The 70,291-nt window shown below is 37.2% G+C and overlaps 6 protein-coding genes and 2 long non-coding RNA genes across 30 annotated transcripts; 4 read left to right on the top strand and 4 right to left on the bottom strand.

Moving 5' to 3' along the window:
* The first annotated feature begins 9,381 nt into the window (after positions 1-9,381).
* On the top strand, positions 9,382-11,968 carry LOC133738107 (kinesin-like protein KIN-7C, mitochondrial). Of its 3 annotated transcripts, XR_009859963.1 has the most exons (5): positions 9,382-9,899; positions 10,052-10,177; positions 10,754-10,924; positions 11,283-11,338; positions 11,537-11,968. XR_009859963.1 is itself a non-coding variant. In XM_062165556.1 (4 exons), exons 2-4 carry the CDS (start codon positions 10,082-10,084, stop codon positions 11,579-11,581), a joined length of 315 nt encoding a protein of 104 aa, XP_062021540.1. In that variant the 5' UTR covers positions 9,382-9,899; positions 10,052-10,081; the 3' UTR covers positions 11,582-11,968. The 3 variants fall into 3 exon arrangements, 2 of the variants coding, with proteins under 2 accessions (XP_062021540.1, XP_062021548.1); XM_062165556.1 differs by lacking the exon at positions 11,283-11,338 and having other exon boundaries at positions 11,534-11,968; XM_062165564.1 differs by lacking the exon at positions 11,283-11,338.
* Positions 11,969-13,125: 1,157 nt separating this feature from the next.
* On the bottom strand, positions 13,126-15,585 carry LOC133738125 (serine/threonine-protein kinase Nek5-like). 2 transcript variants are annotated; one of them, XM_062165586.1, is made up of 7 exons: positions 14,932-15,585; positions 14,750-14,816; positions 14,576-14,641; positions 14,418-14,464; positions 14,265-14,310; positions 14,076-14,156; positions 13,126-13,504 (listed from the first exon to the last, which is right to left on the bottom strand). In XM_062165586.1, the coding sequence occupies exons 1-7, from the start codon at positions 15,027-15,029 to the stop codon at positions 13,412-13,414; spliced, it is 498 nt and encodes a 165-aa protein (XP_062021570.1). In that variant the 5' UTR covers positions 15,030-15,585; the 3' UTR covers positions 13,126-13,411. The 2 variants fall into 2 exon arrangements, with proteins under 2 accessions (XP_062021570.1, XP_062021564.1); XM_062165580.1 differs by lacking the exon at positions 13,126-13,504 and adding an exon at positions 13,513-13,989.
* A 2,492-nt stretch (positions 15,586-18,077) lies between these two features.
* Positions 18,078-19,111, bottom strand: LOC133738141 (mitogen-activated protein kinase kinase kinase 20-like). The gene has a single exon (XM_062165596.1). The coding sequence runs from the start codon at positions 19,109-19,111 to the stop codon at positions 18,116-18,118; it is 996 nt and encodes a 331-aa protein (XP_062021580.1). The 3' UTR covers positions 18,078-18,115.
* Positions 19,112-21,041: 1,930 nt separating this feature from the next.
* On the top strand, positions 21,042-24,576 carry LOC133725012 (phosphoenolpyruvate carboxylase 4-like). Of its 7 annotated transcripts, none has more exons than XR_009854211.1 (8): positions 21,042-21,205; positions 21,529-21,630; positions 21,920-21,997; positions 22,100-22,168; positions 22,305-23,511; positions 23,605-23,692; positions 23,763-24,147; positions 24,225-24,576. XR_009854211.1 is itself a non-coding variant. In XM_062152015.1 (4 exons), exons 1-4 carry the CDS (start codon positions 21,054-21,056, stop codon positions 22,107-22,109), a joined length of 342 nt encoding a protein of 113 aa, XP_062007999.1. In that variant the 5' UTR covers positions 21,042-21,053; the 3' UTR covers positions 22,110-22,298. The 7 variants fall into 7 exon arrangements, 1 of the variants encoding a protein (XP_062007999.1); XR_009854212.1 differs by having other exon boundaries at positions 23,614-23,692; XR_009854209.1 differs by having other exon boundaries at positions 23,605-24,147.
* A 12,517-nt stretch (positions 24,577-37,093) lies between these two features.
* LOC133725014 (uncharacterized) lies at positions 37,094-39,203 on the top strand. 2 transcript variants are annotated; one of them, XR_009854216.1, is made up of 5 exons: positions 37,094-37,341; positions 37,846-37,925; positions 38,320-38,524; positions 38,620-38,697; positions 38,780-39,203. It is a non-coding gene; the product is annotated as an uncharacterized LOC133725014 (long non-coding RNA). The 2 variants fall into 2 exon arrangements; XR_009854215.1 differs by lacking the exons at positions 37,094-37,341; positions 37,846-37,925 and having other exon boundaries at positions 37,963-38,524.
* Positions 39,204-39,299: 96 nt separating this feature from the next.
* On the bottom strand, positions 39,300-46,075 carry LOC133725013 (uncharacterized). 12 transcript variants are annotated; one of them, XM_062152024.1, is made up of 13 exons: positions 45,613-46,028; positions 45,191-45,274; positions 45,012-45,102; positions 44,032-44,165; positions 43,753-43,836; positions 43,451-43,516; positions 43,061-43,128; positions 42,717-42,802; positions 42,499-42,602; positions 41,834-41,975; positions 41,237-41,292; positions 40,515-40,737; positions 39,300-40,142 (listed from the first exon to the last, which is right to left on the bottom strand). In XM_062152024.1, the coding sequence occupies exons 4-12, from the start codon at positions 44,068-44,070 to the stop codon at positions 40,684-40,686; spliced, it is 699 nt and encodes a 232-aa protein (XP_062008008.1). In that variant the 5' UTR covers positions 44,071-44,165; positions 45,012-45,102; positions 45,191-45,274; positions 45,613-46,028; the 3' UTR covers positions 39,300-40,142; positions 40,515-40,683. The 12 variants fall into 12 exon arrangements, with proteins under 12 accessions (XP_062008008.1, XP_062008000.1, XP_062008009.1 ...); XM_062152016.1 differs by lacking the exons at positions 44,032-44,165; positions 45,012-45,102 and having other exon boundaries at positions 45,613-45,759; positions 45,850-46,063; XM_062152025.1 differs by lacking the exon at positions 45,012-45,102 and having other exon boundaries at positions 45,613-46,030.
* Positions 46,076-50,740: 4,665 nt separating this feature from the next.
* Positions 50,741-52,928, top strand: LOC133738152 (uncharacterized). 2 transcript variants are annotated; one of them, XR_009859982.1, is made up of 5 exons: positions 50,741-51,023; positions 51,112-51,188; positions 51,461-52,073; positions 52,320-52,508; positions 52,621-52,928. It is a non-coding gene; the product is annotated as an uncharacterized LOC133738152 (long non-coding RNA). The 2 variants fall into 2 exon arrangements; XR_009859973.1 differs by having other exon boundaries at positions 51,461-52,508.
* Positions 52,929-63,519: 10,591 nt separating this feature from the next.
* Positions 63,520-64,515, bottom strand: LOC133728653 (mitogen-activated protein kinase kinase kinase 20-like). The gene has a single exon (XM_062156080.1). It carries the CDS (start codon positions 64,513-64,515, stop codon positions 63,520-63,522), a length of 996 nt encoding a protein of 331 aa, XP_062012064.1.
* Between the last annotated feature and the right edge of the window lie 5,776 nt (positions 64,516-70,291).

Consider the following 70,291-nt stretch of genomic DNA (forward strand, 5'->3'; position numbering starts at 1 on the left):
AATGAATAGGGTGTTTTCAGAGATGCTGATATGCTTTCCCTATCTGAATGCCTCAATACCAAGACACCAAGTTATTAACTCGACCAGAAAATCTTGGAAATCAATAAAACATTGTTGGCGTAGTTATTACTAATGAATAGGGTGTTTTCAGAGATGCTGATATGCTTTCCCTATCTGAATGCCTCAATACCAAGACACCAAGTTATTAACTCGACCAGAAAATCTTGGAAATCAATAAAACATTGTTGGCGTAGTTATTACTAATGAATAGGGTGTTTTCAGAGATGCTGATATGCCTATCTGAATGCCTCAATACCAAGTTATTAACTCGACCAGAAAGTCTTGGAAATTAATAAAACATTGTTGGCGACTTGGCGTAGTTATTACTAATGAATAAGGTGTTTTCAGAGATGCTAATATGCCTATCTGAATGCCTCAATACCAAGTTATTATTTATTAACCACCAAGGAGGAGGAGAGGGAGAGGGAGAGGGAGCGGGAGAGGGAGAGGCAGAGAGAACAGTGTTAATTTCTTTGGCCTCAACTGAATGACTGTCTACATAATGCAATTACGAACTGTTAATTCTGTTTTAATTCATTTTATGGCGTTATCAACTGGCTTACCATGGTATGTTGTTACACCTACCAGATGTAAATATGTATGAAATTTCTCATTAGTCTGCGCACGGCAACTTTTCAAAGGACCACTAGATGTTTTTGCTTTAAAACCTACTTAGAATAATTGGGTTCATGATCGAAGACCATGAAATGTTGAAAATGCTCCTCCAGATCTATTTCTAATTGATCGACACTTCCAGGTCATTCTTATATTGCTTGACTTCAAATGGTGAGCCCAGAAATGCATATATTGGTGAACTTGCTTAGAGAAATTGCATTATCAAATGTTTGGAGAGTTTCTAATGAGGACCTTTAAAATGATCATGATTTCATGAGAACTTTCTAATTAATGGTTGTGAAATTCACTTTTCGATTATATTACCATAAATCAATCTTTAGATATTTATGTATGCATGAGTAAATGATCACTTTTGAAAATTCTCTTTCAAATTGCTAATCGTTAAGGTACCACTAGATTAAATCAATTGACGAACTAAATCTGTCAAACCTAAACCTTTTATGTTCATAAATGTTAAATCATAATTATGAATGACTTAACGATTTTCAATTTGGTTGAAAGTTCTGTATAAATTATCTATCATGAATATCTAAACATCTAACGGTTAATTTGCGAAAATGTAATTGAAAAGTGAGTCTCACAACCGTTGATTAGAAAGTCCTCATAAAGTCATTATTTTAATGGTCCTCATTAAAAGTTATTCTATCAAATGTTTTCCATTTTTGTGGTTCATTGCAGTCAGCGAAAACTATATTACACTCCCTTTTAATTAGGTCTAGTACGTACTGGTGGAGAGCTCATCCCAGATACACAGTTTAACTTTTTGCCGAAAAAAGATCATCCAAGAAATAGAGTTAAGTGGAATCACCATAGAGGATAACAAAAAGTCAAGACTCAACAACCATGTGTTCCATTTTCTCAACTAGAAAATCTAGGAAGGAAAAACTTGTTGACAAAATATACTTGATTAAGATGGTTCTTCATAGATGCTCTTAAACCTACTTCTTTTTGAATGCCCCGATCCCAAGTTACTAACCTACCATGTACTTAAATCTTTGAATACATGCGTTAATGGCCCCAACTTTGTCAAGGATAAGTCAAAGAGAATTATTCATTGTCTGCTGTAATAACTTTGGCCTGGCCTTATGATATATACATTAATATGATAGCGTGTCACCAACCTTCATGGCATCATGTCCAACTATAATGAAAATACTTGGATGAAACGTTTTTCTGGGTTTCGGGGATTGATAGACACGTTGCAATCCTTACTGGGCAAAAATCAAAAAATTCACACAGAAAGCACAATTTTGGTTACGTAGTGTAAACCTCAATTTTGAGATTAAAAACACTACGGGGCTCTTACTCTTGAGAACCCAAATAAAATCAATCAACTTATTGATGAAGGATATGGTTCTTTACAAACACCTATAGCTCTCTACGCGGCTACAATCTCTAGACTCACTAGAGAGGTGCTTGTTTTGAATCTTGACCTTCTTCTTCACTTGAACGATCTGCAAATATCGCTCCACTTGCACCACCAATATTCTCTACTGATCTCGAGAGAATCAATGCATGTATATGAATGAACAATGAAACACTTAGACACAGAACAAGTGTTTCATGGACTCCTATGGAACTCTTTCTAAGCAAGCAAGACACACAATAATTCTTGCATCAAAATCTCTACCCAATCAACGCTGGTTTTCTGAATATATTGAGGAGAAAATAAATTCTCAACAATTAAGACTTAACCCTAATTGGACTCCTACTAGGAAAGATCTTTTAATAAAAGATATCCAATTAAAATAAACAAATCATAAATCACCTAGGACTTCAAAATCACGATTTTATCAGTTGAAAAATATCTTTGTAAAATAAAATCTAAAAACCAAAAGATACTTTCCAAAATTGGACTCCCAAAAACGTAGGGTTGACTGGGACTGACTCGGGGATTGCAACACATGTTGCAATCCGTGCTTATGCATGAGAAGCAATTACCTGAAATTCTCCGAGATCAGTTTTGATGAACTTTGTAGGCTTCTTCAGTGTTTTGTATAGGGATGCCAACACATCAAGTGTAAACCTTATACCTACATATAATCCATGAGTAATACACGAGCAATCTTAACTTGTTCGTCAGACATGACCACGATTACTTTATTAAAGGATGAAGCCATAGTTTGAGATTGTATTTTTTTTCCCTATTATTAATAAAATAAAAATAAAGGACGGTTTCTCATAGTGTTGCACACTCCTCTCTTTTGGAAATGAGGGTGGAAGCGTGAAATTTGTGTCGTACATCGTTGGGCTCTGAGAAGATTACCCTAATCTATTATTTAATTATATAAAATGATTCAATAAAAATGACCTATGACCTACGAAAATGGAAAATTTTCAGAGGATGAGGGTATGTGCTGGTGCAGTGCCGGCCAAAAACACTCCACCGATCAAGCTATATATTGAGACAACAGTTATATAATAGGCACAGAGACAAGTTGGATCTAGGAAGGTACTAAGGTAGTGAATCTTAAGTCGTAAAACTAGGAATGCTTGGAGGTTAGTAGGATTAAGTTACGTCGGCCATCTCCTGGTTAATTGTGCATGAACACATCTTTGAACCTTCCCACATAGTGCTAGTCGGTATTGGGCTTCATCTAATTTTTCCTTGCGCTAGCTCAAGGTATGCTAGTTAATCGCAGGCTGCGATTCGCAGCTTCATGGTGCACGCCCTCGTGTGCCAATTGTTTACGGTTAAGTCTCTTTGAGAATTGAGACATGTTAGGTTCAATTCCATAGTTATTGAGCTTGTCCTAGATTGTTTGAGGACAATTTGTCACCTCACAGAGAAGTTTCTCATGTGACGGAAGTTGTTAAATCTTGCTAAGACAATAAGCTGCCAACAAATGCACTTCTAACCCTTGTCATATGAAGTGGATTTTGATCTAAAACTTGCTATACAGAGCCTGCGAAAAGGGCCATTCTTAATAAACACCTATGTTGTTTCATTTATGGAATAACGTCTCAATCTTCCAACAACAACAGAGATGCATGGTTCGTCACAAAAGGTTTTCTTCAACATCAAAGAAACGACCTTTGATATATATGCCATAGAAATTTAATAACTAGATTCTCTCATGCTTTCTAGGGAATGGCGTTATCATAAGCATGTTGCTATACCTACACCTACCAAATGTATGAAATTGTGAATCAATATTGTATTGATCTACACAAGTGCATGCAATTTGTCAAAGACCTCTAACCGGCCATATGGATCAGTGTTTTTCTTAACCACTTGGACAGTTGAATATTCAAAAAAAGGCCATGCAACAATGACTTAAACATTCTTCTGCAAAATCCATCTCTAACTGAAAGAATAGTTGCGACTTGTGACAAACATTCCAAAGAGTTCATTTTGACAAGCTAGATTCCAGCACATTCATATTGATTAGCTTCATTTTGGTTCAATAGAAAAAATTACTGAACCAAATACAAATATATTTTTTTGATACTAAAAAATTCTACAAACCCACTTTGTTGACCCAGGCTCGAAGCTAGGACCTCCTGTTGAACCCTACACCGAAAGAAAAGAAAAAAAAGAAAAAAAAAGAAGGAAAAGATAGGATATTCTACGATGAGCTAAGATTACCGAAGTCATCTGCCAAAATATATATATATATATATATATATATATATATATATATATATATATATATCCTATCCGGAGCGGAGCTCCGCTTTGAAATTAAAGTGCGCATTTAGAGTTTAGGATCACTTTTCGGTCGCATATCCACATCTCGACCGTTCAAAGCCCATCATCTTCTTCTTCATGTTCTGTTCCGAACCTGCGAATACGACTATTTTTAGGGGAGGAAATCACCTGTTCCAGAATCCCATGTCCTAATTCTGTCCCTTCAGTAATAGATTATCACCTATCTGCTTACTTAACACACTCTAACTCTGTTAACCCACATTAGAGAATCATATTCCTCAATTATCTATGTTTCAATTGAAACAGATCAATCAGACCAAAACAAACGCAGGTTAATTCCAGTTTTCATCGTTGCATCAATCAGATCATAAGAAACAAGAACAGATTAGACCCACAGAGAGTTGAGAAAAGTTTGAGCAACATCTTCCCTTCAATGACAAAGCTGCAAGTCTTCAAACCATGACTATACAAGAAGATAAAGTAAAATTTTCTCTCTATCCCATCAAACCCATTACAGATCTGGAAATCTACAGCCCTCACTTTACTACCCATCTTCCAAACTTGCACCACGAATGAAATTTTCTATATTTTTCAATTTAACTCTCAAGTAGTACTAACGATAAGAGAAACCAAATGAACCAAAATACTGATGATATTTCATTCATCTGGAAAATAGAGAAACACAGACAAATTTCATTCTTCTCACCATATCTAGTACACCCATCATCCAAAAAATACGAATCATGAGAGGCTTGGTCTGGGTGGGGCTGGTAACCTAGTCTGAGCTTCTAGCACTGGCGGATTCGGATTCGGATTCGGCCTCGGCAAATTGGAGTTTCTATATCAGATGAAATCGTTGGATTATTGGTATCTGGCAATGAACCTGATTGATTAATCGTGACGGAGTCCAGAGTGGCTTTGACCTTCATAGCCGTGGAGAGAGTCGGAGGCGGCGGCGATGAGGTAACAAGTGGGTTATGAAGATCAACCCAGAAAGAGAAAAAGGGAAAGGTTCAGTTTTTTTTTTTTTTTTTTCCTGAAGAATAATACATACAACTTTTTTTTTTTGACTTTGTCAAGGGGAAACCCAAAGACTTCCTAGGCCCAAGATAAACCCCTTCGGCGCATGTGAAATGCTCCAACTGTGCATTGCAGCACAGTGTCTGGCCACTTTGACAGCTTCGGGGTTCGAACTTAGGTTGGGGAGCATACTTAACTAGGCAAGAACCACTAGGCCACTTGCAGTGGTTATAATACATACAACTTAAACGGTGTTAATGTGCTGTGAGCTAATGGCCAGATGTCGAAATTTTAGCCAAGTGACAGGGTTGGGACAGGGGATTCAGGGACAGTTCATTTATGGAATAACGTCTCAATCTTCCAACAACAAGAAGAGAGATGGTTCGTCACAAAAGGTTTTCTTCAACATCAAAGAAACGACTTTTGATATATATGCCATAGAAATAATTTAATAACTAGAATACCTCATGCTTTCTAGGGAATGGCGTTATCATAGGCATGTTGTTATACCAACACCAACACCTACCAAATGCATGAAATTGTGCATCAATATTGTATTGATCTACACAAGTGCATGCAATTTGTCAAAGACCTCTAACCATATGGATCAGTGTTTTTCTTAACCACTTGGACAGTTGGACATTCATAAAAACACCATGCAACAATGACTGAAACATTCTACTGCAAAATCCATCTCTACTGAAAGAATAGTTGCGATTTGTGACAAACATTCCAAAGAGTTCATTTTGACAAGCTAGATTCCAGCACATTCATATTGATTAGCTTCATTTTGGTTCAATAGAAAATTACTGAACCAAATACAAATATATTTTTTTGATACTCAAAAATTCTACAAACCCGCTTTGCTGACCCAGGCTCGAAGCTAGGGCCTCCTGCTGAACCCTACACCGAAAGAAAAAAAAGAAAAAAAAAAAAGGGGAAAAGATAGGTTATTCTACGATGAGCTAAGATTAGCGAAGTCATCTGCACCTGCCACCACAACATTATTCACTTGACATCTTGAGCTTGTACCCCAATCAAAATCCTCAATCAAAGTTGATACATAAAATTAAAAAAACATCAGTATTTTATATGCAACAGAACTATAGAAGTACATATATATTAGGGCTCGCTATGATTGTAACGACGAGTCCATATCAGAACATTTTATGGGGCACGACTATTGCTGATCAATTTCTGGGGCACGGAGAGATAATATACTCATTCTCTTCTCTATATATAAATGGAGTAATCTCTACCATTTCCTTGTATACCTGCTCATCAATTCATTTACTTTATCACATCCTAGTTCGATCATCATGGCAAATGTACATGTTTGGCCTTGATCCTCATGTTGGGGGCTTGGTTTGCTGAAGCCACTTATGGATTTCTAATTATATTTGATTTCCACGTGGCACCTCTTATCTTCAGTCTCAAATCTCAATAAAAGGAGTACTAAAAAAACATATTTAAAGAAAAAAGAAATAACGTCTTAAATTTTGAAGTTTAAGAAGTTTTCATGTGGGCCAGTTGATCGGTTTACATGGTCCATGGAAGTCTAACCCAAGGTTTACAAATAGACCAACTGATAGACTTTGAACCTATATATTGGAATTTTGTAATACACCCAACATTTCATAAGAGATGGATTTTAGAAATTAAGGGTATTTAATTTGGATTTTAAACCCACCATTAAAGATGATCTTTACCTCTTCACCATAATGCTCAATCATGAAGGGGCAAGGACCAGACCTTGAGGTCCCTGAAAACCTTTAGCTCGTATTGATTGGAATTAATTCTTGGATTTGTGGATTTCACGGCCATGAAATGGGACATATAGTCAATCCTAAGGCCATCTCCAACCCTGGGCTAAGGGGTTGGTATAGCCCAAAAAACACCATTTTCCATCTCCAACCCAAGGCTATGCTATAACAAAAACTGATTTGAGGTTTTAAAAGGGTTAAGGGCTGGGCTAAACATAGCCCTTTGTTTAGCCCTTGGGCTTCTTTTTCGTGGGGATCACGCTCGTGGCTCAAAATTCTGATCAGCAAAACCAATGGCTGAGATTAAAGGGCAAACAATAAAATAACATGGTATTTAAACTTATAGCCCTAAGGGTTGGAGATGGTAGAAATTATAGCCATTACTATTTGCATGAATAGTGATTATCGGGGGCTAAAATTTAGCCGGCCACAGCTGGAGATGGCCTAATAAAGGATGTCTTGGAAAATGCAAGGAAAACAGACCCGAAGTCTCCTTCTCCAATCTTGTTTCCTCTCTTTCACTTGTACGGTTGTACCCTAAACCAAAGCTCTCTTCGGCCCTCCTCTTCATGGCATTCATCGCTGCTCTTATTCTCTCTCTCTCTCTCTCTGCTTTCTTTGCAACAAAGATCACTCTTTTTTTTTTTTTTTTGTAATGAAGAGTAAATGAATAAAAATAAAAGAACACTTTTTAGTAACTTTATGATTATCTAGGCCATTCAATATTTTTTTAGGCTACTAAAATATAAGAAATATCAATATCTATAAAATTATTATTGCATTTTTAATCTTCATTATTTACAAAAATGCAATGGCATCCAAACAACTATTGTCATCCAACGAACAAAGACGCTACTATTAACGTACCAAAAAGTTACATTTGACAAATTTAAAAGCTACTATTATTTCTTCAAAAGAGTTACTGTCATTTTCTGGAAAAGTCTTTGTCATCCTTCGAAAAGCTACTACCATAGTGCCACAAACCGAAAAATTATTGTTGACGAATGATAAAGGTATTGTCATTCTCTAGAAAAGCTATTGTCACTCACAATAATAGTTACTATAATCTTATGAAAAGCTATTGACATATTCCAAAAAGTTACCGTTGAATAACCAAAAATCTATTGTTGACGAATTAAAAAAATTATTGTTAATGAACCAAAAAGCTTCTGCCCAAACACAAAAACTACTAAGGCCCAGTTTGGTATTGCTTTTGGAACCTGCTTTTGGAGGAAAGTGAGGCTGTTTGGTAAACTCCAAAATTGTTGCTTTTGGGTGGAAGCTTCTCTGGGCAGCAGAAAATCAGAAGCTACTTTTAGTAGCTTTTGAAAATGGCTTTTGCGGAAAGTGGCTGAAAACCCGAAACTATTAATGAAGTTAAGCGAACCCAGCCGAATATCCATCATTTGACCACCTTTCGACAACAGACCTGTGCAAATGTGTTTCTCTCACTAGCGCATTCTATCTATTCCCATGAATTGTCCATGTCTTTAATCTATATATGGATCGAGGAACTCTCTCTCTCTCTCTCTCTCTCTCTCTCTACTTTATGAAGGAAAAAAAAATGGTGTCCTAATTGATAGTCTTAAAAATTACTTATGTATAGAATTAGAAACTAGGAAAGTCAGTCGGGTTGGAAATCCTTAATCGTGTAGGAATTTAGGGAGCTTGGTATGTTGCCAAGCTTATTCCTAATAAATTCATAACATTAAAACATTTCTCTTGGTGGTGACTGACGATTAATTAATCACATAAAATTACAAAAGTTTTCCGGTCTTGAAAAGCAATTCTCTGAGTTCAGATCTTGAAACAGAATGTATGTTAATCCACATCAATATTCATTTATACAATGAAATGAACCATAATTTGTTATGGACAAAATAACTGGGTGTCATATTTTTTTTAATTTTTTTTAGAGTAATAGTTAGCCACTTTATTAATAATAATAAAGAGCGCTAGGTATTTTCATAACTACTTTATTTGACATAGTTTTTTTGGTCAAAAGTTGTGTGTCATGTCCCTTCTTTAAATCAAAACAATTAAATTGGTTTTTATTTATTTTTTTATTTTTATTTTTTAACCCAATGAGCTATAGTAAATAAATATTGTATTTAAAGTGTGACTGGTACGCAGGTAAAAAACATTCTGGTTAATTGATTCCTGAATCTTGATTCCACACTTGTTGGATCTGATACAGATCTAGGTCTTAATACATCAGAGAAAGAAAATAAATAGGGAAATTATGGAAAAGGTCAAATTAGAGTATGAAATGATAAAAAGGTCACCTAGTTTCCCACTTGATAAAAAGGTCCATCATGAATTGTTAGTAATATTAATTTAGTCCTTGTTAATAATGAGGTGATGTTAAAAAAAGTCGGTTTATGATATTTTCGTTTCCGATTTTACCCCTATTAGTAACCTACCCGAATTGTGTTTCAATTTCAAAAAAACCAGATCAGTTCTCTCTCTCCTCCCCACGCTACTCTCCGACTCTCCATCGACCCCCTCGCCGTCTCCGAAGTCGATGTCGTTTGCGCCTATCCTTCTCCGGCTGGAGCCGAGTCGCCGGTGACCATTGGACCTCCATATCCGACTGGAAAGCGACCTAGAGACGAACTGGAAGCCGACGACAATCATGAAGACGACGGGAGCTGCGGTTGAGATTAGGCTTTTGAGACTCGATCTGTACCTATAGCTTCTTCTTCCTCATCGCAGATTTCGCTCGCCTCTACTCCGCCATCGAGTCCGACATTGAAGCTGCTCTTCAGGTCGGTCTCTTTCTCAGTCTCTCTCGATTCTCTTTCTTTGATCTCTGTTTGGTTTCTGGAACGTAGGTGGATGAAATTGAGTAGAATTTTAGTTATTATTTGGTCCTATTTTTTCAAATTGAGACTGAAATTTGAGTAATCTTAATCTGCAGAAAGCGGAGCTTGCTTCAAAAGAAAAAAGTATGGCATCTGCAGGTGCTCTGACTGCCAAGATTCGCCGGACCAAGGCTCCATTGCTTGAAGAGGTTCCCAAGTTGCAGAGATTGGCTGTAAAGAAGGTTGGCCTGCACTGTTTGAATCAATTCTATTTCCGTGCTTCTTCATAATTGTGCATTTCATAAAATTGTTTGATAAATTGATGTTTAGTGCAGTCCTCTGCATATATGCTAGAACTTGTTTAGCGCTGGAAGGTGATTTTGGATGGGTATTGATTGGACAAAAGATGATTGCTTTTGAAGAGAATTCTTGGCAGATAAATGAATATACATATGCCTATTGATTTCTCCGCTTGTATGCATCACATATCTACATCCTGCTAATTAGCTCATGAATGGTGTGGTCTTCAATTTCTGATACAAAAACACATTCATGTATGAAAGTACATGTAACATTGAGTCTGTTAGCAAAACTGCATATCATTTAATTTTTATAACAATCCAGTAGTTAAAATTGACCCATTTGGGGAAGATGAGGTGGGTGGTCTAGTATTTCAGCAGTTAGGATGGATTACAGATTCATTGAATTTTGTTTTGAGTGAGAACTTGTTTTATGATTTGGATTTCTCAAACTATAAACTGTAAACCACTCCTGTGATCTTCCTCGTTAGGTTACTAATTGACCCATTTTCAATGCAGCTAGCATATCTGCCTGATAAAAAACGGGAATATGTGATTGATGATGATGCTCTAAGTCATGCTTCCGAGCTTTCAGTGGAAGGAAGAGATGATATCACTAATCTTGATGAGTTGGTCAAGGATTACAAAAGAAACAGAAGACGTGGAATGCTCGGATGGCTTAAACTGAAAGTAAGTACTCATTTGTTTCTTTAGTGCTGACTTCAGTATGGCTTTGATATATTTAGAGTTTGTTTCAGAAGGACAAAATATAGGATTTAGTTAATGCGATGACAGTCCCCCTTCCCCTTTTTAAGCCAATACTTACTTTCAAGCTACACCTTGGTTGCCTTCTTTACTCTGCTTTCATTCTGAGTTTTGGGTAAAACATGTGGACTGATATATAAGTCAATGCCCGTGAACTATACTATTTTGTAACATCTATTTTTCAAGAATTTTTATCACTAATTTGATTTGGTAATATCTAGAAACCATCTTTTTCTTTTTGTATGCTAATGCCTAGACTTCATCCTTTATATGTTAGGAGCAGCTGTAAATTGGAAGAAACGATTGCATGTCTTGTTGACTTGAGCTTCATATAGTTAGGTGGGCATAACATTAAAAGGATGCATTGTTGTCGGATGATTAAGTTGAAAGCTCAGATATATTGTTAAGCCTTATTATTTCTTCCCCAATAAGATATTAGTTAGTTCAGTCACTATCTGTATATTACTATATATTCATAACTATACTACCGAGCTTTTGGGTAGAAGACTAAGCTATCTGTGATGTTAATGTTAGCAGTCCAAAGTTGGAGATAGGCTACACACATCAATGGATGTCAGTTAGTGAATCCAGCGCTCAAGAGTTGGAGAGTTCCATGAAAGTTTTGACAAAAGTGGACTTGGACTTGGCATATTCTGCTGAGAAGTTGGCAAATCTACAGGAGCTTATGATGCGCCTATTCTCTCAAGAAAATGATCTTGAAGCAATGGCCACCGCAAATAACTATATCATGAGAAACTATTGTGATTCAGATTTTTCTAGATTTTGTTTTAAAAAGTTTGTCATTTCACTATCTATAAGGCCAATGTTGTGGTATATGGTTTTGACTGAAAATCTAGCAGTCTTTTTCCTACTTGTTCTGGTTTTTGTATGTATATTTGTTAAATCAGAGGAGTATAGTTATGATTTTCGCAATCAAGCCTTCTTTGATTTGCATTAAGCCCTCTTGTAGTCTTTCCAATAATATCTATTGTTTCGTTTGTCCATTTTAATACCTCTTATAGTCGCTTTCTTCCCTTTGTTTCGTCTGGCCAGTAACATAATCAGTGACTTGGCAAGTGACATGTGATTAAAAGTGATTTGGCAAGTGACATGTGATTGATAGTGACTTAGTCAGTGACTTTGTGTATAATAGTAACATGACCAGTAACATGCAATGCGACCTGGCCAGTGATATGGATCTAACAGTGACTTGGCAAGTGCCGTGATTGACAATGACTTGGCAAGTGAGATGTGATTGGTGGTGACATGGTCAGTTACTTAGTTAGTGACATGTGATTAACAATGACTTGGCTATTAACTTGTGACTTGGCTATTGACAGTTACTTGGTCAGTGACACGGTCAGTTACTTAGTTAGTGACATGTGATTAACAGTACTTGGCTATTAACTTGTGACTTGGCTACTGACAGTTACTTGGTCAGTGACATGGTCAGTTACTTAGTTAGTGACATGGTCAGTTAGTTAGTGACATGGTCAGTTACTTGGTCAGTTACTTGGTCAGTGACATGGTCAGTTACTTAGTTAGTGACATGTGATTAACAGTGACTTGGCTATTAACTTGTGACTTGGCTACTGACAGTTACTTGGTTAGTGACATGGCCAGTTACTTAGTTAGTGACATGGTCAGTTACTTAGTTAGTGACATGTGATTAACAGTGACTTGGCTACTGACAGTTACTTGGTCAGTGACATGATCAGTTACTTGGTTAGTGACATGTGATTAACAGTGACTTGGCTAGTGACATGGTCAGTTACTTGGTTAGTAACATGTAATTAACAGTGATTTGGCTATTAACTTGTGACTTGGCTACTGACAGTTACTTGGTTAGTGACATAGTCAGTGACATGGTCAGTTACTTAGTTAGTGACATGTGATTACAGTGACTTGACTATTAACTTGTGACTTGGCTACTGACAGTTACTTGGTCAGTGACATGGTCAGTTACTTAGTTAGTGACATGTGCAAAATCAATCAATTTCTATCTCAAAGTTGGCTGATTATGTTCCTAAAAATGATTGATCCAACAGTGCCCATTAGTTTGAGAATTATACCAAACCAATTCAAAGAATGATAAGCATCAACTATAATACCTCCAAGCACTAAAAAATTGCTTCATGTAAATAGACTTCACTCATAACAAAAAAATAAAATTCAAGTATCTGAACTGTCAATACTCTAATTCAAGATAGAGAGGAATGTTATTGGGAAAGAACAGGATTCACCATAGCAAAAATCATTACATGATATATGTTGCAATGCTATTACAAACTAAAGTCACACTAATTCATTGTCAAGACTCAGAAGATTCAGAGAAAGGAAATGCAATTCGACTCAGATCTCTGCCAATTATAATTGAACGTCATTTCTTTGATTAACCAAATCGGAGGATTGCTAATAGCAAACTAAAGACCAGATATCAGATTTGAAGCCATAAGGAATATCAGCAAGCAGTTCAGGACACATGTAATTGGGGGTTCCTACAACCTGCCACAAAAATATAGGAAAACAATCAATTCCATAATAGCAGCAATGTCACTATTACCATCAAGTATAAATAGCTCAACTTTTCCAGAATAAGAACCAAGTTGTTTCCTTCATATATAAATGTAAAAGCTTCTAGTTTGACCCCTCAATATGGTTTTCTAAACATCTATTTACTCAGTTTATTAAATCTAAACGGCATACACTAGAATGTGAAAGGAATTAATTCAGGAAAAAGTTAAATATATAGAATATCCAGATACTTGATCAACTTAACTACCGACTTTTTGTAAGCATGGAGAGTTGTAGAAGAAAAAAGAGGATGCACGGTAGCTCTATACAAAACATGTCACTATGAGAATATGATTACTAAATGGATATATATACATATCAGGGTCATTTATTTCTAGATTGCACCTCATTAGCAGTAAAGAATGATAGCAATGAAGGATATGTGACCTCATAAACAATAACAATATATTGGAACACTGCAAAAAAGACCAGCAGATTGATCTTAAAAACTGTAAAATGCAATAGGAATTCAGATGGAAAGTGGTAGCAGTGGTAAATATACTTTTAGATCACGATGTAGAACATAATTTGAATGCAGGTATTCAACTGCCAAGAGTAGCTGCGTGAACCACCTGCATAGTTTCTGAGCAACATAGCACAGTCACAACAGGAGCAACACGGAAGTTAAATTATGAACTTAGCTTGTGAGATCAGAAAACGTGGTCTTGTTTGAATAGAGAAATGAGTGTACCTCCTCAGGAAAATAAACCCCATTGGATTTCTTCATCAACTCAGCCCTGCAAAGTTTATACATGACAGACAGTGTAAAAACTAAGGGTATACATGCAACATTACAAGAATCCAGACCAAATAACAAGGTTTGTAACAACTGTGAACAACTCACATATCTCCACCTTCACAGTATCCAGTGACAATGCAAACATAGCAACCCTACATTACGAATCCAATTCAGGAAAAACACAAAAATCTAAAAGCCAAACCAATAAGATACAAATCTGATTTATACGCATCCACATACACACATGAACAAAAGTGCCTCACCTTCTCAACCCAGGCTTCCTTAAATTCCACAATGTACGGGTGCTGAATCCGGGCAATAAGAGCCATCTACACATCAACCAACAAAACTACATAACTAAATCTACACCAAATAGCAGTAAAACTATATCTTATGACAACAGAACCGGAAATCAAAGTATTGAACTTGAAAACTACCTCTTGATGAGCAGATCTCCGGCACCACTCCGTCTGCCTCGCAAGCCGGATCTTCTTCAACACATACCTGAACCAAATTGAAACCAAAAAAAAAAAAACACAAAAAAACAAAAGAACAAATTAGCTTCAAAAAAACAAATAAATCCTCTGCATTACACAGATTCAACATTTTCAATCCTCACTTCTTCTTCTCAGCCTTGTGATGAACCAAAATCGCGGCTCCGAAAGCTCCCCGGCCGATCTGCTCCATCAGCTCATACTGATCCATCCTAGACTCCATCCCTTTCCTCTCTCGATCCAAATCAACCACAGCAATGCCTCCTATTTTACCTGCGGGTGTTTTCTGTTTGCGAAGATGAAACTCATGGCGTGGATCGGAAAAACTCAAGACGTCATCGGCGACGGCGAATCGGGTTCTGCGGCCGTGGCGGCTTTGCGATCGACGGCAGTGGCTGCAACTCGAGACTCGGCCTGTATTGATCTTATCTCTTGATCGAGTTGAGTTTCCGGTATGGCGACTGGTTCACTTCCGGCGTCGCTCCGCTCATGGCGTCGCTACTCGTGGAGTTGTGGCTCCGCATTTCGAGCGTGACGATTCCGACGGACATGGCTGGCTCCGATCACACAGAGAGAGAGAGAGAGAGAGAGAGAGTAATGGTCTGAGTCCGAATGGAGAAGGGTTCAGACAGGCTTGGGTAACAGGAGGGAGAGAGAGAGCCGCGGTGGCAGTTTTTGTAATTAAGTTCAACTCTAGTGGTAAGTCGTAAAGTGGTGACCTTAATTATCATGGAGACAATTGTGTATCCTGAATTATAATAAAACACTTTAAAATGACCTCTTTTATCATTGACCCAAAATAAATATTAAAAATAATAAATGCAAAATTTGGATTCTTGAACAGAATTTCATCAAGCAAGAAAATCAAAACAAAACTAATAATAATTCCATCCAAATAGGCTCTCATTATTAATCATTTTTTTTTTTTTTGATCGATAATGAAATGATTCATTAAGCCACCGGGGCGAGAAAGAAAAGAAAGTACAACTGAAGCAAAGAAGCTACAGACAAAGCAAAGATAAGAACCCAGAAGACAGGCTACAAAAAAAGAGATAAGACAAGACTCAATTAGAGCTACTAGGGGGCCCTGGGAACACAGCCAGAAGGGAGGTTGGAGGCCTATTGGCCCAGTCCTGGGAGCACAACCTCAGCCTTGCTAACTTTGCCGCTGCATCCGCAACACGGTTAGTTTCGCGAGGGATCCAAAACCACTTGATCCCGTCAAAAAGAGTCTTCAAATGTGTCACCCTGTTAAGCATTGGGACAATTCTCCAATTTGGGGTGAAATCCGGGTTGTCCATAGCACAAATAACTTCTTTACAATCACGAACTTTCAAGAATGATATTTCTACATACACTTCATGAACTCGATCAGCCAGCTGGAGGCCCTTTACAATTGCATCAGCTTCCACCTCGATCTACTGCAGAATTGTGATTTCCATGTAAACTCGCTCCAGCAAGTGAGTGTGGCCACTATGATTCCTGATAATAATTCCCATTCCATTATTACCATTCACATTAATCTTGACAAAGGGTGGGGGAGGGGGATGCCAGAATTGAGGGGAAGCAGAAGTATCAATGCTCAGCCCGGGAGTTTCCCTTGAAGTCAAAGTTGCAGACCACTCACCTCCTTGAGTTTGCATATGGTACAAGTGATATTGAGTTTACGTACGGCTTTGAATTTCATAACCTCCTTGCAACTGTTGATAAAGTTAAGAAACAAAATGCAGATGCTCACCATAGTTATGCAGAAGCAGGTTAGATTGGAATTGACCTTGATCTTTATCATACAAAATCCAGAACATCCCCAAGCTATTTGAGGAGCCTAAAATGATTCCGAAAGCTCGTCAGCTTCAATATATAACTTGGTCTCTTTACAGTCTTGATGAATGTCGCCTTATTAGCTGGCAAGAAGTATTAGGATATACCTCCATTTCTTCTTGCCTCAATGCATGGTTATAGCACTTCTCAATGAACAAGGGCAAACATTAACTTGGCAATTCTTGTTTCCTATTTACTAGGAACAAAATGACCATACGTACTAGCAATCTCAAATCTATAATAAGCACAGAAACAATTCATTTACAACTAACAAACTGTTGAGTGATCCATCAGTGCTTACCGAAAAACAACCTAACAGTTAAAACCATATAACATAGACTCAGTAGCAGTAGATACTCAAATATATTTAAAAGAAATGCTTTTTGAATATCTTCTCTTTCATACTCCTGAGTGATTATTTGTGGCACTGTGGACCAAATAGTGGAGCTTCAATGCTCTCATTTGTACAATTGCTTGCTAATGTGACTCATAGCAAGGACCAATGAATCTTACAGTTGTCTGAATTCTGGAATGCTTGAAAACCCTGCAGCATCCATCATAAATTAATGAACTCCAGAGAAAAGCTTTACTCGGTCTATTTATCTTAAACGGTCTCTGGAGTTGTACATGTTTCAACGCCAATGCATGTTAAGGAAGCACCCCGAATGAAGTTGACCAATATGGCTAAGATCATCGAGAGGGTGACTTTGCAGAAGCTGTGACACAATCTCCCTAAAAAGTTCGGTCTCCTGGAATCAAAAGTAGAGTCATGGTAAAACATGCCATTGCTTTTCATTTTTCATATAAATGTGGTATACTGCATGCCTTCATCTTATTAATTTGTGGAAGATTTGTGTATCAAAAGGAAGACAAAGAAACAAACTTTCTATTCACATCAATGAACTTGATCATTTTGATCGAACAACATACTTCGTTTGCTGTTCTCTTTACTGGTATGGCCTACAAATCCAGGATACATTTGAGCTTCATATATAACAATAACAAGTAGTTAAGGAAAAAAATGTGAGCTCTGTCCCTTGGTTCTATTTATATGACAACCGAAGTTCTTTTATCTCTCTAATTTATCTTGGTAGATAGAAAGAATAATCATAGATTGCAAGAGAAAGTTATACAAATTAGACATCGGATGAAGAATCAATTGTCCTGTGTTGACGCCATTGTGTAGTTTACACTAGTATTGAGATTAAGTAAAAGCATATTTTATTTCCACCGACCTGTGGAGATGAATTTAGTGGTGCTATTTCTGGGATTTTCGTTTGCAAAACATGTTCAACTTAACCTCAAAGATAAGAAGAAACAGAAGCATATATAGGAACTGAAAACATGAGAAATAATCTTTCAAATTATTAGAGTAACCGAAACATTCAGTTAAGTGCAAACTTTTATATATATATACAACTTTCTTTGAATCCCAAGTAGGACTCGAACAAATACAACATCGTCCCCTTAGAACTTACACATGGGCTTTCAATTATCACTATCTAATTCAAGATTTGCCACGAAGGGATGAGTTGTTAGAAGTTCTTCAGCTGTCCACCTTTGCTCAGGAACCTTAGCTAGGCAAAGCTCTAGAAAATCCTTAGCAAGACTCGAGATCGTATCAGGAATTTTTGGCTCCATTCCATCAACAATGTGGAGAGTACCACTCTCACCATCATAGAAATGATTCCGGGGGCACTCTCCCGTAAGCATTTCCAGAACAATACACCCCACAGCCCATATGTCACTGGGTCGTTCTTGGACATTGTCTTCTACAGCTTCAGGAGACAAGTACATGGGTGTGCCTCTCCAGCGTTCCTGAACCTCCTCCTCCTTCTTGGCCAGCCCCAAGTCACCAACTTTGGCCACATAGGGACAGAGATATTGATCAATATAATCTTCATTTTTCAAAAGCAAGATGTTATCTGGTTTCAAATCACAGTGGACATACCCACTCTTGTGTATGTGTTCAACACCTTTAAGAATATCACGGGTATACCGCCTTACATGGTTTTGTCCCAACCCATGAACGGTCTTCTCTATCAACTTAGCAAGGCTTCCCCATGCTATTTCCAAGGCCAAGTTATAGATCTCTTCACCCTCATCACTCCGTGTTACCTCCTCACCATAGTGCTCAATGATGGAGGAGCAAGAACCGCCCTCGTTAATCAACTCCCTAAACACCTCCAGCTCGTATCGAATGGAATCGGAATCCTTGATCTTTGCTGATTTCATAGCCATGGCCTTCGGCATATGATTGGAGATGATATAGGGCCTCATGGAAAATGCAATGAACACAGAACCGAAGCGTCCTTCGCCGATCTTCTTTCCTCTCCGCCACTTATGACCTGAACCCAAGCCTCCTTTGCCCATCTTCTTTCCTCTCCGCAACTTATGGCCGGAACCCAAGCCTCCTTCGCCAATCTTGTTTCCTCTCCGCCACTTATGATCTGAACCCAAGCTCACTTCCGCCTTCCTCTTCATATCGCCACTCTCTTCTCTCTCTGCTCATTTTTTTTATTTGAGGTGCGGCTATTTATACCCTTCCGCATTCCTATTGGGATACGGATTCCATTTTAATTTTAATTATTAAATTTTCTTATTTCTATTTCCAAGAATATCCTTATATGAAATATCCAATTAAATGACATTTTTTTAATGAAAATCTCACATTTAATTTATACCAATAAAAAAACTATAATATATTAAAGTTTCCTAACAAAATCATAATCTAATTTACTTCCATTTTTTTTAATTTTTTCTTTCTGCTTCAATGTTCATCTATTTCAATCTATGTCAAAATATTAGTTAGTTAACAACTATGAGCCATGAAGAAGATATTGAGATTTTTCTTACGTGTTTTAAATTTTTATTTTCAGTGTTCACAAAAGGTATTACAAAGATTTTGATGTAGTTAACACTAATGATTTTGTGAATTGAATAATGAATTCATGAAGAAGACGTAACAAAAAGACAAAAAAATAGTAATAAATGCAAATTTGGATGGAGAAGATGAAGATTAATGTTATCCAATGAGAAATTAAGTAATCTTCTATTTAATTCATAGGTTATTTATTTATTTTTCCTTTACAAATTTAGATTTTAGAAAATTAATGTACTTAGTAGTCATTTTACACTTGGGTAATATAGTCTTTTAATAATCTAAATATTTGTAGGGTGAACTAAGAAAATAGTAGGGTGGCAATAGACGCACCCTTTTTTTCTTGCAATGGAGATTACAACTCCTCTTTCTCACTACTCTGTTTGCAATGAAGAGCGAATGACGCATTTGCGGGTTGGAAGACGTTTATATAGAAAGTCGGTGGTGTTTGGGAATCCGTATCCCTATAGGAAAGGAAGAAATTAGAAAGCTTTGTTATTAAGTAATTTCCAGCTGGCAAATGGCTGTTGTGCGTGGATCTCAAGCTGCTGATCCCCAATTCAGAATGGAAAATAGAACCAGACCAAAGGAATACATTTCCCTTCTCAAAGTAAATAAAAATGGGTCCTAAAACGTGTAGCACAGTCTAATTTTAAATTTATTTTTTATCATGCTTATCGTCAAGCCAATGATGTGGCTCATAATTTAACTAAATTTATTTTAATTTTCAGGAGTTATAGTTCATGGGGGACTGTTCCCCCAGATTTTTTTAGTGAGAGATTGCACTATTGTTTAATGTTCAACAAAGAGCTGACTATTTACTCAAAAAAAAAAATTAAAGGAGAAGGATGTCGAAAACGGACGGAAAAGATGAGATTCAGATTTGGGTGTGTGGTGTGTTCCTGGATCTGCGTTTGAGTGAGTGAGGGAGAGAGAGAGACAGAGAGACAGAGAACAAAAAAGATCAAAAGCATAAAAGATGAAGAGACAAATAGATTAAACTCACAGAGCAGCAAAGACCCCGCTCAATCGTATGCAAGGAAATGAAAAGTATATACAAGGAGTTTCACACGTTTTTAAATTTGGCAGACCAAAAGCAAGGAATTTATGTTTTTCTTGCATGTTATGCAAACTAAATGCAAGGAACTATGGTATTCTTTGTATAATATAACCTATTGTAAATAATTTATCAATCTCGCATATCAATTCGTTGTAGTGATACCATTGGATACAGAGACTTTTCTTGCAATGAAGATTACAACTCCTTTCTCTCTCTCTCTCTGCTCTGTTTGCAATGAAGAGCGAATGACGCGTTTGTGGGTTGGAAGACGTTTATATAGAAAGTCGGTGGTGTTTGGGAATCTGTATCTCTATAGGAAAGGAAGAAATTAGGAAGCTTTGTTATTAAGTAATTTCCAGCTGGCAAATGGCTGTTGTGCGTGGATCTCAAGCTGCTTTTGATTTCGTCTTGTTTTCCGATACCTTGTTTGGTTGCCGATGAGGAAAATTGAAACGGGGCATTTTTGTGTTCAGAGTGCTTGTAGTATGAGGCTGGCAGGGATGGAGGACACGGCGGAGCTGCTGGAGAAGAAGCTAGCGTCGGAAATTTCCAAGATGAGCTTAGAGGAGGCACTCACTCTCGCTCCTGTTTTCAGCCATTACCTCAATTTGATGGGCATTGCTGAAGTTCATCACAGGTCACTCAACGACTTGATCTCTCTGTTTTATTTTATTTTTTATATTAAATTTTTTGTTTTTAGAAAAAAAAAAAAAAAGGGTTAAATTTCAGATATGTGCCTGTGTGTTTATACTTGTTTGGAAGTGAAATATGTAGCACCAGAGCTTCAGGAAATAGTAGTGTCTATCAAGGATTGACTTCTAACTTTGGTTGTACGGTTAAAATTATGACATTCTAGCTTCCGAAAAGATAACATGAAAAAACCAAAATTGGTTGGAATTCTTTCAGCTGTGAATTTTAAAGCATTTTGGTGAATTTAGAGAAAGTTGTTGATTTGTGCAGGGTTTGTAGACAAAAGAATGTAAATCTTGTGATGGTATTTTTATTCAGCTTCTGCAGCGTGGTGTTTCCCCAGACCAACTTTACGATACTGTTTGCAAGCAGGTTGGTTCTTTTCCTCCTATCCTTTGTCTTGATTTGTATGCCTAGACAGAAAATAGTGGGGAAAATATATCACTCATGTTGTTAAGGTTTCTGTAAAAGATAAAACCCAACCAATTAAATGATCTTGTTTTAATGAGCTCAAGTTGTTGCTTCATTGATGTTGCCTCGTTCTATCAGCACACTGTTGAACATAAGATGTGTGTGTGTGTGTGTGTGTGTGTGTGGGTGTGTTTCTACTGTTGTTTAGTCATTTAGATATCTTGTTCTCAACCTTAAGTTCTTGCTGCAGGAGGTCGAGATTGTTCTTACTGCACATCCTACACAAATTAATCGCGGAACCTTACAATACAAACATATCAGACTTTCTGTGAGTGGCTAGTGACTTTGCTCAATTTTTAGGATGTTGAACATTATGATTAAAAGACATGTTGAAAATTTGTTTAGACTAATAATATCAAGTTACTTGCAGCATCTTTTAAATTTAAGATACCGACCTGATCTTACTGGTGAAGACAGAGATATGGTGATTGAAGATCTGGTATTGTTTTTCCAACCTTATTCTCTTCTTCCAAAACCACTTTGCTGGGGCAAGGGGGATTGCATCTTAATGACATTGATATCGTGGATATTCTCTAATTTTCCTTGTGTTTTATATTTTACTCTTGCTTTTATAGGTGCGAGAGATAACTTCTGTATGGCAAACAGATGAGCATAGGCACCATAAACCCACACCAGTTGATGAAGCTGGGGTAGGTAAACCACTTCAACATTAGATTCATTGATATTCACATGCTTTGGCTCTTTGAAATCGTGTGTATCACTTACAGACAAAATTTGTAATTACAATTGTTGCTGCTGTGCTAGCATAGATGCAAATTTCTCAAATTCTAAGCTTGCTCCAATCTGAATTATATATGTAGACAATATCATGCTATTGTCTTAAATGCCTTTCTCATCAAATAATTTAATTGACTTCATAGGAAAGAATGTTAAAATGCAATTAGAAACTCATTTGTTCAGACGACCATACATGTTATTTAGGGGGTTAAGGTCAACATGTCTTTTAGCTTAATACTTTTTGATGTGGTTTTGATATCATATTATGTTGTACTGGAAATCAAGTTGTTAGTTCTTAATTCTTTCAATTGCTTCCAGCAATGCACTTCTGTATTTCATCATGCACTTCTGAACAGTAAGGAATGTGATTACGGAAACTGCTCTCCTATACTCTCCCTTCTCAGGAATATAGAGAAGCAAATGTGAGAATATGTTAATTAGTTTTTCTGTTTCACCTGAGTTCTGTACCAATTGTTGAACCAATCAAACTAATAGTAATATAGTGTGCAACAGAATTGGTATATGATAGGAAGAGAGAAGACCATTATAGTAGTGCTGATTAATTGAAATAAAAATTGCTAAGCTGTGTCCAATTTTTATGTGTGATACGTTGGTGATCTCTTATTTAGGAGGATTGTTGGGTTGGGTGTCTCTAATTTAGGCTTTATGTGCATTTCTAATTGAAGATGTTGAGCGGCTCTAGTCTAGCTTACTGATTCTCTGATTTTGAGTGGATGCCTAGAATTAATCACCTTGATGATCATTTGTACAATTTCTTTCCTGGTAGGACTGGTCATAAGTGAGATTTTGGCTTCGTCCTATCAGACTGAAGGACGCCTACAGTTCTTCTCTTTGTGTGATTAATGAAGGGGGAGATGTTAAAAATTAAATGTGGTTTCCTTTATCTGCCCAAAGCTAAAAGCCTGGCATATTTGTAATCTTGCAGCTTGTAGGAAAGGGTGCTTTAGCTGAAGGAGACAAGATCACCTTAGAAACTGCAAAGTTGTTGAGAGAGAATTCTCTCGCGCAGGATGCATTTACTCCGTAAGTTCCTCATTTAATCTTTTCTTTGATGCATATCTACTTTTCACTTTGGTTGGGATTATTAGTCACTAATTATCATTTACCTGTTGTAAGGGTGGACAGATATGAGAAATTCTGCCCTTTCTACAAGTCTGTTTGGATGATGCAGAATATCATCCATTTCTTTAATTTAGCAAATCAGGTGAACTATTCTGTTCAAATCCTTTCTTGTATGACCTACCATTATGTTTGAAGAATTCATGTCTATTTAGGTTGAAGCATTTTAGGGCAAGGAAAACAGATAATATTGTCTTTCCCGGTCTTCTTTCTAGGAACCAATCCCAGAAAGGTGCAACTTCATTAGATGTGACCCAAAGGATTTCATTGCCATAATACCGAAAAGGTGGCCGTTGTGACACAATTTATCATTCTGAAGACCCAGTGCGGATGAAATCCAAGTCTGAACATTATAGCCTCCAAGAAACACCACTCAACCCTATCATAAGCCTTGGCCATGTCAACTTTATTAGATGTTTAATTAGATAAGTGAAGGTATCAATGTCTACAGGCTATAGAGAGAGCAGTTGATATGGATGATGAAAAGATCAATTATAGTATAATTGAGCACCGTATGGGAGATCTCTTTTACCATCTAATGTAAGTGACATCATAATGCTGAACATTTTAATATTTTATGGTAAGCACGTCTTTAATCCCTTACTGGTGATACGCAGGTCTAAAAATTTGAGGAACCTGCTGAAGGCGAACAAGCTCTTGTGGCAAAATTTAAGAAGCTACACGATTACTTGACGATTTGAGGATGTAACTCGATGATTGGACTTAGACATTTTCTAGATGGTTCTAGTTGCTGTTATAAATTGCATGGTGATGACAATTGGAGTTACTGTGGTTTTTGTTGTGCATGAAAAAAGGCAGTGTTAGGTTTTTGTGACGCCATTTTTGCTTTACTTATGTGGCGGTTGCTCTAGTTTGGATGTGTAGTTACAATGATTGTATTCATGTCACTCCCTTCAGGTTTTTACCCAGAATAAGAGACTAGATATATTTAAGCAATACGGCATTGAAGATTTTGCATTTTTAACGAATCTTTTTTGCCTCTATATCTTCATCTTCGACAGAAAAATTAACATAGTTAAACTGGGGAAAAACCAAAAAATAAGGAATTTTACAGAACTTGACCTGCATTCCAACAATTGTAGCCAACTTTGAAAAAAGTATACCGTGGGTGTCAAATTGATGTTTAGGAAATCAGTTGATGTTTGGGTATGGGTTGTTGGATGAGCCATTTGTGAAATTAGGTCAAAATAAAAGAAAAATGCCCAAGTTGCGCTATTTGAGAGTAGGCAGAGCACTCTTAGATTTGACTAGCAAAAGCGCCCACGCTATTGCCGTGGAATTGTTGTAAACATTTTTGTATGTACGGCTCTGGATGAGTTCATACATGATACGCTCAAAGCAAGCGCATAATTTAACCCTGAAAACATCGTTAGTAGTATAAGCAAATAGGGATCGTTCTATTCCGGGGATTGAGGGTACACCTGTCATTGTCAAAAACAAATAAAGAATTAAAATAATAAAGTAAAAAGTATTATGTACAAAAATAAAATAAAGAATAAAAATATATACAAGTTAATATAAAAAGGGGGGTTTTGAGATTATAGAATTGGAATTAAAATTAAATGAAATAAAGAAAGTGTAAAAACACATATACAAGGGTGGAACACAAGAAACAAAGATCAAAACTACAATCATATGAATGAAATCCAATTACAATTCCTATAGTTGATTATCTATGTCATGAGAAATAAGTTGACCATGTGAAACATTCGAAGCAAATGATTTCCCATATTTTACTTTCCTTGAATATTTAATCTAAGTGAAAGCACCTAAATTAAACCTATTGAACATGCAATCATAGTCTAGAAAGCTAGCTAATCAAGAACACATTCAATGCATGAAGAACAAAGAAAGGATGTCAACCAAAGTGCACAACCTAGTATGAAAAAGTCCATCTATTTGCAATCCTCCTTAATTGATTTCGACTTTTGTCCAAAGCCTTTACTACTTAAATCTAGCACCAATTACATGCATATATCCTAAGTTGGCCATCAAAGAACACATACATATAAAAGTTTTCCATAATCCAAAATCAATTAAGCAATCTCACATAAGCAACATAAAAATCAACATAAAGAAATCACAATTTTTATTCAAACATAGAAATTGGGCTTAAACTTTGCCCTTAATGTTATTGTTAACTAGAAACAAATTCCTACGAAATTAAATAAGGAAAAAGAATGAATTACACCGTGAGTTGGAGATGGAGATGGAGTGCTTGAAACGTTGAAATCTTGAATCTTGGAAGCAAGCCTTCAAGGTGGACGATGGAGGATATGATATTCCCGGCTCCTTCTTCTTCTTCTTCTTCTTACTTGAAAACGCAGAATTTTGCAACTAGAGAATGGAGAGAAAAATGGAATGGAAATGGAGAGACAAAGAAGATGAAATGGATGAAGGAATGTATTTAGAGTGAGAGGAGAAGGTGTTTATATAGGGAAGAAAAAGAAGAGTGAAATGATAAATGGAAGAAAAATAATGAAAGTGGTTTGTAAAATATGGAAAAGATGGAGTAATGATGAAATGAAAGCAAGGCATGAATGTGCAGAAGTATGGAAGTGATGATGATCTATTGGAGCAGAAAAATATATCCAAGGAAAAAGAGAAAAGCATCTAGCTTTCTTCATGTGGGTAGGAAACATGAACATGTGAATATTGAGCTGGTTTTAGGTCAATTTCTGCCCCTTTATTCCTTCAATTATTTCTCCAACAGGAATTCAATTTTGGCTCTTGACTTCTTCATATGAAATGATCTACCATGAGTGTAGATCATTTTGGTAAAATTTCAGAATTTATTTCCATGCCTTTGGGCCAGAATCTCTGCTGGACTCCTTACGGGTCCAGTTTTCCAGTTTTGCTTCTGCAGGAAATTGGGCTGACTCTTTGAAGGCCTTCCGCTCAATTCTAGCTCTGGCACTCTTCATAAGAAACGATCCTTAGGATGTCTAGAATGGATCTGGAAAGTTTCAGCTCATTTGGAGTTCATTTGGTCAGGCGGCCGCTCCTTCTTCCTTGCTTGGCTTGGTTTCTCCTAGCCGGAGTAGGAAAATGTGTAAAATTGACCTTTTAGTACATTTCCATTTTTCTCCATCATTTATAGGTAATTATGGACCTAATGCTCATTTCATCATCATCTACTCCAATGTACCTAAAAAATAGAAATTAAGTTAAAAATCGATTCGTTAAGGAATTAACTAAGCAAAATGTGAGGAATTAACTATTAAAATACCACATTAAAATGCTCCTATCAATACAATCAGTTGAAACATAACAATAAGTTGAATGTAGTCACTCATCAAGATCAAGAGACTGGCTATAATGCTAACAAAAGGCATGCAGAAAACTAATGTATGGCACATAGCTAAGGGTATATGCATACAATGATTCTATTCTTGGGAAATGTTGTTCACTGCTTGAAGAAAAAGAACAATCAAATGGTCCATAAAATTGATTTGACAAAAAGTTAACCAATGTGAAATTGAAATCAGCATTACCACTTCAGGATCGAGCATCGTCACAAACTCACAATACAATCATTTCAAACTTGAGGTGCTTGCGTGTGTTAGATCTGCATAACTTAAGAATTGATGAGCTCAGGCAAGTTGACCCATCTTAGGTACCTTGATGAGCTTAGGCAAGTTGACTCGTATTAATAGGCATATAAGGAATTTGTGCGATCCATATAATCGAATTTAGAAATCGATAAATTTGAGATTTTCCATGTACTTATAGCGTATTATTAGGTACTATGTAAAAAAATTAACTTGATTCGCCGTTATTTCGACATCAAACAAAGCGGTCAACCATATACATACCTATACATCCCTAAGGAGAGCTGAATGACGAGGAGATAAATTTTCCGAAATTTTTACATTAGCTTATGTAGCTCATACCCACGACAGTGTGAGAGCTAACATATCAAAAAAATAAGTTGTGTATGAGTGGTTACGCACATATTAGTTTTATATGTATTTAGGGTTCATGGTTGACCACATAGATCGAGACCCAAACGACAACGAAAATAGTTGAAATTTTGATCGTAACTACTTCTTCTTGTCATGATAACATCCAACGGTCGAATTTGATAAATTCTAATTCCTTCACCTTGTTGGTTATGGAAGATATACTTCTCCATATAACTAATAAATAAGTTAAAGACCATATTAGTAGGCATGTGAGAATTTTGTGCGATCCATATAATCGAACTTAGAAATAGATAAATTTGAGACTTCCGATGTACTTAAAGCGTATTAATAGATACTGTGTAAAAAAGTTAACCCAATCCGCCTTCATTTCGGTATCGAATAAAGCGGTCAACCCTTTATATGCCTATACATCCTTAAGGAGAGCTGAATCACAAGGACATAAATTTTCTGAAATTTTTATATTAGTTTATGTAGCTCATACCTACGAGTGTGTAAGAGCTGACAGATCGAAAAAATAAGTTGTGTATGAGGGGTTACCCGCATATTAGTTTTATATGTATTTAAGGTTTAAGGTTGACCACGTAGATCGAGACCCAGACGACGACGAAAATAGCTTAAATTTTGACCATAACCGTATCTTCTTATTATGATAACATCCAACGGCCACTTTTGATAAATTATATTTCCTTCACCGTGTTTCTCTTGGAAGGCATAATTTTGTAATACACCTAATAAACAAATTAGACCACATTACTAGGCATATAAGGATTTTTTGCGATCTAAAACTCCGTAACTGGAAATCTGTAAATTTGAGATTACCCATCTATTTATAGAATTTCAATTAGTATTGTGTACAAAAATTAACCCGATCCGCCGTCAATTCGACATCAAACAAAGCGGTCAACTCTTTATACACTTATACTTCCCTAAGGGGAGCTATACCAGGACGAGATAAACTTCTAGAAATTTTTACATTAGTTTATATATCCCATACCCACGAGAGTGTGAGAGCTGATGGATCGAAAAAAATAAATTGCGAAGGACCGGTTATGAGCATATTAGTTTTATATGGTATTTAAGGTTTAGAGTTGACCTAGTAGATCGAGACTTAAACGACGACAAAAATAGCTGAAATTTTGAACATAACCATATCTTCTTATCATGATAACATCCAACGGTCAATTTTGGTAAATTATATTTCCTCCACCATGTTGCTGTTGGAAGGTATAATTTTGTAATACACCTAATAAACAAGTTAGACCACATTACTATGCATATAAGGATTTTGTGCGATCTAAAAATTTGTAACTGGAAATCGATAAATTTGAGATTACCCATCTATTTATAGCATATTAATAGGTGTAGGGGGCACTTTGATCGGAGTTGTACGGCAGTGGATATTCATGGGTAAGGACCCAAAACTTTGCCCCTTTGTCTAAGTTAGCGAAGACTAGGCCCAGCAAACTTCGAAGGACCTGAGAATCCTAGGAAGGTTGCTGTTGTGTTCTTCCCAACAGTTCCTTGTATATGCACGGCAGTGAATTGATCATTTCAAAAGAGGCTTAGCAAGATGCGTGTGGCGTGGGAGCTAGAAAAGCATGAGTTTGAGAAGAAGAGGTCCTAGCAGTGTTGTATAATGGTTGAGATTTGTGAGATAAGGGGGTTTGGACAGAAGATGAGTTTGGAATGATGGAAAACTATGGATGGATGTGGGAGAGAGGAAGCATGGGAGAAGAAGAGTGCTAGAGAGCTTGCTAGCACAATCCGTTCTGCCTCTGCTTGGTTAGTAACATAGCTATTTATATGCAATTCCAGCAGCCAAAGGAATCTCGGTGGAAGGTCTTTACTGCTGGGTAAAGAGATGGCTTGGGTTAAATGCATGTACTGGATTTTGCAATGTGTTTTGGTTTGTCAAGTTGTGTCTAGGGCTATGAGATTTTGGGCAGATTTTCTGCCATAATTTAGGCAGGATTTGCTGCTAGGATTGCAATCCCAAGATTTCTGCTGTGTTGCTGGGATTATGTGCTGCTGGGATTATGAGATTATGTTATGCGGCTAGGATCAAGAATCCTATGTTTAGCATTTACTATTTTGTTTGTTTCTAAAGGATTTGGGCTTGGGTTTTTGGGCTCTCTCTCTTCTTCACTTACCCGTATTAAGAGTTAGGCCGTTGGGCATGAATTTTGGTCCCAAGTCCAAAATTATCAACGAGCCTAAAACTAATAACGGGCCTCATGCAATTCCGTTACCTTCCATACCACACCCATTCTTGTAAGCCCCAAGTGCGTGAATGTGGCTTGGGTCCACGTGCGTGGCGTGATGTTCGCGGGTGTAATTTGCCTCGAAATATGAATTGGGCTTAAAGCATAAATGGGCTTGTTAGCTGGATTTTTGGGTGTCAACAATAAGTATTGTGTAAAAAAATTTAACCCGATCCGCCGTCATTTCGACATCAGACAAAGTGGTCAACTTTTTATATACTTATACTTCCATAAGGGGAGATATACCAGGAGGAGATCAACTTCTAGAAAATTTTAAATTAGTTTATATAGCCCATACCCACGAGAGTGTGAGAGCTGACATATTGAAAAAATAAATTGCCAAGGAGGGGTTATGAGCATATTAGTTTTATGTGGTATTTAAGATTTAGAGTTGACCCAGTAGATCAAGACCCAAATGACGACGAAAATAGCTAAAATTTTGACCATAACCATATCTTCTTATCATGATAACATCCAACTGCCAATTTTAATAAATTATATTTCCTCCATCAAGTTGCTCATGGAAGGTATAATTTTGTAATACACCTAATAAACAAGTTATACTACATTACTAGGCATATGAGGATTTTGCTGACACCCGAGCTATTTATTACGATTTTTCAAAGTTTCAGAATTTTAAAAATTATTTATGTATAATATTCTCAAAAATATATAAATTATTTATTAGAAAATAATTTTCAAAAGATGTGATCTGGACCGTCTGCTCTGCATCTGGACCGTTAATAGAAATTATATATATGAGGCTGTAAATACCAAGATTACCTTTCAAATTTTATTTGGGCGGTAAGATGAAATTTTAATATTTCGCCAAATTTTGCGTGAAAATTTTTGGACAATTGGTACTTTGATTATAAACAAATTTTAGCGATAAAATATAAGGAATTGGAGTTGCAGATTGGAGGTAGATGAGAATTGGGAACTAGCTTGAAACGGTGACGTGAGAAAAGGAAAGGTTTTGGTTATGTTTGATTATTATTGGGTTTTGATGCTGTTCTTGAAATCTCATGTTTGGTTGCTGGGAAATTGAAGCAGGACAAGAAGAGAGAAGAAAATGCAGTGAACCTTTTTTGGTTGTTAGTTTGAGTTTATTATGCAAGTCTATTGGTTTTACTGTTATTTCTTATGTTGCTTGAAGATTATTAGTTTGATTATTGAGTTGGTAGTGCTACAGGAATTTTAGATTGCCGTACTGATGAGTTTAGGATTTGACAGGAGAGGCATACCAGTTTAGGAATTGCCGTACTGTTATTTCTCTTGCCTTACTTTTTGTTATTCAATTGGAAATATAGATTTTTTTGTATAATTACTGTTGGCGTGAGTTGGCGTGAGTTGGTAGAGTGGTCCATCCAGACAAGTGTGGTAGACAATGAGTTGGTGGAATAATAGCAGATAATGATGACAGACAACTTTAGCAGATAATGATGACAGACAACTTTAGCAGATAATGATGGCAGACAACTTTAGCAGATAATGATGGCAGACAACTTTAGATATTCTGTTGCATAGTTTTATCCTTTAATGTGTAACTCAATGTGTATATATACTCCATTCTTGGAGAAGAAAAAAAACATCTGAAAATTCCCAAACATTCTCGTTCTTTCTGACTTGGTATCAAAGCAGAGATCCAATTTGGACTCTGTTCCGCTGTGTTTTCTTTTGTCTTTTTTTGGGATCTTTTGATTAATACATATTGAGTTCTTTTGGGTTCTTTTGATTAAGACCAGACACATTAGCCATCACCAGACACACTAGCCAATTCCTTTCTTCCACTTGTTCTTTTGGTCAATTAATCGGTTTTAGATCATACCTCTTGCTCCTACCAAGCTCGACTGGCTCCGTCCAGCTCTGCCTCAGCGCAGCAGCATCTTCGCCTCAGCTCCACCGCAGCACCTCAATTGCAGCCTTCCGCACCTGTGCGGCCAGCACCCCGCCTCCACTAGCGCAGCGCCCCGCGCCCACACGCCCCCGCGCCGCGAGCACTCGACTCGCCTCCCTTTTTTAGCACTCTTTGTCTTTCTTTTCTTTTCTTATTGTTTCAACCCACACCCTTTTCTCTACTTTTTATACTACTTTTTCTCCATTCCCATTTCTCTTTCTCTCTGTCGGCCCACTACCTCCCTTTCTCTATTCTCTTTTTTACTTTTTCTCTATTCCCTCTCTCTATTATGTTCCTTGTCGATCAGTAGCACTTCACTCCAATTCCCTTGTTTCAACCCACATGCTTCTGCCCACCTTTTCTTTTAAATCTACCCATATTCACCTTTATTAATCTTCCCGTTTTTACCCAACAGTTTACACTCTCTTCTTATTCAATAGCCTTTCTTTATTAAAGAGAGAAGAAGGCACGTGAAAAAAAAAAAAAAAAAGTTTGGTTCCTTTGTATTTATAGTTTGTTACTTTGTTTGACGGGGTGTTTTAAAAGGAAGTAAGATGGTGGATTTGACCATAAGAGACTCTCAGGCTGAAGGAGCTACATCTGTGGCTCGTGAAGTTGTGATTGTTCAAAATGTAACAGATAACTCAAGCTTTGGTGTCAAGCTTGATGGCACAAATTATCAGCTATGGCAAAGGCTTATGAAGATCCATATTCAAGGGATTGGAAAGTGGAGTTATGTTATTGGTAGCACTGCCAGACCTGCTACAGGACCAAAAGCTGATGAATGGGACACGGTAAATACTAACGTGATAGGAATTCTTCTAAAAGCAATGACTCCAGAGGTAATGCAGTTATTTGCTAATTTTGATTCTCCTAGAGCAATTTGGGACTCTGTTGCTGCTACTTATTATGATGGAAGTGACTTTGCTCGTGTTCATGAATTAAATGTCAAAGCTTTCAAAATAACTCAAAGTGGACAGCTTGTTGCAACATTTTATGCAAATTTGAAGACAATCTGGCAGGAGCTTGATCAGAGAAATCCTAATCCTATGACTTGTGAAGCAGACATCACTTCCTACAGGAGTGAGCAAGATAAGATGCGTGTTCATGTCTTTCTTGCTGGTCTAGATCCTCATTTGGAAGGGGCAAAGAATGAGTTATTGCGTCTTGCAACTCCTCCAACGTTGGAGCAAGCCTTTGCCTATATTCGAAAAGATGAAGCCAACAAAGTTGCTGCAAAGGGTCTTCATACTGAAATTTCAGTTTTAGCAGTCCAGGCTAGATCACCTGAACCTTTATCTTTGTCTCCTCAGTATGGGAATTGATCTCATGTTCCATCTCCAAGTCACTATCGACCTCGGAGTCAGGGGTACCAACAGAATCAGAATTATAGCCGAGGGATGGCTCCGGTCAATAACCAAATGACTTGCAACTATTGTAAGGAAGTTGGTCATTTCAAGAATCAATGTCCTAAGCTGCGAAGGTTTAATTCTAACCATTCAGGCTGGAGAGGAGGAAGTAATACTGGAGGAAGTAGAGGTCAGAGAGGCAAAGCAGCAGTCCAACTGGTGCCAGAACCTGATTTCTATGGTGTTGAAGGGCAAGACCTCTCTAAGGGTACTGTTTCCTTGACTAAGGAAACTCGAGGTAAAATTGGTATTGCTTTACATATTTCTGACTTTACTGGTAGTGATACATGGATAATTGATTCAGGTGCGTCTGATCATATGACCTACGACAAGTCTTTCTTTGTGTCTATGTCATCTCCTTCTATATCTCATGTCTCTAATGCAAATGGTGTGTCTTTTCCGGTCTTAGGTATTGGGTCTATTCAGGTTACACCATCCATTGTTTTACATGATGTCCTTTATGTGCCCTCGTTGTCTCATCATTTGTTATCTGTATCTCAATTGAATTCACAGAATAAGTGCTCAGTAACCTTTTATCCAATGTATGTTGTTTTTCAGGATCTATGCAATCGGGTGATCATGGGCAAGGGAGACCTGAGGGGGAGACTGTTTCATTTGGATTGCATGTACGCAGGACAAACAAAAAAAACAGAACAACCTTTAGCCCTGACATCGAGTTCTGATCGACTGAGTGAGTTATGGTTGTGGCATAGGCGTTTGGGTCATCCATCTTTTGGAGTTATGAAGAAGTCCATGCCTTCGTTATTTTTGGGAATAAGTGATTCTAGCTTGCATTGTGAAACTTGTGCTCTAGCTAAGAGTCATAGGTCTGGTTATCCTTCGAGTTTTCATTCTAGTACTATGCCTTTTGAGTTAATTCATTCAGACTTGTGGGGTCCTTCTAAACATTCTACCCTTTCTGGAATGCGATATTTTGTGTTATTCATCGATGACTTTACCCGACTATCTTGGGTGGTTCTACTTAAGTCCAAAGATTCTGTCTTCTCTGCATTTACAGCATTTCATAGTCTTGTTCGTACTCAATATGATGCTCATGTTAAGGTTTTTCGTTCTGATAATGGGGGTGAGTTTATTAATCATTCTTTTCATGAATATTTCCAACACCATGGCATAATCCATCAAACTTCATGTCCACAGACACCTGAGCAAAATGGGGTGTCTGAACGGAAAAATCGTCACCTTTTGGATATGGCTCGATCTCTTTTGCTTAGTGCTAACATGCCTAAGTACCTTTGGGGAGAAGCTGTTTTGTGTGCTTCTCATCTTATCAATCGCCTTCCATCTGCCCCTCTTCAAGGTTGTGTCCCACTTGAGGTCTTGTCTAACTATGTTTCTATCCCATCATCTAATACTCTTCCTGCTCGTGTCTTTGGTTGTGTTGCCTATGTTCATCTGTATAAAAATCAAAGGACAAAATTGGATGCTAGAGCCCTTAAGTGTGTGTTTGTTGGGTATGGGTCTCATCAGAAAGGTTACAAATGTTATCACCCTCAATCCCAGAAGTTTTATGTCACCATGGATGTTACTTTCAGTGAAGATGTTTGTTATTTCTTGCCTCCTGTGACTCCTAGTCAGGGGGAGAAGTCTTGTTATTATGAAGACTTGTCTAATAGGCAAGATGAGTGGCTGGCATCTGAGTTCTCAAAGTTGGAGGACCCATCGTCTAATATTGAAAAGGAAAATAGGGAAAACAGGGGTTCATCCAGAGAAGAAACTTTGAGCAATGTATTACCAACTGGTCAACCTGATCAGTCTGACCGGTCGGCCGGGGAGACAATTTCCGATCAAGTGGAAGATGAGGTTCTGCCGTCTTCTGATGGTGTTTTAGACAATTCTTCAGTCTCTCCCTCCTCTTCAGCGGTCTCACCTGCTCAATCATCACCCGAGGTATGTCCCAATCCTTCCTTGTCTAATAGTCCTTCTGTGTCAGGTAGTGTTCCTGTTAGAACCTTACCCAGTCGTTCATCCCGTGGTCAACCTCCGAAACACTATGAACCTACTCTAAGTGCTAAGACTAAATACCCTGTTGCTAATTATGTGTCGACCCATAGGTTATCTAAACCATATGTAGCCTTTGTGAATCAATTATCTTCTGTGTCTCTTCCTAGTAAAGTGCAGGATGCCATGAAAGATGAGAAGTGGATGAAGGCAATGACAGTCGAGATGGATGCTCTTGAGAAGAATTGTACGTGGGAGTTAGTATCATTATCACCCGGGAAGAAGACAGTTGGTTGTAGGTCGGTGTATACAGTAAAACACAATTCAGATGGTTCAGTGGACCGGTACAAGGCAAGATTAGTGGCTAAAGGCTATACTCAGAAGTATGGAGTGGATTACGATGAGACATTTGCACCAGTGGCCAAAATTAACACAATTCGGGTACTTCTTTCGTTAGCTGCTAATCTTGATTGGCCTTTACAACAGTTTGATGTTAAGAATGCATTCTTGCATGGTGACCTGCATGAAGAGGTTTATATGGATTTACCTCCTGGATATGGTACTTCCACTGGGGAGCAGATGGTGTGCAAATTGAAGAAGTCGCTTTATGGCTTGAAGCAATCTCCCAGAGCTTGGTTTGGTCGGTTCACCAAGTTCATGAAGAAAATGGGATATCAACAGAGCAACTCAGATCACACCTTATTCCTTAAACATCGGTGTGGTATGATGACTGCCTTGATTATTTATGTTGATGACATGATTGTGACAGGTGACGATATTGAGGAGATTCAAAGGTTACAAGGTCAGTTATCTTCTGAATTTGAGATGAAAGATTTGGGTAATTTGAAATATTTCTTGGGAATTGAAGTTGCTCGTGGAAAGGATTGTATTGTGTTGAGTCAGAGGAAGTATGTCCTAGACTTGTTGGCAGAAACAGGTATGCTGGATTGTAAACCTGTTGATACTCCTATCGAGCAGAATCATCGGTTAGCAGAGTACGTGGACCAAGTACCTACAAATAAAGGGAGATACCAGAGGTTAGTTGGACGGTTGATTTATTTGTCCCACACTAGACCAGATCTGGCCTATGCAGTTAGTGTGGTGAGTCAGTTTATGCACAATCCCAGTGAGGTCCATATGGATGCTGTATTTCGTATTTTGCAGTATTTAAAGGCTGCTCCAGGGAAAGGATTAATCTTTTCAAAACACAGCCACTTGGATGTTTCTGGATACACAGATGCAGACTGGGCAGGTAATATTACAGATCGTAGGTCTACTTCGGGATACTTCACATTTGTGGGTGGTAACTTGGTTACTTGGAAGAGCAAGAAACAAAAGGTGGTGGCTCGCTCTAGTGCAGAAGCAGAGTACAGAGGAATGGCTCGAGGACTTTGTGAGATGTTGTGGTTGAGAAATTTGTTAAGAGATTTGGGGTTCAGGCAGGAAAAGGCTATGCCACTTTATTGTGATAATAAGGCTGCAATTGAAATTGCTCACAATCCTGTTCAGCATGATCGCACGAAACATGTAGAGGTAGACCGACACTTCATTAAAGAGAATCTGGATGGACAGATCATTTTGTTTCCCTTCGTTCCTACTGAAGAACAATTGGCGGATATTCTTACAAAAGCTCTCTCGAGTAAAGCATTTTATGACTCACTTAACAAGTTGGGCATCTGTGATTTGTATGCACCAACTTGAGGGGGAGTGTTGGCGTGAGTTGGCATGAGTTGGTAGAGTGGTCCATCCAGACAAGTGTGGTAGACAGTGAGTTGGTGGAATAATAGCAGATAATGATGACAGACAACTTTAGCAGATAATGATGACAGACAACTTTAGCAGATAATGATGGCAGACAATTTTAGCAGATAATGATGGCAGACAACTTTAGATATTCTGTTGCATAGTTTTATCCTTTAATGTGTAACTCAATGTGTATATATACTCCATTCTTGGAGAAGAAAAAAAACATCTGAAAATTCCCAAACATTCTCGTTCTTTCTGACTATTACAAGTTTGGTTATATAAAGAGATGAATGGTTATAATGATTTCTTGAACATTTTGCATTTGATTTTTAATATTTCAATGCTATCACTTATATCAAGCGATCAATGAATTCTCATATCACTGTTTTCTTGTATGTCTATATTTGAGATATTTATAGGAGGTCCAAAACATCACAGTGCACTCCCACTGGTACTGCATTGCTCAGACTTGTTTGGTTTACAATAGCAATCCTAAGCTTGATGTCAACTATTCTGTAAGTAAGCTTTAAATTTGTCAATGACAAATGATTACTGAGAAAAGTGTTGTTAATAAAGAAAGACAAATATATATAATCACACTTGTCCACCTACACTTGCGCACATAATGAAGCAGAATGTGTAAGTAGATCACATTATGTGCTGGAAGAATTAACATGACCTAAAAATCTGGACTTTAAGTGGGTTGTTTTATTCTATTTGATGTGCTACTGCTGGTCTTTGCATATTCTTCTCTCTTATTTGCTTATACGCAATGGCCCTCGATTCCTGCACACACAACAAACTTCCTCTTCTTGTGCTCGATTCAATACCGGTAAAAGTTCAAGGATTTTAGGTTTTCAATCTGATTATCAGTTTTTGTTGAACTCGAATTGAATTTGCTTCTTTTTTTTTTTGCTGTTTTGTATAATTGGTCTTGTTCAATCTAGGTGGGTGGTTTTAAATTTATAGTTCTTTTTACTAATTTATATTTTATTTCTTTTTCCTTTTTGTGATCTAAGGCCGTGGAAAACTGAAGTTATCTCGAAGAAAGTAGTCATTGCACTTGGCAAGAGTGTAGCTGGAAGTATCAAAGAGTAAGGTTTGAGCTTCTTTTTCTTCTAATAACCTGAAATGGATTTTGAGGGTCTGATTATGATAGAAGCTATTTGAAGAGTAGGATTATAGAGGGATTTTATAGTAGGTTGGGAGAAGCCCAATGTGTTTATGAATGTCCCTATTTGACATCCAACTATATTGTTGTTCTGTTGTCAAAGCTCGCTGTTCTTTTTTTTCTTTTTCATGTTGCATACATAAATATGCTAGAAGGTGATCTACTGATCTAGAATGTGATCTTTGGGTTGTCAAAGAATGCATCTAGGTCCTAGATTTGGCCCAGTCTAATCATTAAGAGCCGAGGACTTTAGGTGGGGATGCACACAAACATGATAGTTTATAGGCTGTATGCTTATTCTTTTGTACATTTGGAAATGAAGTTCAGAGTATGGCATAGGAATGGAGGTGTCAACAAGTGGTGACATCTATAGCTATGAAATCCTGCTATTTGAGATGCTGATAGGCAAGAGATTGATATATGACATGTTTAAAGACGACCTGAACTTGCATAAATTTGTCAAATAAGGCTTTGGCCTCCTTATCCTATTGGATGGTGATCAGAGCTGAGTCTTCTAGCCATCCCAGGTAATCACTTCATCTTGATTTTCTATCTCCAATAAAATACTATTCGTTCACCCAATTTTTAGGAGTTGTGTGTTTAATTTGTTGTCTTTTCTCAGCCAGCTTTTGAGCAACAGCACTTGGAGCCTATTATTGAAGAGGAGCTTTTGAACGAGCACATGGACACTATTGAAGAGGTTTGACATGTAAAACAAGAAACTTTCAACTATGTCATTTTTTTCGTTTACTGATAATCTGATATTAGTGTGCTTTGTTTAGTGTACGACTGGCTTTGATTATCCAACAAGATGCTACCAGTCTACTTTGTTCTTGGGATTTTATGATCTGTACCTAAAATTATGCCTGACCGGGACGGCTAGAAGACTGGGCTCTGATCAAGATGCTACCAGTAGACTTTGTTTGTGGGATTTTATGATTTTTACTAATTTTGAATGCTATGGAAACTTCTCTAAGTATATCATGTCTTTATTCATTTGAAATTCAGCTTCACCCAACCATTCAATTACACTGCTCAATCTCATCACCTCCTTGAGCTCCATATTATTTCCCCATGAAAAACTGCATGGCATTGTGGCTGCCAATTACACCACGCATGCACACAAAAGCTCTAGATCACTGTCTTGCCCCACATGAGCTCCTTGAAATGAACAAATACAGTTAGACAGTCACAAACTAGCCTTACACATGATGTATCGCAAAACAATGAATAACTATGCCACTATGACTGTGTTTGGTATGGCTGTGCAGATATAATGAGATAATTGTGTTACAGGAAATGTGTAAAGGATGAATATACTCAACTCAATTTTAAGATGAAAGCATAAAAATGAAACAGAACAGATGGCATAGCAGTTCCTGTTAATCATCCAAACTACTATCTACTGCTAAACACCCAAAACTATCCAACAGAACAAATGGCCAGTAGCACTTGTTAAAAATATGCAATGACCTAAGTAATTACAAACTCGTACAAGGGTGGAGCATAATTAGACTCTGCTAATCCCATTCCAGATATACTAGTTCTGCTTCTACCAAATGAAAACTTCATGCAGAAATCTCTTCGGTAGGGCATGGTGAATTGAATTCATCTGATACAACAGCAAATAATTATGCTCCACAGATGATACTAGCAGTCAAAAATGTGAATTCCCATCAACATTCTGGGTCAGTAGGGCATCAACCAAAGATCTGAATACTAATGATTCTAACAGAAGATTTCAAATAAAACAGTCTCGTGTTTTCATGTCATGCTAGGAATGTCTTCAGTACTTGCTAGCTTTACAATTTTCCCCGTCTAGCAGTTGAGTTGGAGGCTCTTCCTCTAATTGGACTTCATCAACGTCTTTGGGGTTCAAGAAGCTTGGTACATGGCTTTCAAGTCTTCAGTGTGTCCCTTCTCACAAACTTCCCTTAAACCTGGTTCAACTCCACCCAAGCTGGAAGAAAAAATCTGGTTCGAGTCCATGCAAACACCCATGGAATTGCCCAAAGATGTCCAATTCTAGTAGAGCTCTTCCTATCAGAAAAGAAGATCCTGGTTCGAGTCCATGCAAACACCCATGGAACACACCTTCATAGTTTAAGATTTTGGCCAATAGTGGTAAACCAAGACTTTCTCTTCCTATCAGAAAAGAAGATCCTGAGTTGGAATTTTTGCAATTGCAAAACCTCCCAATTAAGTTGAACGCATGCTATGAAGTGAGTTTGAGAGTATAAAACAAATTGTTGACCTTAATCCTAACAGCTTAAATTTTTGGGAATAGTAAACAACTCCATCATCATGCTAGATCAACATGTGCTTATTTAAAGTTCATTCCCTGTAGGTAAATAATGACTACCATAATTTCATTTAATTGTTGTAATGAAGAGACACATTAGATATATAGCAAAGAATTCTTGTCAGAATTTTTTTTTTCTCAAAAAATTCGGGTAGAAGTAACTTATTCTGAACTTTGGAGCATAGTAATCCTAAGTCCTAACACTACTACTTTACCTCCATGCTAGATGGGACTAGCGGTCCTTTTTCCTTTGAGCTCTCTTGTTAGAAATTCCAGTTTCTTTTCTTCATCCCACTCACTGTATGTGCCCATATCCAAATATTTGGTAATTGCATCAAGTGTTTCAGCATGTCTACCAGATTCCTGCCCCAATGCAATCTTCAGTTAAAATGACCAACATTTCAATTCTGGGATAGTGAGAATGACCAACATTGCATTCTGCATGAAGAGGCAAGTTTAAAAGAACTGAGAAACCATGAGTACCATTGGTCATAGAATACATTAGGTGCTGGTAAATAAACACTTCAGGAAGGCTAACAATCAAAGAGAAAAAAAGTAACTGCTAACAGAGATTCTAGGTGGAAAGACAGCTCTAGCTCACTATTGTACAGCTAAATTAAGATTTTATTTATGAAAATTGATTCCCTCCATATTTGAAAAGGAAATAACTACAAGGGCTCATGTGATACACACTGCCTTTTTTGGAACGATGTCAGTTGTCTTTGTAACATAGTTGAGCAAGTTCTCATTTATGCAATAAGGGATGGCAGCATATGAACATAATATAAAGTAACACAACTTCTGAGATCCTCAATTTTTCTATAATTTTTTTCTTCAAAAAGTAGTTTAAGAGGATAATCGGATGTTCACCAGTGCAAGAGGGTTGATCAGCTCTAGCTGGAAGTTGTGTTGGAAGTGCTGCAGGTTGTTACTTTACCTGATTCCTATTATAACACTGATGATCCCAACTCTGGTTATCCTCATATGCAGATTCTGAAGAGAGAATTTCAATTACGTTAACATTATAAATTGATTCACAAGTATATTCATCATCTATTAAAAATAAATTGAAACCTTAAGAAATCAGGAGGGGATGACCAGTGGGTACTTATGCATAGAAGAGTTGGGGTAAGAGAAGTCAAATTCCCATAGGTCCATAAAACACAAAGAATTTTGTAAACTATGACTCCAATTTTTTTACTCAATTACTTTCACTAATTAACCATCTGCTCTATCCTGCCTGGCAGAACATAAAGTAAGAGTGTTCATCTGTCTTTCAACGTTTTTTATTCTGCATACACAGAAGTGATCTAGAGATTTAAATTGTTATATTAATAAGATCCGAGTCTCAGAACAACATAATCCCAGCCCTCAAACAAAAGATCAAGCAATAAAAAAAAAAATCAGAAACATAGGAGTAACCTGTTAAGGAAATTGTCAAAGAAAAACAATGGAAGCTATGCTTTGGTAGTCTCGACATGATACCAAGTAGCCAATATTAATGACCACTGAAAATAACTGCAATATGTCATACTGTGCTCTAGAATCTCTTGTGCCAGTTTTGACAAGCTATTACTGCACCAATTCATGGATAGTTCAAATTTCAGGCTATCCACTTCTCTAATATAGAGATCAATAGTCATCCACCTAGATAAAAGCGAGACATCTTTTGTGACCTGAAGCAATAGAAAGAGGCAAGTTGATATAATTGTGTAGAAGAGCTAGACAGTCTGACAGCATTATAAATTCTACATAAACAATAATCTTAAGTTTGCAATCTAATCATGAAATCTGGCAGCATACTGGAATCCTTAAAACTAAACCCTCCTCTCTCATACCCCAAAGAAAAGAACAGGGAAGGGATAGCAGAAATGAAGGTTAAACTGATGGTCTAAAACTTTACACAACTAAGTCATGCTTATCCATCAATGTCTCCGTACAGTTAAGTAATTGATTCTAAGTACCAGGGCTTGCTTTATTCCCCTCAAAACATGATTTACTGCCCCATGAATTACCAACACCATTACCAATACAGTCAACTAAGTTATGTATAACACAGATCTAATATATGCCAAAGTTATGATTAGTTCATGCTTCAGGTCTTTTGTTGGCATGAAAGGACTCTCCTAGATTTAAGAGAGTAAATAATACCATTAGGAGAAGATTTACGAATAAAATATCAATAAGACCCACGAGTACCTTTGCTGTCACATTGGGATTTCCATCTCGACCACCCCCCATCCAAGAGCCAAACCTGATTGGTGTGCATTTCAATGGAAGTGATTTTCCAGTTTCCCAGTGTGCTGATAAATAAATTAAGAAAACATTATGACAAGAAGTACAGAAAGACAGAAGGTAGTAGCTACATATAAAGAACTGGAAACAGATCAATACCAGAAACAAATTTGAAGACAAACCTTCTTTAAAGCATTGCTGACATGACATAAATAATGAGGTACAGCTTTCCAAAGGGACTGCTCCACAATGTTCAAACCTGTAAGCCCTGATATTTTTACATATGCATTTATACCACTCTTATAAAGTCTTTTCCCTATAAAGCAGAAGAGAAAGACACATCTAAACTGCTACCATATGAACATAACAATTCCTTCTCATTTCTTAACTTTCTACTATACTCTGCTCAATAAAAAGCAGATATAGCAAAAAGTAAGGATCAAGAAATGTCCTTATTAGTGGAAGGAAGAAAACTAGATCACTTCCAGCATATATTAAAACCAAACAAGGACAACGAAAGACGTACCAGTCTAACTTTGAATCAACATCCAAGCACAATCTTGATTCAATAGGTGTCATAGCCTCCTTGGCAGTCTGTAAATTGAAAGATGCTTTATTATTAGGAACACTTCACAGATTAAAGAGAGTTTATCTCAATGCTTAAAATTGCATGAAGATAACTGAAACATGTAAGTAAAACTAAAGTACCTTGGAAACTAGCATTAAAATATGTTCAAAGCAATATCAGAAACAAACAAAGTGCACCGTGAATGCACTTGACCATGAAAGGAACCAAAAGGTTGATAGTATAATACTAAGGACCACTGGCATGAACAACCCAATATAGATATGGAAGATGCAATATAGAATTTATAATCACTCAAGTATAGAACACTTGTTTGAAATCATTAGGCACCTTTTCAGTTAAATTTAGCGCTCCACTGTAATCGTTGTCATGTGTTAGTTCACCACCCTTTCCAGCCTACAATGGACAGAAATAGTATGTCAAGGAAGAATAGGAAACCATGAGAACCAGCATATCTGTTCCGGCATTTTCAGCAGCCACTCACTAATCAGAAGTCACATTCAACCCGAACAACTAGTCGTAGACTATTTACATAAACATTTTTCTTCACCAAAAGAAATTAGAAATATGAACAAATATGAGAAATTGCAAGTGGTGGCATGCCATCCAAACTGTCAATTTAAATTGCTCACCTCAAGGTCGTGAATAGAGACGAGGGCTTTCGACTGTGCTAGCCTGAACAAATCATCTCCATGTCCAAGTACAAGATCAAGAACCTGAAACCATGAATTTAAAGCAATAGTATTATAATCTGAAACCCTAGAGCCTAGATGAATACACTGCTTACTCTGATTTTTTTTTTTTGGGTACAATAGCTTACTCTGATTTTAGTGAAAAAGAAACATAATTATGAGTGCAAATACAGAATTATCACCGCATAAATAAGAACCTCAATCCAAGATCAACGTTACCTGATATTTAACACTCAAGCCATTCATTCCCTGGAACATTGCACCAGGAAATGATGATAGGACAAATGAATCGATTGCTGAAAACTTGTCATTGAACAGCCACCATTCAGAAAATATTGGCAATGGTATCCCACCTGCACAAACTCCAATAGTAAGTGAAAAGAAAGAAAAATACAAGATGTAATACTAGAATATATATTTACCAACATCAACATTCCAAATAGAGTTTAGACCATCAACTACATAGTGAATTTTTTCAAAAGTTGGGAAGCGGGGATGTTAATTAAAGAAGCATAACCAAGAACATTAAGGAAGTAAGTCGGACTGAGAAAATTATAAATGCTGTTTGAAACTCGGTAAATATCACAAATTAAGAAAATTCCCCTGCATTTTTGGGGGCCAACACACTTCACATTACAAAGGAGGGTAATTCCTCACATGTAATTAAGATTACCACCGACAGGTGACTAAAACACTACAAACAGGGATTGTGGAAGCTATCAATAGAAGCTAAAACATAACATATATGTATATATGGAATCCATCAACTAAAGGCCTGCATTGTATGACAGAGCATATCATTATGGAGGGATATCATACGTATATGTACGTGGAGTCCATTGACAAAGGCTTTGCATTATCTGAAGTGCACATTAACTGTCAGATAAAATATGTATGACCGGCATACACGCCCAGGGAGAGATGAAGCTGAAGGCATCTCAAATGTCAATATCTGATCTAATGGTTAAGATGGGTGCCCTTATTTGTTCATCATTCCCTTATTTGTTCATCATTAAACACACACACACACACACACCAAAAAAAAGAAAAAAAGAACCTTCTTCAGAGGGATAGAATGAAAAAGAACAAAAAGTAATTTGAGTGTAGGTGACTAGGTGCAATACTTAAATGTCCAATAACCAAAATCAATTAATAAAGCAGAAACTGAGGTCTAGCTAGTGCAAGGCTATGAGCATTACTTTTCCAATTGGGTAGGCGATACTGGATAGCAGATGATCATCAGAATGCGAACAAGCCAACAGAAAGCCCATATCTTGAGCATATATATAGCTTGTGAATGGCAAGTCACAAGTCAATCGCAATCCCAATATCCCATTGCATCTCAATGAGCTTAAGATAAATCGAGTAGGCAACATACCTCTCTGAAGATTAGAACAAATGTTACAGACAGCAAAACGGCAACAACAAGGTGAAAGATTTCATCAAGGTATAAAGGAAGGGCCTGAAAAATAAAAATAAAATCCAATGTAATTCATGAACAGGGTATTCAAAGATCCTAAATTTACAGCAGAAGGATCCAATTCAGATCAAATTGATGCTTGGTTTCGAAGAAGATGAAATTGACATGCATCCACAAATGGCAGCAACTCAAAACTTTCTCAGTGTCTGTCTGGGTGATTCTTCTTCTTTCTTCTTCTTCAGAGTAAGATCAAGGACTCAAAATCGATCAAACCGACGGGACGATTGGGTTTCATCGAATGGGTTCGAAAGCCAGTAGCAGTAGCACAACAGTAATAAAAAAATAAAAAAATAAAAAGACCAGAGAGAAGGAGCCCAAACCAGATATTTTTCGTGGTTTTGATGCCAACCCATACAAGCTATTAGCTGTAAGCCTCATCCCAGATGCCAAAATACCAGATTGGTTTGCTCTCTCTGCTTTTAATCAGTTGTAAGTGTTAATTTCTTTGGCCTCAACTGAATGACTGTCTACATAATGCAATTACGAACTGTTAATTCTGTTTTAATTCATTTTATGGCGTTATCAACTGGCTTACCATGGTATGTTGTTACACCTACCAGATGTAAATATGTTTGAAATTTCTCATTAGTCTGCGCACTGCAACTTTTCAAAGGACCACTAGATGTTTTTGCTTTAAAACCTACTTAGAATAATTGGGTCCATGATCGATCGAAGACCATGAAATGTTGAAAATGCTCCTCCAGATCTATTTCTAATTGATCGACACTTCCAGGTCATTCTTATATTGCTTGACTTCAAATGGTGAGCCCAGAAATGCATATATTGGTGAACTTGCTTAGAGAAATTGCATTATCAAATGTTTGGAGAGTTTCTAATGAGGACCTTCAAAATGATCATGATTTCATGAGAACTTTCTAATTAATGGTTGTGAAATTCACTTTTCGATTATATTACCATAAATCAATCTTTAGATATTTATGTATGCATGAGTAAATCACTTTTGAAAATTCTCTTTCAAATTGCTAATCGTTAAGGTACCACTAGATTAAATCAATTGACAAACTAAATCTGTCAAACCTAAACCTTTTATGTTCATAAATGATAAATCATAATTATGAATGACTTAACGATTTTCAATTTGGTTGAAAGTTCTGTATAAATTATCTATCATGAATATCTAAACATCTAACGGTTGATTTGCGAAAATGTAATTGAAAAGCAAGTCTCACAACCGTTGATTAGAAAGTCCTCATAAAGTCTTTATTTTAATGGTCCTCATTAAAAGTTATTCTATCAAATGTTTTCCATTTTTGTGGTTCATTGCAGTCAGCGAAAACTATATTACACTCCCTTTTAATTAGGTCTAGTACGTACTGGTGGAGAGCTCATCCCAGATACACAGTTTAACTTTTTGCTGAAAATAGATCATCCAAGAGTTTCCGCATTCAGTGTACCGACATAAATGGATGGTTAGATTATATTTTTTGAATCAAGCCCACAGGGCGAAATAGTATATTCATCACAAGCCAGAATAGGCCATTACATACACTTCCGCTGTCATTTAAGGACATAGACAGACAAGAAGGTAGTGGTAGTACCCACAATGGTACGTAGAAATAGACCCACTCATTATACATTTCAGATCGTAGAGATAGCGGATATCCTCCTTCGGTACTACTCCAGAGACGCTAAAGAGACATAGAGTGCACACCGGTGCTTAGTTTCCTAATACAAGGAATTATTGTAATTTAGATAAAACTATAAAAAAAACATAGGATTGGGCCTAGGCCCCAAACCCTAGCCCAACTAAACATTGAACTAGGGCAGAAACCTAGCCCAACAATTTGCAGCCCAACATGGTAGTCTTCAAGGAAATTCGCCCCGGCCCATCAACTGGTTCGGGCCAGTCACCCTGCTCCTCCCATCCCCGCCGCACTGCACCGTCCGGCAAGATCCGTCCGACCCCCGTCGCCTGATCCACATCGCAGCCACGACCTCCTGATCCACGTTGCTGCCACGACCTGCAGCACCACGTCGCCCAAGTTCCGCCGCCACTACCTGCATCACTACGGACCAAACAAATCCCCGATCCAGGCTGCCCAAAACCCCACCGCCATCGATCGAGATCCCTGACGTCTGCGATCCAGGAAACCCATCAGTAGGGATCGTAATACCGGCCCGTACAATCCGACCACCACCATCAAACCATCCCAGCCGAACCAAACTGAAAAACCCAGAGCTCATTCCTCCTCCGACGAAGTCACCATGGGCAGTAATTCTCCCGTCCGGCAGCAACCCCATGACGGCAGGAGGCCAGAGGCTATCCCAATAGCCGGGCGCCGCCGGACGAGATCGAGAAATTGAACGGCGTAGGCCTTAGGGTTTTTCGATGGTTAGATTATATTAAATACACTCTTAGGTTATTAATAAAAATATTAATTATAAATATCAAGGGTTGAGATCATCTTATAAGTGTTGAGTCATTTACACCGTCGGTGCATAGAATAATTTCCGCATCCAAGAAATAGAGTTAAGTGGAATCACCATAGAGGATAACAAAAAGTCAAGACTCAACAACCATGTGTTCCATTTTCTCAACTAGAAAATCTAGGAAGGAAAAACTTGTTGACAAAATATACTTGATTAAGATGGTTCTTCATAGATGCTCTTAAACCTACTTCTTTTTGAATGCCCCGATCCGAAGTTACTAACCTACCATGTACTTAAATCTTTGAATACATGCGTTAATGGCCCCAACTTTGTCAAGGATAAGTCAAAGAGAATTATTCATTGTCTGCTGTAATAACTTTGGCCTTATGATATATACATTAACATGATAGCGTGCCACCAACCTTCATGGCATCATGTCCAACTATAATGAAAATACTTGAATGAAACGTTTTTCTGGGTTTCGGGGATTGATAGACACGTTGCAATCTTTACTGGGCAAAAATCAAAAAATTCACACAGAAAGCACAATTTTGGTTACGCAGTGTAAACCTCAATTTTGAGATTAAAAACACTACGGGGCTCTTACTCTTGAGAACCCAAATAAAATCAATCAACTTATTGATGAAGGATATGGTTCTTTACAAACACCTATAGCTCTCTACGCGGCTACAATCTCTAGACTCACTAGAGAGGTGCTTGTTTTGAATCTTGACCTTCTTCTTCACTTGAACGATCTGCAAATATCGCTCCACTTGCACCACCAATCTTCTCTACTGATCTCGAGAGAATCAATGCATGTATATGAATGAACAATGAAACACTTAGACACGGAACAAGTGTTTCATGGACTCCTATGGAACTCTTTCTAAGCAAGCAAGACACACAATAATTCTTGCATCAAAATCTCTACCCAATCAACGCTGCTTTTCTGAATATATTGAGGAGAAAATAAATTCTCAACAATTAAGACTTAACCCTAATTAGACTCCTTTCCTAGTAGGAATCTTTTAATAAAAGATATCCAATTAAAATAAACAAATCCTAAATCACCTAGGACTTCAAAATCACGATTTTATCAGTTGAAAAATATCTTTGTAAAATAAAATCTAAAAACCAAAAGATACTTTCCAAAATTGGACTCCCAAAAACGTAGGGTTGACTGGGACTGACTCGGGGATTGCAACACATGTTGCAATCCGTGCTTATGCATGAGATGCAATTACTTGAAATTCTCCGAGATCAGTTTTGATGAACTTTGTAGGCTTCTTCAGTGCAAAGGTATAGGAATGCCAACACATCAAGTGTAAACCTTATACCTACATATAATCCATGAGTAATACACGAGCAATCTTAACTTATTCGTCAGGCATGACCACGATTACTTTATTAAAGGATGAAGCCATTGTTTGAGATTGTATTTTTTTGCCTATTATTAATAAAATAAAAATAAAGGACGGTTTCTCATAGTGTTGCACACTCCTCTTTTGGAAATGAGGGTGGAAGCGTGAAATTTGTGTCGTACATCGTTGGGCTCTGAGAAGATTACCCTAATCCATTATTTAATTATATAAAATGATTCAATAAAAATGACCTATGACCTACGAAAATGGAAAATTTTCAGAGGATGAGGGTAGGTGCTGGTGCAGTGCCGGCCAAAAACACTCCACCGATCAAGCTATATATTGAGACAACAGTTATATAATAGGCACAGAGACAAGTTGGATCTAGGAAGGTACTAAGGTAGTGAATCTTAAGTCGTAAAACTAGGAATGCTTGGAGGTTAGTAGGATTAAGTTACGTCGGCCATCTCCTGGTTAATTGTGCATGAACACATCTTTGAACCTTCCCACATAGTGCTAGTCGGTATTGGGCTTCATCTAATTTTTCTTTGTGCTAGCTCAAGGTATGCTAGTTAATCGCAGGCTGCGATTCGCAGCTTCATGGTGCACGCCCTCGTGTGCCAATTGTTTACGGTTAAGTCTCTTTGAGAATTGAGACATGTTAGGTTCAATTCCATAGTTATTGAGCTTGTCCTAGATTGTTTGAGGACAATTTGTCACCTCACAGAGAAGTTTCTCATGTGACGGAAGTTGTTAAATCTTGCTAAGACAATAAGCTGCCAACAAATGCACTTCTAACCCTTGTCATATGAAGTAGATTTTGATCTAAAACTTGCTATACAGAGCCTGCGAAAAGGGCCATTCTTAATAAACATCTCTGTTGTTTCATTCATGGAATAACGTCTCAATCTTCCAACAACAACAGAGATGCATGGTTCGTCACAAAAGGTTTTCTTCACCATCAAAGAAACGACCTTTGATATATATGCCATAGAAATTTAATAACTAGATTCTCTCATGCTTTCTAGGGAATGGCGTTAGCTAGCATAAGCATGTTGCTATACCTACACCTACCAAATGTATGAAATTGTGAATCAATATTGTATTGATCTACACAAGTGCATGCAATTTGTCAAAGACCTCTAACCGGCCATATGGATCAGTGTTTTTCTTAACCACTTGGACAGTTGGATATTCAAAAAAAGGCCATGCAACAATGACTTAAACATTCTTCTGCAAAATCCATCTCTAACTGAAAGAATAGTTGCGACTTGTTAGTTGTGACAAACATTCCAAAGAGTTCATTTTGACAAGCTAGATTCCAGCACATTCATATTGATTAGCTTCATTTTGGTTCAATAGAAAATTACTGAACCAAATACAAATATATTTTTTTGATACTAAAAAATTCTACAAACCCACTTTGCTGACCCAGGCTCAAAGCTAGGGCCTCCTGCTGAACCCTACACCGAAAGAAAAGAAAGAAAAAAAAGAGAGGAAAAGATAGGATATTCTACGATGAGCTAAGATTACCGAAGTCATCTGCCAATATATATATATCATATCCGGAGCGGAGCAATGGATTCCTGAGAAGTGAGAACCATAAGAGTCATGAGTTCTCACCAGTCACCACCTCTTGCAAAGGCACATCTGCCAATATATATATATATATAAAGGTTCCAAAGAGGACGTCCTTGCTATACATAATCTGCGGATGGGTCAATCTCTGCCGTTCGTTTCAACCAACGGCTCAGATGCAAATCTCTATTAATAAAGAGATAGAAAGATAAAGAGAGGAGGAAGAGTGAGGCGATTTCCAATCTGAAACTGAAAGAGACGACTGATTCGAGAGAGAGGGAAGAACATGGCGAATCAAGGCGGTTCTTGGATTTTGATTTGAGGAAGAGCATGGGGACGGGAAGAGAACGAACAATGCGAATCTCGGTTCTTGGGTTCATCTGAGAAGAACACAAATCTGGGTATATTTTTTTTTTTTTTTTTTTAATAATTTCTTCTGATCGATTACACCGCTTTCATCTTTCGCTTCTGGGTTTTTTCGCTCCATAGAGACAGATAGCGAGAGCGAAGAGAGCAAAGGAAGAAGGGAAAGAAGAAGACATTCGGGAGAAGACAGAAAAGAGAAGGTAAGCCTGAATTTCGGTGCATGCAATTCTGGGTGGTGCCTATGAATGTGGGTATGGGGGTTTATCTATCTGGGTTTGGTTTGCAATTTGATCCACCTCACCGCAAACTGAAGCTATTTTTTTTTTATTAAAAATAGAAATTCCCTTTTTTTTTATTAAAAAAAGAAATCCCCCTTCTTTATCTTGCTATTCTAGTTGGCAATTTTCTTTAGGTCCATCTCCCAACACCTTATTACTTGGTGCTTATGGTTGGAATTATTTGTGTTTAACAGAGACAAAAGATTGGGTAGGAATGAAGGAAAGGGACACCGAGGCAGAGCCATTAAACCTTTGATGCAGTTGATTTTGGATAACAATCATTTAGATAGTGAATTAGTAATTGGCAATTTTTTCGACAAAGGAATCTGCTCTTGTAATACCATTATTATTCTTTTACAGCATCTATAGGCTATAATTTTCCTCAATTAAGTTGAAGTGAAACTGTACGTATGATTAGTCAAAGCTCAGTTTTGTATTAATCTCTACTTTCTACCTTAACAATCAAAACTTGGATTGGTGCTTTTAATGTAGATTATCTGCTCGCAGCCCGAATGCGTTTTAAAGATAACAATTGAACTCTTCCAAATGAACAACATTAGTGTAAATAGTTGGTATTAAAGTGTAAATAGTTGGTCTCTTTGATTCTGCAGATCTGTATATATATATATATAGAGAGAGAGAATGGAGTGTTGGTATTAAAGTGTAAATAGTTGAACTTAGTGTTTGATTCTGCAGGTTTTGTGGTCTCTTTGACTCTGCAGTTTATGGCTAGTCAAAAGTTGGATTCTGCAGGTTTTGGAAGTGTTTGATTCATCAGTGCGAATATAACTGTTCCCACATTTTTATGTAAAGATTGAGCCTTTAGCTTCATTTTGATATTGGGTTTTGCTATTACCATGTTTGTCACACTTTCTGGAATCAAGTTTATGTTTTCGCTGCTAAGGCTTGGAATTGTCAACAGCATATATCATAGCATAGCATCAACTTTGTGTATTTTAATTTGAAGGCTTTTATTTCTGTCTAATTGTTGGGTTTTGAAGTGGATAGTTTTTCTTATTTTAATCTTATAGCTTTTTGCTTATTAAATTATAGGTGTGTTCAATTTTGGTGGTGACTTGATTTGTTGGTTTGTATTGAAATACTGTGTATCTGCATATTGGAACAAAGTAGTGGAGATACTCTGATTTTGGTCCAAAAGGAGTAGTTGCCCTTATTCGTCTTTCTGGAACAGCAGGGACGGTGGATGTCTGTTACAAGAAGATCATGGCATTGTCCATGAAGGTAGTACGTTGACATCTTTAAAGATCTGTTCATGTTATCTTCCATTTAAGTATTTGCAAAGCATTTCGGTATTTGACTTTGATTTTCTTTTCTTCATTGTTTGATTCTGCAGTTTTTGTGGAAATAATATGCTAGAAGCCTAGAAGGTGATCTACTAGAAGATTCTGCAGGTTTTGGATGCCATTTTGCATCTTGTCAGAGTTGTTTTGGATGCCATTTTGCATCATGCCATTCTGCAGGTTATATGGCAGAGTTGTTCATAGTATTGTTGGAATATTGTTGGAATAGTGGCTAGTCAAAAGTTGCTGATATGTAATGATTCCAGAAAATGAATGTAATTGTAATGATTCCAGAAAATGAATGTAATTGTAATGATTCCAGACAATGAATGTAATTGTAGTGATTCCAGAAAATGAATGTAATTGTTTCATTCCTTCTATAATACTGTATAGTACAACAAATGAAATTCTGCAGCATAGCAAGAGCAAAGCTATGTGCACATTACATTCAGAAGTAATAAGCTTTACTGTGATTCCAGAAAAATTCCAGAAAATGCACATTACATTCAGAAGTAATATATACACTGTGATTCCAGAAAATGCACATTACATTCACATTACATTTAGTGTTTACTACTACAAACATTCCACAAATGAACACAGTTTTCCTCTCCCACAGCCAATACATTATGCAGCAACCAATCCACCTGCCTCAAATAGAAATCGTCACTCATTGCCGGTGCATCCCAAGCTTGAAGAATCAAACACATCACAAAATTCATAACAATATTCACCAATAACAGCAACAATATCGAAACCAGCGTAGAAGCTAATCAATCAAGCCAATAGCCAACTTGAAATCATCTTGCAAATCCAAAACCAGAAAAATCACACACACTAGATCAGTATCCTAAAAGCTCTATTGAAATTTCATGTGCTTCTAACAAATAAATGACTTTTACATAACTATAAGCTCTCTCAAAACTGGACCTTAATGCACGGTTTTGGCAACTGTTCTAATAACACTTCAATGGATCACTAGAAAACTCAAAACAAGTGGTCCATCTAGTACTCTTGAAAAATGTAGTCAAATTGGGGCCAGCCAAGGCCATAAGGCTAATGCACATTCAACTGCGAATTCGAGGGATTAACGACAAGCTAGCAGGTAACTAACTGATAGTGTCAAGGCTTGTAACTAATAGATGTACTTTAACAGCATGGAAACCAACCCAGGAACTATTTTTTCAAAAGTTCTTTTAATAAAGTCAAACAACATCCTTCAACTAGACTCTCAGATAAAGTCATCTATTGCCTGGATCAAGGAATCAATGTCTGTGATTCTCGAACTTGATCAAGATGCTTATATGATTCTCATCGGAAGCATATATGATTCTGCCTCACATGAGGAAATGTATTTATGTATATGAGAATTATATAACAACATTTTTTTTTTTCGTCTGATGCATATATGATTCTCATATACATATCTTTTTAAACTGCTTAAATCAATAGAACCAGAATATAGGAACAAACAAGAAAACCAGGGGCAAATAAGAATATGCTCATCAGAGGAAACCAGAGTATAGGAATAGGGCAAAATACAACTAAACAAAAAATCTAAGTAGGTACGCATTTAGGAAATCATAGAGAAAAAACCAGAGAAAACCTTTTTCAATTGAGCCTCAAGATCATCCCTTTGTCTTTCAAGCTCTGCAACCTCAGCTTCTATTTCCTTCTCTCTTTCACCCACTTCACTAGCTTTAGACGCACGAACTTTTAGAGCTTCCTCCTTTTGGATTCTGTACAACCATATAATGAAAAATAGCACTTAAAACATGAGCAGGAACAAAACCAATCCTCAAAATTGATTGGATAGAACATGTCACTGTTTACAATCAAAGATGTTTGCAAATATGTTTAAATAAGCTTGAACTCTTCTTCTAGAGCCATTACAATCTCCCATTATCCAAGCTATCTAAGCCCAAATCTTTTTCGAAATGTGCATCAGGAGTCACCTGTAGATAATTGCAGAAAAGTCAGTAATCCCAAAAACAAAATCAGTAATCCCAAATCAGTAATCCCAAAATCAGTAATCCCAAAAACAAAATCAATAATCCCAAATACAAATCAGTAATCCCAAATACAAATCAGTAATCCCAAAAACAAAATCAGTAATCCCAAATACAAATCAGTAATCCCAAAATTAGTAATCCCAAATCAGTAATCTCAAATCTCGAAACAAAAAAGAAACCCAGAAACATAAAGAAGAAAAGTCCCAAATATGGAAAAAAAACCCTAAATTTTGTAATTGGAAATCAAACAAATCAGAAAAGAGAGAGAATCCATACTCTAGATGTGTTTCTCTGCTTCCAAGTCTCCAACTTTTGGCGCGAAAACTCCAAGGGATTACTGAGCATAAGAGAGCTACAATTTTCATGAGAGAAAGGAAAAAAGAAAGCTTCGGTTGCAACAATCGTGCAACCTGAGATGAGTTTCTAGTATTTAATTGGAGACGAGAAGACCAGTGTTTTGGGTGGAGACGAGATGGAGAACCAGAGACGACTTTGGTTGTATCGAAGTGGAGAGCGTACAGTTCGTCTGAGTTTTCTACTTCGACCCGCGTTGGTTTGGTTTTTGGGAAGAGATCGATCTGAGCCATTGAATTTCATTTAAAGCAACGGACGGCTGTGCGTGACCCATCCGCAGATTTTGTATAGCAAGGACGTCCTCTTTGGATCCTTGCTGTATATATATATATATATATATATATATATATATATATATATATATATATATATATCATATCCGGAGCGGAGCTCCGCTTTGAAATTAAAGTGCGCATTTAGAGTTTAGGATCACTTTTCGGTCACATATCCACATCTCGACCGTTCAAAGCCCATCATCTTCTTCTTCATGTTCTGTTCCGAACCTGCGAATACGACCATTTTTAGGGGAGGAAATCACCTGTTCCAGAATCCCATGTCCTAATTCTGTCCCTTCAGTAATAGATTATCACCTATATGCTTACTTAACACACTCTAACTCTGTTAACCCACATTAGAGAATCATATTCCTCAATTATCTATGTTTCAATTGAAACAGATCAATCAGACCAAAACAAACGCAGGTTAATTCCAGTTTTCATCGTTGCATCAATCAGATCATAAGAAACAAGAACAGATTAAACCCACAAAGAGTTGAGAAAAGTTTGAGCAACATCTTCCCTTCAATGACAGAGCTGCAAGTCTTCAAACCATGACCATACAAGAAGATAAAGTAAAATTTTCTCTCTATCCCATCAAACCCATTACATATCTGGAAATCTACAGCCCTCACTTTACTACCCATCTTCCAGACTTGCACCACGAATGAAATTGTCTATATTTTTCAATTTACCTCTCAAGTAGTACTAACGATAAGAGAAACCAAATGAACCAAAATACTGATGATATTTCATTCATCTGGAAAATAGAGAAACACAGACAAATTTCATTCTTCTCACCATATCTAGTACACCCATCATCCAAAAAATACGAATCATGAGAGGCTTGGTATGGGTGGGGCCGGTAACCTAGTCTGAGCTTCTAGCACTGGCGGATTCGGATTCGGCCTCGGCAAATTGGAGTTTCTATATCAGATGAAATCGTTGGATTATTGGTATATGGCAATGAACTTGATTGATTAATCGTGATGGAGTCCAGAGTGGCTTTGACCTTCATAGCCGTGGAGAGAGTCGGAGGCGGCGACGATGAGGTAACAAGTGGGTTATGAAGATCAACCCAGAAAGAGAAAAACGGAAAGGTTCAGTTTTTTTTTTTTTTTTCCTGAAGAATAATACATAAAACTTTTTTTTTTTTTTGACTTTGTCAAGGGGAAACCAAAAGGCTTCCTAGGCCCAAGATAAACCCCTTCGGCGCATGTGAAATGCTCCAACTGTGCATTGCAGCACAGTGCCTGGCCACTTTGACAGCTTCGGGGTTCGAACCTAGGTTGGAGAGCACACCTAACTAGGCAAGAACCACTAGGCCACTTGCTGTGGTTATAATACATACAACTTAAACGGTGTTAATGTGCTGTGAGCTAATGGCCAGATGTCGAAATTTTAGCCAAGTGACAGGGTTGGGACAGGGGATTCAGGGACAGTTCATTTATGGAATAACGTCTCAATCTTCCAACAACAAGAAGGGAGATGGTTCGTCACAAAAGGTTTTCTTCAACATCAAAGAAACGACTTTTGATATATATGCCATAGAAATAATTTAATAACTAGAATACCTCATGCTTTCTAGGGAATTGCGTTATCATAGGCATGTTGCTATACCAACACCAACACCTACCAAATGCATGAAATTGTGCATCAATATTGTATTGATCTACACAAGTGCATGCAATTTGTCAAAGACCTCTAACCATATGGATCAGTGTTTTTCTTAACCACTTGGACAGTTGGACATTCATAAAAACACCATGCAACAATGACTGAAACATTCTACTGCAAAATCCATCTCTACTGAAAGAATAGTTGCGACTTGTGACAAACATTCCTGGCACGTTTACTTACTTGGAATGGAAAATAATCATGAATCGGAGACAAGTGGAATGGGAGAAGAAAGGAATCGGTATTGATTCCGGAGGAATGATTCCTAAACCCATCTCCCTCCTTCGTAATCGAATTCCTGAGTATTCTGGAATCGATTCCTGATAAATAGGTGGGACCTACACCAATTCACATTCATTCATGTATTAGTAAACACAGGAATTCTTTTACCTGGAATCATTCCGATTCTTTTATGTGTTAGTAAACACAGGGGTATTTTTACTCCGTAATCATTCCATTACATTCCATTCCATTCCAAGTAAGTAAACATGCCCTCCAAAGAGTTCATTTTGACAAGCTAGATTCCAGCACATTCATATTGATTAGCTTCATTGTGGTTAAATAGAAAATTACTGAATTCTACAAACCCGCTTTGCTGACCCAGGCTCGAAGCTAGGGCCTCCTGCTGAACCCTACACCGAAAGAAAAAAAAATAAAAAATAAAAAGGGGAAAAGATAGGTTATTCTACGATGAGCTAAGATTAGCGAAGTCATCTGCACCTGCCACCACAACATTATTCACTTGACGTCTTGAGCTTGTACCCCAATCAAAATCCTCAATCAAAGTTGATACATAAAATTAAAAAAACATCAGCATTTTATATGCAACAGAACTATAGTAGTACATATATATTAGGGCTCGCTATGATTGTAACGACGAGTCCATATCAGAACATTTTATGGGGCACGACTATTCCAGATCAATTTCTGGGGCACGGAGAGATAATATACTCATTCTCTTCTCTATATATAAATGGAGTAATCTCTACCATTTCCTTTTTTTTTTTTTTTGACAACGAATCTCTACCATTTCCTTGTATACCTGCTCATCAATTCATTTACTTTATCACATCCTAGTTCGATCATCATGGCAAATGTACATGTTTGGCCTTGATCCTCATGTTGGGGGCTTGGTTTGCTGAAGCCACTTATGGATTTCTAATTATATTTGATTTCCACGTGGCACCTCTTATCTTCAGTCTCAAATCTCAATAAAAGGAGTACTAAAAAAACATATTTAAAGAAAAAAGAAATAACTGTTGGGCAGCCAACAGTTAGAAACGTCTTAAATTTTGAAGTTTAGGAAGTTTTCATGTGGGCCAGTTGATTGGTTTACATGGTCCATGGAAGTCTAACGCAAGGTTTACAAATAGACCGACTGATAGACTTTGAACCTACATATTGGAATTTTGTAATAGACCCAACATTTCATAAGAGATGGATTTTAGAAATTAAGGGTATTTAATTTGGATTTTAAACCCACCATTAAAGATGATCTTTACCTCTTCACCATAATGCTCAATCTTGAAGGGGCAAGGACCGGACCTTGAGGTCCCTAAAAACCTTTAGCTCGTATTGATTGGAATTAATTCTTGGATTTGTGGATTTCACGGCCATGAAATGGGACATATATAGTCAATCCTAAGGCCATCTCCAACCCTGGGCTAAGGGGTTGGTATAGCCCAAAAAACACCATTTTCCATCTCCAACCCAAGGCTATGCTATAACAAAAACTGATTTGAGGGGCTAAACATAGCCCTTTGTTTAGCCTTTGGGCTTCTTTTTCATTTTCTGGAAAAGTCTTTGTCATCCTTCGAAAAGCTACTATCATAGTGCCACAAACCGAAAAATTATTGTCAACGAATGATAAAGGTATTATCATTCTCTAGAAAAGCTATTGTCACTCACAATAATAGTTACTATAATCTTATGAAAAGCTATTGACATATTCCAAAAAGTTACCGTTGAATAACCAAAAATCTATTGTTGACTAATTAAAAAAATTATTGTTAATGAACCAAAAAGCTTCTGCCCAAACACAAAAACTACTAAGGCCCAGTTTGGTATTGCTTTTGGAACCTGCTTTTGGAGGAAAGTGAGGCTGTTTGGTAAACTCCAAAATTGTTGCTTTTGGGTGGAAGCTTCTCTGGGCAGCAGAAAATCAGAAGCTACTTTTAGTAGCTTTTGAAAATGGCTTTTGCGGAAAGTGGCTGAAAACCCGGAACTATTAATGAAGTTAAGCGAACCCAGCCGAATATTTATCATTCGACCACCTTTCGACAACAGACCTGTGCAAATGTGTTTCTCTCACTAGCGCATTCTATCTATTCCCATGAATTGTCCATGTCTTTAATCTATATATGGATCGAGGAACTCTCTCTCTCTCTCTCTCTCTCTCTCTCTCTCTCTCTCTCTCTCTCTCTCTCTCTCTCTCTCTCTCTCTCTCTCTCTCTCTCTCTCTCTACTTTATGAAGGAAAAAAAATGGTGTCCTAATTGCTAGTCTTAAAAATTACTTATTTATAGAATTAGAAACTAGGAAAGTCAGTCGGGTTGGAAATCCTTAATCGTGTAGGAATTTAGGGAGCTTGGTATGTTGCCAAGCTTATTCCTAATAAATTCAGAACATTAAAACATTTCTCTTGGTGGTGACTGACGATTAATTAATCACATAAAATTACAAAAGTTTTCCGGTCTTGAAAACCAATTCTCTGAGTTCAGATCTTGAAGCAGAATGTATGTTAATCCACATCAATATTCATTTATACAATGAAATGAACCATAATTTGTTATGGACAAAATAACTGGGTGTCATATTTTTTTTAAAATTTTTTTTAGAGTAATAGTTAGCCACTTTATTATTAATAATAAAGATTACAACTTGTAGATGTAGAAACTACATCATGATGAAAAATAACAAAAACAATACTAGATGCAACAAGACATCGGAAGTAAAACCTAACAAGGATACTAAGGGATGCTAAAAAGCATTTGATGAAGCACCGGGCAAACCCCAGGCTATGTAAAACGGTACCAATAGTATCAAGGCAACTGGCGGTAGTGTGACCGACCTTGCCTACTCCATGCAAGTTAATATGTCGAGTAGAGAGCAATCTTCTACTTAAGTAGCAGAAATTCCAATGTCAAAGTGCAGCTGAAAAAAGAGTCTATAAAAAGTCTCCTGGATCCCAAACACGAATTCCAACAGAAAACAAGGCCCAACTTGAGTGGCCCAAACAATGAGAAGCCCAGGTCCACAGTTAGGCGCCCAAAAAAGCTCTGGGCACCCATACCTTCCCTGACCACGATCCCAGCCACTGCTCCACCATCCATCGCCGAGGAGAAGCCGTCCTAGTCCTGGCCACTCAAGTCAAGGCGCCACCACCTACACCACCAGTCGTGGGGCGGTTCCCACTTGGAACCGGATGTTTCTCCGCCAGACCCAACCCCCTCTGGTCTCTGTGAGGCAACGACCACCAAACCCAAACCCCAATTCCGGCCATTGATCTGGCAACTTCCCACCACCCGTACAAGCAACGGCCATTCTAAATCTTCTCACCTATCCACACCGCCACCGGGCCATATCTGTCCAACGAACCCTTTAAACGCGCCCGGGTTAGTCGGAGACGGTTAACACTCGGTGCCGTCCCAACCCAGCAAGGCGGTGCAGCCACATCTTTTCCCCACCGAAAAGAAGCACCATGATCAGAGAGGACAATCGTCGCCGAGAAGCTTGCTTGCCACGGCTTGTGAGAAGGCATAGTATAAGCCGTGCGCAAAGGCATCGACACCAATAACGGTGCCAGAAACGTACTTCATCGATGATGGAGGAAGGTGCAGAGAGGCTAAGAGCGACGCTCTCCCAACCCTAGCAGAGCGCTAGGTATTTTCATAACTACTTATATTTTGGTCAAAAGTTGTGTGTCATGTCCCTTCTTTAAATGAAAACAATTAAATTGGTTTTTATTTTTTTTATTTATTTTTATTTTTTAACCCAATGAGCTATAGTAAATAAATATTGCTATAGTAAATAAATATTGTATTTAAAGTGTGACTGGTACGTAGGTAAAAAACATTCTGGTTAATTGATTCCTGAATCTTGATTCCACACTTGTTGGATCTGATACAGATCTAGGTCTTAATACATCAGAGAAATAAAATAAATATTAAAAATAATAAATGCAAAATTTGGATTCTTGAACAGAATTTCATCAAGCAAGCAAAGCAAAACAAAACTAATAATAATTCCATCCAAATAGGCTCTCATTATTAATCATTTTTTTTTTTTTTTGATCGATAATGAAATGATTCATTAAGCCACCGGGGCGAGAAAGAAAAGAAAGTACAACTGAAGCAAAGAAGCTACAGACAAAGCAAAGATAAGAACCAGAAGGGGGCCCTGGGAACACAGCCAGAAGGGAGGTTGGAGGCCTATTGGCCCAGTCCTGGGAGCACAACCTCAGCCTTGCTAACTTTGCCGCTGCATCCGCAACACGGTTAGTTTCGCGAGGGATCCAAAACCACTTGATCCCGTCAAAAAGAGTCTTCAAATGTGTCACCCTGTTAAGCATTGGGACAATTCTCCAATTTGGGGTGAAATCCGGGTTGTCCATAGCACAAATAACTTCTTTACAATCACGAACTTTCAAGAATGATATTTCTACATACACTTCATGAACTCGATCAGCCAGCTGGAGGCCCTTTACAATTGCATCAGCTTCCACCTCGATCTACTGCAGAATTGTGATTTCCATGTAAACTCGCTCCAGCAAGTGAGTGTGGCCACTATGATTCCTGATAATAATTCCCATTCCATTATTACCATTCACATTAATCTTGACAAAGGGTGGGGGAGGGGGATGCCAGAATTGAGGGGAAGCAGAAGTATCAATGCTCAGCCCGGGAGTTTCCCTTGAAGTCAAAGTTGCAGACCACTCACCTCCTTGAGTTTGCATATGGTACAAGTGATATTGAGTTTACGTACGGCTTTGAATTTCATAACCTCCTTGCAACTGTTGATAAAGTTAAGAAACAAAATGCAGATGCTCACCATAGTTATGCAGAAGCAGGTTAGATTGGAATTGACCTTGATCTTTATCATACAAAATCCAGAACATCCCCAAGCTATTTGAGGAGCCTAAAATGATTCCGAAAGCTCGTCAGCTTCAATATATAACTTGGTCTCTTTACAGTCTTGATGAATGTCGCCTTATTAGCTGGCAAGAAGTATTAGGATATACCTCCATTTCTTCTTGCCTCAATGCATGGTTATAGCACTTCTCAATGAACAAGGGCAAACATTAACTTGGCAATTCTTGTTTCCTATTTACTAGGAACAAAATGACCATACGTACTAGCAATCTCAAATCTATAATAAGCACAGAAACAATATGTCCTTCAAAAATCATTTACAACTAACAAACTGTTGAGTGATCCATCGATCAGTGCTTACCTAAAAACAACCTAACAGTTAAAACCATATAACATAGACTCAGTAGCAGTACGTAGATATTCAAATATATTTAAAAGAAATGCTTTTTGAATATCTTCTCTTTCATACTCCTGAGTGATTATTTGTGGCACTGTGGACCAAATAGTGGAGCTTCAATGCTCTCATTTGTACAATTGCTTGCTAATGTGACTCATAGCAAGGAACAATGAATCTTACAGTTGTCTGAATTCTGGAATGCTTGAAAACCCTGCAGCATCCATCATAAATTAATGAACTCCAGAGAAAAGCTTTACTCGGTCTATTTATCTTAAACGGTCTCTGGAGTTGTACATGTTTCAACGCCAATGCATGTTAAGGAAGCACCCCGAATGAAGTTGACCAATATGGCTAAGATCATCGAGAGGGTGACTTTGCAGAAGCTGTGACACAATCTCCCTAAAAAGTTCGGTCTCCTGGAATCAAAAGTAGAGTCATGGTAAAACATGCCATTGCTTTTCATTTTTCATATAAATGTGGTATACTGCATGCCTTCATCTTATTAATTTGTGGAAGATTTGTGTATCAAAAGGAAGACAAAGAAACAAACTTTCTATTCACATCAATGAACTTGATCATTTTGATCAAACAACATACTTCGTTTGCTGTTCTCTTTACTGGTATGGCCTACAAATCCAGGATACATTTGAGCTTCATATATAACAATAACAAGTTAAGGAAAAAAATGTGAGCTCTGTCCCTTGGTTCTATTTATATGACAACCGAAGTTCTTTTATCTCTCTAATTTATCTTGGTAGATAGAAAGAATAATCATAGATTGCAAGAGAAAGTTATACAAATTAGACATCGGATGAAGAATCAATTGTCCTGTGTTGACGCCATTGTGTAGTTTACACTAGTATTGAGATTAAGTAAAAGCATATTTTATTTCCACCGACCTGTGGAGATGAATTTAGTGGTGCTATTTCTGGGATTTTCGTTTGCAAAACATGTTCAACTTAACCTCAAAGATAAGAAGAAACAGAAGCATATATAGGAACTGAAAACATGAGAAATAATCTTTCAAATTATTAGAGTAACCGAAACATTCAGTTAAGTGCAAACTTTTATATATACAACTTTCTTTGAATCCCAAGTAGGACTCGAACAAATACAACATCGTCCCCTTAGAACTTACACATGGGCTTTCAATTATCACTATCTAATTCAAGATTTGCCACGAAGGGATGAGTTGTTAGAAGTTCTTCAGCTGTCCACCTTTGCTCAGGAACCTCAGCTAGGCAAAGCTTTAGAAAATCCTTAGCAAGACTCGAGATCGTATCAGGAATTTTTGGCTCCATTCCATCAACAATGTGGAGAGTACCACTCTCACCATCATAGAAATGATTCCGGGGGCACTCTCCCGTAAGCATTTCCAGAACAATACACCCCACAGCCCATATGTCACTGGGTCGTTCTTGGACATTGTCTTCTACAGCTTCAGGAGACAAGTACATGGGTGTGCCTCTCCAGCGTTCCTGAACCTCCTCCTCCTTCTTGGCCAGCCCCAAGTCACCAACTTTGGCCACATAGGGACAGAGATATTGATCAATATAATCTTCATTTTTCAAAAGCAAGATGTTATCTGGTTTCAAATCACAGTGGACATACCCACTCTTGTGTATGTGTTCAACACCTTTAAGAATATCACGGGTATACCGCCTTACATGGTTTTGTCCCAACCCATGAACGGTCTTCTCTATCAACTTAGCAAGGCTTCCCCATGCTATTTCCAAGGCCAAGTTATAGATCTCTTCACCCTCATCACTCCGTGTTACCTCCTCACCATAGTGCTCAATGATGGAGGAGCAAGAACCGCCCTCGTTAATCAACTCCCTAAACACCTCCAGCTCGTATCGAATGGAATCGGAATCCTTGATCTTTGCTGATTTCATAGCCATGGCCTTCGGCATATGATTGGAGATGATATAGGGCCTCATGGAAAATGCAATGAACACAGAACCGAAGCCTCCTTCGCCGATCTTCTTTCCTCTCCGCCACTTATGACCTGAACCCAAGCCTCCTTTGCCGATCTTCTTTCCTCTCCGCAACTTATGGCCTGAACCCAAGCCTCCTTCGCCGATCTTGTTTCCTCTCCGCCACTTATGATCTGAACCCAAGCTCACTTCCGCCTTCCTCTTCATATCGCCACTCTCTTCTCTCTCTGCTCATTTTTTTTATTTGAGGTGCGGCTATTTATACCCTTCCGCCTTCCTATTGGGATACGGATTCCATTTTAATTTTAATTATTAAATTTTCTTATTTCTATTTCCAAGAATATCCTTATATGAAATATCCAATTAAATGACATTTTTTTAATGAAAATCTCACATTTAATTTATACCAATAAAAAAACTATAATATATTAAAGTTTCCTAACAAAATCATAATCTAATTTACTTCCATTTTTTTTAATTTTTTCTTTCTGCTTCAATGTTCATCTATTTCAATCTATGTCAAAATATTAGTTAGTTAACAACTATGAGCCATGAAGAAGATATTGAGATTTTTCTTACGTGTTTTAAATTTTTATTTTCAGTGTTCACAAAAGGTATTACAAAGATTTTGATGTAGTTAACACTAATGATTTTGTGAATTGAATAATGAATTCATGAAGAAGAGGTAACAAAAAGATAAAAAAATAGTAATAAATGCAAATTTGGATGGAGAAGATGAAGATTAAAGTTATCCAATGAGAAATTAAGTAATCTTCTATTTAATTCATAGGTTATTTATTTATTTTTCCTTTACAAATTTAGATTTCAGAAAATTAATGTACTTAGTAGTCATTTTACACTTGGGTAATATAGTCTTTTAATAATCTAAATATTTGTAGGGTGAACTAAGAAAATAGTAGGGTGGCAATAGACGCACCCTTTTTTTCTTGCAATGAAGATTACAACTCCTCTTTCTCACTACTCTGTTTGCAATGAAGAGCGAATGACGCATTTGCGGGTTGGAAGACGTTTATATAGAAAGTCGGTGGTGTTTGGGAATCCGTATCCCCATAGGAAAGGAAGAAATTAGGAAGCTTTGTTATTAAGTAATTTCCAGCTGGCAAATGGCTGTTGTGTGTGGATCTCAAGCTGCTGATCCCCAATTCAGAATGGAAAATAGAACCTGACAAAAGGAATACATTTCCCTTCTCAAAGTAAATAAAAATGGGTCCTAAAACGTGTAGCACAGTCTAATTTTAAATTTATTTTTTATCATGCTTATCGTCAAGCCAATGATGTGGCTCATAATTTAACTAAATTTATTTTAATTTTTAGGAGTTATAGTTCATGGGGGACTGTTCCCCCAGATTTTTTTTAGTGAGAGATTGCACTATTGTTTAATGTTCAACAAAGAGCTGACTATTTACTCAAAAAAAAAAATTAAAGGAGAAGGATGACGAAAACGGACGGAAAAGATGAGATTCAGATTTGGATGTGTGGTGTGTTCCTGGATCTGCGTTTGAGTGAGTGAGGGAGAGAGAGAGACAGAGAGAGAGAACAAAAAAGATCAAAAGCATAAAAGATGAAGAGACAAATAGATTAAACTCACAGAGCAGCAAAGACCCCGCTCAATCGTATGCAAGGAAATGAAAAGTATATACAAGGAGTTTCACACGTTTTTAAATTTGGCAGACCAAAAGCAAGGAATTTATGTTTTTCTAGCATGTTATGCAAACTAAATGCAAGGAACTATGGTATTCTTTGTATAATATAACCTATTGTAAATAATTTATCAATCCTCGCATATCAATTCGTTGTAGTGATACCATTGGGTACAGAGACTTTTCTTGCAATGAAGATTACAACTCCTTTCTCTCTCTCTCTCTCTGCTCTGTTTGCAATGAAGAGCGAATGACGCGTTTGTGGGTTAGAAGACGTTTATATAGAAAGTCGTGGTGTTTGGGAATCCGTATCTCTATAGGAAAGGAAGAAATTAGGAAGCTTTGTTATTAAGTAATTTCCAGCTGGCAAATGGCTGTTGTGCGTGGTTCTCAAGCTGCTGATCCCCAATTCAGAATGGAAAATAGAAACTGACAAAAGGAATACATTTCCCTTCTCAAAGTAAATAAAAATGGGTTTTAATCAAGTCCTAAAACTTGTAGCACAGTCTAATTTTAAATTTATTTTTTATCATGCTTATCGTCAAGCCAATGATGTGGCTCATAATTTAACTAAATTTATTTTAATTTTTAGGAGTTATAGTTCATGGGGACTGTTCTCCCTGATTTTTTTAGTGAGAGATTGCACTACTGTTTAATGTTCAACAAAGAGCTGACTATTTACTCAAAAAACAATTAAAGGAGAAGGATGACGAAAACGAACGGAAAAGGTGAGATTCAGATTTGGGTGTGTGGTGTGTTCTTGGATCTGCGTTTGAGTGAGTGAGTGAGAGAGAGAGAGACAAAGAACAAAAAAGATCAAAAGCATAGAAGATGGAGAGACAAATAGATTAAACTCACAGAGCGGCAAAGACCCCGCTCAATCGTATGCAAGGAAATGAAAAGTATATACAAGGAGTTTCACACGTTTTTAAATTTGGCAGACCAAATGCAAGGAATTTATGTTTTCCTTGCATGTTATGCAAACTAAATGCAAGGAACTATGGTATTCTTTGTATAATATAACCTATTGTAAATAATTTATCAATCCTCACATATCAATTCGTTGTAGTGATACCATTGGGTATAGAGACTTTTCTTGCAATGAAGATTACAACTCCTTTCTCTCTCTCTGCTCTGTTTGCAATGAAGGGCGAATGACGCGTTTGTGGGTTGGAAAACGTTTATTTAGAAAGTCGGTGGTGTTTGGGAATCCGTATCTCTATAGGAAAGGAAGAAATTAGGAAGCTTTGTTATTAAGTAATTTCCAGCTGGCAAATGGCTGTTGTGCGTGGATCTCAAGCTGCTGATCCCCAATTCAGAATGGAAAATAGAAACTGACAAAAGGAATACATTTCCCTTCTCAAAGTAAATAAAAATGGGTTTTAATCAAGTCCTAAAACGTGTAGCACAGTCTAATTTTAAATTTATTTTTTATCATGCTTATCGTCAAGCCAATGATGTGGCTCATAATTTAACTAAATTTATTTTAATTTTTAGGAGTTATAGTTCATGAGGACTGTTCCCCCTGATTTTTTTAGTGAGAGATTGCACTACTGTTTAATGTTCAACAAAGAGCTGACTATTTACTCAAAAAAAAAATTAAAGGAGAAGGATGACGAAAACGGACGGAAAAGGTGAGATTCAGATTTGGGTGTGTGGCGTATTCTTGGATCTGCGTTTGAATGACTGAGTGAGAGAGAGAGAGACAGAGAAAAAAAAATATCAAAAGCATAAAAGATGGAGAGACAAATAGATTAAACTCACAGAGGGGCAAAGACCCCGCTCAATCGTATGCAAGGAAATGAAAAGTATATACAAGGAGTTTCACACGTTTTTAAATTTGGCAAACCAAATGCAAGGAATTTATGTTTTCCTTGCATGTTATGCAAACTAAATGCAAGGAACTATGGTATTCTTTGTATAATATAGCCTATTGTAAATAATTTATCAATCTCGCATATCAATTCGTTGTAGTGATACCATTGGATACAGAGACTTTTCTTGCAATGAAGATTACAACTCCTTTCTCTCTCTCTCTCTCTGCTCTGTTTGCAATGAAGAGCGAATGACGCGTTTGTGGGTTGGAAGACGTTTATATAGAAAGTCGGTGGTGTTTGGGAATCCGTATCTCTATAGGAAAGGAAGAAATTAGGAAGCTTTGTTATTAAGTAATTTCCAGCTGGCAAATGGCTGTTGTGCGTGGATCTCAAGCTGCTGATCCCCAATTCAGAATGGAAAATAGAAACTGACAAAAGGAATACATTTCCCTTCTCAAAGTAAATAAAAATGGGTTTTAATCAAGTCCTAAAACGTGTAGCACAGTCTATTTTTAAATTTATTTTTTATCATGCTTATCGTCAAGACAATGATGTGGCTCATAATTTAACTAAATTTATTTTAATTTTTAGGAGTTATAGTTCATGGGGACTGTTCCCCCTGATTTTTTTAGTGAGAGATTGCACTACTGTTTAATGTTCAACAAAGAGCTGACTATTTACTCAAAAAAAAATTAAAGGAGAAGGATGACGAAAACGAACGGAAAAGGTGAGATTCAGATTTGGGTGTGTGGTGTGTTCTTGGATCTGCGTTTGAGTGAGTGAGTGAGAGAGAGAGAGACAAAGATCAAAAGCATAGAAGATGGAGAGACAGATAGATTAAACTCACAGAGCGGCAAAGACCCCGCTCAATCGTATGCAAGGAAATGAAAAGTATATACTAGGAGTTTCATGCGTTTTTAAATTTGGCAGACCAAATGCAAGGAATTTATGTTTTCCTTGCATGTTATGCAAACTAAATGCAAGGAACTATGGTATTCTTTGTATAATATAACCTATTGTAAATAATTTATCAATCTCGCATATCAATTCGTTGTAGTGATACCATTGGGTACGGAGACTTTTCTTGCAGTGAAGATTACAACTCCTCTGTCTCTCTCTCTCTCTCTCTCTCTCTCTCTCTCTCTCTCTCTCTCTCTCACTCTCTCACTCTCTGCTCTGTTTGCAACGAAGAGTGAATGACGCGTTTGTGGGTTAGAAGACGTTTATATAGAAAGTCGGTGGTGTTTGGGAATCTGTATCCCTATAGGAAAGGAAGAAATTAGGAATCTTTGTTATTAAGTAATTTCCAGCTGGCAAATGGCTGTTGTGCGTGGATCTCAAGCTGCTGATCCCTAATTCAGAATGGAAAATAGAACCTGACAAAAGGAATACATTTCCCTTCTCAAAGTAAATAAAAATGGGTTTTAATCAAGTCCTAAAACGTGTAGCACAGTCTAATTTTAAATTTATTTTTGGGCTAAATACAAATTATTACCCTGTGGTTTAGGTCCAAAATCAATTCAGTTCCTGAACTTCTAATTTTATCAAATATACCCCTGCACTTTCAATTTTGATCTAATAGGTCCAATTTGTTAGTTTTCCGACAATTGAGTTATTTAACTAGTTAATGTGGCTCATATATGGTCTAAGTTTTATGATGTGGTGTCGAGGTGGTTTGCATAGTCAATTTAGGAGTGAGTCCTATTATTAAAAATAAATAGTTTTTCAACAAATAATCTAACTATAACTTGAACTCATAATAGAATATTAACGAATTGGACCTATTAGATCAAAATTGAAAGTGCAGGGGTGTTTTTGATGAAATTAGAAGTCTAGGGACTGAATTGATTTTAAACATAAACCACAGGGTACTAACTAGTATTTAGCCTTTTATTTTTTATCACGCTTATCGTCAAGCCAATGATGTGGCTCATAATTTAAGTAAATTTATTTTAATTTTTAGGAGTTATAGTTCATGGGGGACTGTTCCCCTGATTTTTTTAGTGAGAGATTGCACTATAGTTTAATGTTCAACAAAGAGCTGACTATTTACTCAAAAAAAATAAATTAAATAAATAAATAAATAATCACCCTACTAAAGCCTATTAGTGCAGGTGATTTAGTTAGTGGTATCTATATGGTAATTCTGGTATATAAAAAAAAATTAAGAAAAAAAGTGCCAGGAGTTGAACCTGAAAATTCAATTTCCAAAGTTTAGTAATGAGCCTTATCAGATGCTTGTTAAACTATTCATATGCTTTCCGTTCTGTTAATAGTTGTTGATAAGCCATTCTCTGCTTGAAAAGCATTGTCTTGGATCACAATGAAGATTTGAGCCTATAAAACCCACATCAGTGTTCATCTAATATGAAGACCATGACAAGAACCATGATTTGTAAGGGACAATTAACATAACCATGATCTACCAGGTACTGGTTGTCCCTTCTCTAAAATCAAAACATTGAAATGGGATTCATCTTTTAACCCAAATTAAAACATTACAGT

This window comes from Rosa rugosa, chromosome 1 (assembly GCF_958449725.1).
Source record: "Rosa rugosa chromosome 1, drRosRugo1.1, whole genome shotgun sequence".
NCBI classification, from domain to species: domain Eukaryota; kingdom Viridiplantae; phylum Streptophyta; class Magnoliopsida; order Rosales; family Rosaceae; genus Rosa; species Rosa rugosa.

What these genes read in the sequence shown, in the direction of transcription:
- LOC133738141 (XM_062165596.1), bottom strand. Translation starts at nt 19,111, where the DNA reads ATGAAGAGGAAGGCGGAAGTGAGCTTGGGTTCAGATCATAAGTGGCGG.
- LOC133725012 (XM_062152015.1), top strand. Translation starts at nt 21,054, where the DNA reads ATGAGGCTGGCAGGGATGGAGGACACGGCGGAGCTGCTGGAGAAGAAG. An exon ending in ATTGCTGAAGTTCATCACAG is followed by an intron (nt 21,206 to 21,528) that starts GTCACTCAACGA and finishes TGATTTGTGCAG; the next exon opens with GGTTTGTAGACAAAAGAATG. An exon ending in ACGATACTGTTTGCAAGCAG is followed by an intron (nt 21,631 to 21,919) that starts GTTGGTTCTTTT and finishes TTCTTGCTGCAG; the next exon opens with GAGGTCGAGATTGTTCTTAC.
- LOC133725013 (XM_062152016.1), bottom strand. Translation starts at nt 45,645, where the DNA reads ATGGGTTGGCATCAAAACCACGAAAAATATCTG. An exon ending in TTGTTCTAATCTTCAGAGAG is followed by an intron (nt 43,837 to 45,190) that starts GTATGTTGCCTA and finishes TCATGGTTTCAG; the next exon opens with GTTCTTGATCTTGTACTTGG. An exon ending in AGTGTTATAATAGGAATCAG is followed by an intron (nt 40,738 to 41,236) that starts GTAAAGTAACAA and finishes CTCTTCATGCAG; the next exon opens with AATGCAATGTTGGTCATTCT.
- LOC133738125 (XM_062165580.1), bottom strand. Translation starts at nt 15,029, where the DNA reads ATGGAGTCTAGGATGGATCAGTATGAGCTGATGGAGCAGATCGGCCGG. An exon ending in TACTGTGAAGGTGGAGATAT is followed by an intron (nt 14,311 to 14,417) that starts GTGAGTTGTTCA and finishes TAAACTTTGCAG; the next exon opens with GGCTGAGTTGATGAAGAAAT. An exon ending in TTCTACATCGTGATCTAAAA is followed by an intron (nt 13,990 to 14,075) that starts GTATATTTACCA and finishes TCTTTTTTGCAG; the next exon opens with TGTTCCAATATATTGTTATT.
- LOC133738107 (XM_062165556.1), top strand. Translation starts at nt 10,082, where the DNA reads ATGGCATCTGCAGGTGCTCTGACTGCCAAGATTCGCCGGACCAAGGCT. An exon ending in AGAGATTGGCTGTAAAGAAG is followed by an intron (nt 10,178 to 10,753) that starts GTTGGCCTGCAC and finishes TTTTCAATGCAG; the next exon opens with CTAGCATATCTGCCTGATAA. An exon ending in TCGGATGGCTTAAACTGAAA is followed by an intron (nt 10,925 to 11,533) that starts GTAAGTACTCAT and finishes TGTTAATGTTAG; the next exon opens with CAGTCCAAAGTTGGAGATAG.
- LOC133728653 (XM_062156080.1), bottom strand. Translation starts at nt 64,515, where the DNA reads ATGAAGAGGAAGGCGGAAGTGAGCTTGGGTTCAGATCATAAGTGGCGG.